This window comes from Struthio camelus, chromosome 11 (assembly GCF_040807025.1).
Source record: "Struthio camelus isolate bStrCam1 chromosome 11, bStrCam1.hap1, whole genome shotgun sequence".
Taxonomy (NCBI): domain Eukaryota; kingdom Metazoa; phylum Chordata; class Aves; order Struthioniformes; family Struthionidae; genus Struthio; species Struthio camelus.
The window spans coordinates 23,475,290-23,545,919 of record NC_090952.1 but is presented as its reverse complement, the minus strand read 5'-3'; the positions used below and the strand labels follow the sequence as shown (position 1 = coordinate 23,545,919).

The following is a 70,630-nucleotide window of genomic DNA, read 5'->3' as shown; positions in this document are numbered from 1 at the left end:
CCTACCCGGCTTCCTGCGAGGGAAATCGCGGCAGCCTCTCCCCAAAGCGGCGCCGTGCCTCATTGATCCCCCCCCCACCCCGGGGAGGTGAGCATCGCAGATGCCTTTATCGGATCATCTCTCGCTCCCCGTGGGAGTAGGTAAACTTTCTTGAAGATCGGTCTGTGCCGTCTGCGAGATCTTCCTAACCTCAGGCTGTTTTTGTGTAATTTTCAGTTACCTACTCTATTGTTTAGACTTTCCAGGGTTGTTTCAACCCCCACCCCCTTTGGTTCCCTTTTTCCAGGGAAGTTGTATGGAAACCCCCCCCATCCCGCTTTTATAGTGACTTTAGGATACTGAAAGTGACTCTTGGCTAAGATTTCCGTGGGACTTGTCACTTTGGCTTCTCAGCTACAGACATCTCCATGATCTCGGTTCCTTTTCCCTAGCCTCACCCCTCTACCCCAAAATAACGTCCACAAAAATAGGTGATAGACCCTAGGGAGTATAAAGCACTTGTAAGTTTCTTGAACTGGGAATCTGCAATCTCTAGTCATCTTGAAAAATATCTCTGTAAGTATTTTCTGTAGGTTTTCCTGTCAGTGTCCAAACCACTTTGTGCTTGTCTTTTTGTTTTTTTGTAAGTTTGTATATTTCTCTTGGGGGTTTTATTTGGATGTCTGAGATTTTCTTGACATGAAAATTTAAATCCTAAATTTTTTAAATATAATTCTGTAGTCATATAGGCCACACATCAAAAGAAACCTTAAGTCAGAAAGTATAGCATTTAGAACACTGTCCTTTGTTGGAAGTACAAACTTGGGCTTGACTTCTATAAACAAACTGTAGCTCTTGAAACATATTCAAGTGATAAACAGAAATTAGAATCCAGGTTACTTTCCCTTCCTTGGTGCTGAACAACGTCTCTTATGCTAAGAAGCGTCCTTCTTTGCCTGAGATTCTTGCACTTGCGCTTTTCCTTTGTACTTCTAAAATTTGTTGCCTAGTACTCAGTAAAACCAATATACAGTAAAATAAATGTAAGTACAGTAAAACATACTTCTTTTAAGGTAAAATAAAGGCGTTATTAGGAAAAGCACCATATTGAATACCTTTAGTGGACGTTAAGAAATATAAATGCAAATGAACCAAACATTTTGAGTGAAAAATCACTAATTGAGTATCTTCTTCTCTTATTTTAGGATAGAGGTAACCTCTCGTTTCTAGACCATGCACATGGAAGATGTATTTAGATGTATTAAGATACCTGTTTTGTAGCACACGTTTAATTTTGGTAGAGATAATGCCTAAGCTTTCTAGTGAGTGATTCCATAGTACCTCCGTTTCAGTGAACCAGTCTACAAAACTTTTTTCTCACGAAGCTGATATGCAAAATTTCTGCCAAGAGTGTATTTAAATACTGTTTTAAAAATCTCACTTATTGATTATCTTTTTAAACACGGAAAACAGAAATATTAACTTGTTTTTAAGTTGCACTATTTTCCTCGTTCCTGTGAAATGTAGCTTGATACTTAGCAAACTGGATTAGTTGCTCTTAGATTATTTTACTCTAGAAATGAAAACAAGATTTTGAGCGTTTGCAGTCACAGTTCTGGGTCTGTGATACAGCTGCGTACCTTCGTTCATCTTTCTCGGAAAACAGGTATTTTTAAAGGGACAGGGTAAAACATGCATTTCAGCACAAAGAAAGGTGATCCCAGTTATGTCAGAACAGTGCTTTCTGACATTTATGAGAAAACAAACAGTTTAGAGATAGGTCTATGAATAAAATGCTTCTGAAATGTTTTCTGATACTTAATTTTTGTTGCAATCTTTAGAAATGTACAAATAGTGTTAATACCTCGTAATACAGAAAAGATAAATGCAAAGAACAGTATTGGAAAGAAAACTTTTAGATATCCTTTTAAAATGCTTTCAGAGTAAATAACGTACTGAGAAGAATGTGTGTTTCCTTTCTGGCCTACTTTAGTGGGTTTTGATCTGTTTATATTTTGAATATTTTTCAAATGCTAAATTATTTATAACTGAATAATTCTTTCAAAACAATTTTTGCTAATTTCATTTTTTCATTATAAAATCAACATCCATCCATCATCAAGTAAATACTAGCATTATTTTTAACTTTAATATGAGCCTTAAAATCTAATTGTGCAAAAGTACTTCAAGAAGTGAGGTTATGTCAGGTTCAGGTATTGCTATAACGATGTACTTTCTCATGTGTCTATTCAAGTGCACTGTAAGGCATGAGGCTGAAGGCAGTTGACTGCAGTCAACTATGATAAGATCCTTTACAATCTTGTTTCTTGCAAAGTTACTATTTTTATAATTTAAAGATGCAGTGAGGAACTTCTTAAATGTTTATGTGTTTTATAAATTATTTACATTTTATAAAATACGAATTTGCTAGTTAAATTGAAGGATAGCTATCTTTATAGTAGCCACAAAAGTCTGGAACAGCCACATCCAGTAATTCTTATTATGGGAAAAGGTTCCTGTTAAGTTAGTAGAAGCTGTACATATATGTTCAAGGAAATCCCTAATCTTCCCTTTAAGAACTATTATAATTGCTGTCAAAATAGTTAGTGATAATATAATCTGACTGTAAAACAGAAATAGTTTATGGAAGGAATGCACTGTTAATACAGGTGGACCTAAATGAGTGAGGGAGTGTGTGTATATGTGTATGTATCACACTATTTATATCACAGATCTTACTGAATTTTAAATCATGTGTTAATGTATTTCTAACCCATCACTGTGTGATTTATGTTGTTGTGATTTATGCTATTGAATATCTGAAAACAAGAAATCTTTTTTTGATGTTCTTTCCTACTGTTCTTTTATAGATCTTTTTCTTATTTCCAATTTTTTTTTTAAGTTTTTAAAAATGAACATTGGAAATTCTGTTTCCTTCCTTCTAAAATCATTCCTTCCTTTTACTCAAAAAGGGATTACAGAGTTGTCTTATTTTGTTTCTTCTTTAGAAGAATACAGTAGAGTAATTCTTTTGTGTTTAATACTTAAGGACTCTCTATTGCCACTGCAAAAGGGTGTGACTAGTTTATCCAGATTGGCACATTTTTTGTGCAAATCAGCAAGATCTGAAATCTATGCATTCTTCTTATGAGTATGCGTCATCAGCTAGTAAATTGCTTTGAGTTGACAAAAGAAAGTGAATGAAGCTGTTGATAAAGCAAAGGCAATAGATATAGGACAGACACCTTTTGATGTATGAATTTTGTAGTTAATATGGCAAGACAAACACTTAAAAATTCAGTCTGTGAAAATCTATGAAAACAGTAGTGAGAATTTAAAAGGATGGTTGCTAATGAAAGCATGTGTCAGCAGAAGCTTAACGTTACTCTGCTTTCTGTTATAAAAATAGTGATATTAGTACTTTGAGAATCTGACTGTGCTTAGAGGCAGGCAGGTTTGACTTGGCAAACTTCAAAAAATGGTCATGCATTTTCACGCGGATAGCCGTTGTAATGCAGCCCAGATGTAGTGCACCTCTGCTTTTCAAAAGAAATATCAAACTTTACGGAGGCTTTTCTAATTTAGATGAGAGTCTACTGTACACAAAGGTAGAGGAGGCTATTTTTATTGCAGCTGAGGTCAGTTCTGAGTGACAGTAAGGCTCAAATCTCTAAAGTAAAAAGCTGTAAACAGATCTGTTTGAAGAAGGCCGTATTTGTTATATAGACTAGGTTATGCTTGTGTAGCGTTTTTTGAGAGCTGTAGGAACAAATACACACAAACTACTCAATATTGCTCCAAGAAGTATGTACGCTTGCTAGGTATTTTAATCTTTGAACTTCCAGTGTGTCTGTCTTATTACTGGGTTAGGGACCTCGGTGTTACATTTTGAAATGTGTTACTGATAACCTGTTAAAAAGTATGTGATTCGTTTTGAGTTTAATATTAATTCTCTTAGATGAGAATAGCAGCTCTCAGATACTTACTACTGGTATGATATTGTTAAATCAGCTATAGGTCTTGCTGCAATGGAAACCTTTTCATGTTAGTCATAGATCCTTCTAAAATTTTGTTCATAACGGTGTTTGACTAGCCATGGCATATCTATGTCATACCTAAAATGGTAACGTTTTATCTTTTCATCTCATAAGGGTAGTTACTCATCTGCAGTATTACTTTATGAACTTTTGAATGCAAAATTTATTCTGGATGCTAAGCTGGACTCTTGGGTTCTTCTTTGGTTTTGGTTTTGAAGAAGTTCAGTAGCTTGGATTTTACTGCATGCCGACGTATTGCATGCAATTTCTACACGTTGCTTTGCTATAATTATTTATTATAGCAATGGGATGAGAGCAGTGCTGTAAGATTTTCCCCCAGAGTCCTAATGATTGCTGTACTTACTATATTTTCCATGTAATTCTTCCTGTTCCCCTCTCTAAGTTTTATATTAGCGTTTAAACTTTTTGCCTAAAAGGCTAATACTGCTTGCTGATACAATTTCATTAAGATTAGTGAAGATACTGCCTCTGCTGGGTGCATGGTTATTTGGGTGTATTGTAGTAGTGTAAACAGAAAGATAACGAGGGAGAGATCATTTTCAAGTAACCTATATTGTATTTATAAAACTGTAAATTAAATTGCCTTTTGTTGATGTTAACATGTTGATTGCACCTTTTGTTTCTGTAGCATTGAGAGGATTGAAGTGGCGTTCTGAGGTCACTTAAAATCATGACAAGCTCAGTTGGACAGAAAAAAGTCTCTTCAAGACAAAGGAAGTGTGGTTTTTGTAGATCTAATAAAGATAATGAATGTGGACAATTATTGATGTCAGAAAACCAGAAGGTGGCAGCACATCACAAATGTATGGTAAGTAACCCATAGGAAAAAGGAGATGGCTGTAGTGAACTTCCAGAAGAAAAATTGAGTCAGTTGTGACGTTGGCCCAAATGATTAACCACTCTTATTTGAAATGTTTCTGGTTTTCAAATATGTAAGTATTCTCTATTACTTACACCCTTAAAATAAGTTTTGTTTTTATGGTTTTAGCTGTTTTCATCTGCACTGGTGTCTTCGCACACTGATAATGAGAGTCTTGGTGGATTCTCTATTGAAGATATTCAGAAAGAGATAAAAAGAGGCACTAAACTGGTAAGTCTCTATTTTTGGCCCCTGAAAATGGAAGACAATACTTTCTTTTCTTCTAAGAAGTTTACTATGAAATCATTCAGTGTATAATCATGTCGTCTTTTAAAAAAGTGTTGCATTTGCTCTAAGCTAACGGAGAACTTGTGGATGTTGAAGTAAAATTGGTTGAAAACTGAACTGTCATTCCTTTTGATGGACTGCATATAAAAAAAAAATCCAATATTACCTAGATGTTTCTAATCCGGTCATTTCTGTTTACTACTTTCTGCTAGATTTCAGAATGAACCCCACATTCTAGGACCTAGCAAAGGTAATATTGTGCCTTTACCAGTATTTGGCTTTGCTGTCAAACTCTGGCTTTAACTACCAAAGATACTTTTATTACTTCCTTTTATATTGATTTAATAGAGGGCTCTGCTAATACAGACCTCTTATGAGGTACGTGAGTACAATAGAAGTTACCGCTCCACCAAATTTGTGAGAACTGAGCAGCAGTGACTGTATTAAGTGTTTACTGGCTCTTGGACTAAGAGTAGCGCTAAATATAGTTATATAACTACAATTATGTAGTAATAGTCCAGTATTTCGTACAGTATTTTGTTTGAATCTTTTTCCATACGTGAATCTTGATCGGCTCTGATTACCTGAAGCATAAAGAAAAAACTGTTTGCACGTCATTCACTTTGTGATTAGGAACTTGCAACGAGGATGGTGCTGAACAGAACTACAGTTGGCAAATAAAAATAAATAACCTTCAAAAACCATTTGAGACCCAAGTATCAAAAAGTTTGTCATTGGTGGTTTATTTCTTTGTGTTTCTAAGTCTTTTTTATGTTCTTTCACTGATGCCACAGAGAGTTATATTCTTGGAGCTCACTAGCTGCAGTTGTTAGCTTTAACTGGATCCAGGTTTTGTGCAGAAAGCTGAACAATTCAATAGATTCGTGGTCCTGAGATGTTTCCTGTTTAGAGGGAATTTACAGGATAATTTTAGATCTTAATTTAGGTTTGTTCTCCTATGTAGGAACACACTGCTCAGAAAGCTTTCAGTGTTATGTACCAGCTTAAGTAGTTACACTGATAGGTTGTACTAAATTTGTCTGCTGACAGATTTTTACATAGCTTCTCTCCTTTAGTAGGTGCTGCTGCTAACCAAGTATGCACTGAAAATTGAAATTCTGTACATCGAAGTGATAATGGCTGATATGTAGAACATTTCTGATGGTAGTAAATTTCTGGCTGAGAAAAGTTGGTGGTTTCAAACTTTAATAGGCCAGTAACAACAGCTTGTTAATTTTAAACGTTTGGGAATACAGTGCCTTGAGATCATTGTTATTTCTGTTAGCTGTGCATGGATTTTTTTGTTTGTTTGTTTTGAATCTTATCTGTTCTGCACCTTGTAAAACTTCGCATATACCGTACTGCAGAACTTCAGTGATACATTTATTTGAGATATTTGAGACTAATGAGAAGAACTTGGCTAAGCTAGGGAGTCAAATAACGTGATGGACAGAAAACTTATTTCACAGAGAGAGATGTAGGGAATATCTTGCATTGCACATTTATGCTTAAGGGTTTGGAATTGTAATCTTTCAAGGCAGGAGGGAAAAACAAAAACGAAGCTCTAGTCTTTGGTGGGGAGTTTGATGGGAAATGCTGAGATTTGGGGGTAATATTATATCTGTAGAGAAAAATATGGTGATATCAGTATTTCCTTTTCTAATACAGTGCGAGAAGGGCAGTGAACAGTTTAGCAGCATTATAGTTGGTATATCCTAAATAAGAAGGCAAGTCTAGTAGGAGGAGGATTCGTTCTTAGGAAAGAAGAGTAGAGCGACAAGATTCCATTTAACCTTTTCTGCGATATAAGTATGAAGAGCAAAATTTAATGTAATTGAAAGAAATTCATTGTATTTAACAGATATTTCACTGAATTCAGTCCTTTGGAAATGATTTAAAGAAACAGTTATGTGGGAGGGAAAGTTAGCTGCTGAGGCTCAGATAGATTTGCAGATTGTCAGTATTTCTGACTCTGCAAGGTTCATTGCTAATAGGAGGAGGTCCTTCTTCTCTCGTAGCTTCATAATGCAATTCAGAATTAACGAGGTACAGTTTGTGATTTCAACTTTTCTGAAATGGCTGGCTCAAAGAGACCGTCCTTGGGGGTAGGATATTTAGGTGAACAGCTATGTTGCTTCCCTCAAGCATGTCATATTCCACAAAAGTAAATTACTTACTTTCATCATTGAATGATAATTAAGGTACAGTGATTATTGTACTGTTGCATAATTGCAGCAAACATCTCCTTGCTTTTAAAATTTATGAAGAAAAGCACCGGAAAGCAGGAAGAGTGGGAGAAAGACAGTATGTTACTCAATATGAGCAATAGTATTCCCACCCATAACTCCATTAGTTTTGATACCAGGAGTGGTATCTATGTTATTTTTAAATACAGAAATGTTAAAGCAGCAGTAATAAGAACTGTGCTTTCTCTTTCTTCACAGATGTGCTCCCTGTGCCATTGTCCTGGAGCAACCATTGGCTGTGATGTGAAAACATGTCACAAGACATATCACTACTACTGTGCTTTGCATGATAAAGCTCAGATAAGAGAGAAACCCTCACAAGGCATTTACATGTAACTATTATTTATATTTCTTTTTGTATTTATATTTCACATTCTTTGTAAAAACACCTTGGGAATCTAAAGAAAAAAAAAAACATTGCAAACAATTCTAATGATGCTCCTGTCGTTCACTATAGTGATGTGCTAGAAAAGCACATTTTCACTGCAAGATTTGCATATCAGTGAGTCTTACAAGTGGGAGAAAAATGTACTGGCATTTAAATTTAAAAGATGAGTAAATAACCTGTGAATCCTGACTGACTTGACAGTTTTCAACTACTTTGTTTATAGGATTTTATGTCGAAAACACAAGAAAACTACGCATAACTCTGAAGGTAAAATTATTCAATATAAACTTTTCCCATTGTAGAAAGATACTTGGTTATATTTAATTTTTCTGGGAAATATAAATGTTTTCAGTAAAAATTAGAACTACTATTTTTTTCAGAAGTAATGAGTTGGAAGCCCATCTGATTTCTGTATTTTCTCTAAAAATTGTTGATCGAGGTGGAGAAAAACCCTAAACCTAAATTTTAAGATGTTCTAAAGACTTGATGTTTTGTCAAAACAAAGGCTGGGTAGAAGTAACGCATTCGCTTCTGGGAAGGAGCTCACTTACATTTGCAGTTAAATAGTCACATCTAAAATGCATTAATTTTGTCAGGTAACAGCTTTTTTTTTTTGTATTTTCTAACCATTCCTACACATTTACCTTTTTTTTTTTGAACTACTATATACAGTTCAGTTCTCCAATTAAGAGGGATCCAGTATTAAATAAAAGGGTTTATGATCAGATCACGCATATATTTTTGAGTAATTCTGATAAAACAAAAAGAGCTGTATGCATACATTAACCTAAGCTGCACATCCTTGTAGAGGAGAGTAGTGAAATGTGTGAGAAGTGATATGCCAGAAAAGCAGATTAATTATGTGGTCTGCTAAAATTCCAAACTAGTTGTGCAATTGTGTGTTTGTGCAGGGGCTTTTTGTCCTTTTTCCTGCTATATCTGAGTTTGGATAAATGAACAGTTGTTTAACTTTGCCTTGCTTTCAACTGAAATGTCATCACAAATTGAAGCGGTGAGGAGTGCATTACTGTTTCTTTTAGTGAAGATTAAATTTCATAATTATTTCTATATCTTTCTGTCAAATATATGCTTAGGGTAATACATTATTTATGCTACTGATAGTAGATTTATTGGGAGTAAGGTTTGGCTTTTACTTCAATGTTCAAAAAGAGATAAAGGAAGTAGAAAATACCAAGTGAAAATGGTGGTTGTTTTGTTTTTTGTTTTTAATCTATTTAGTTATACTTAAATACCATGGCATGCTTTGTGTAAAACAGTCTCTGTTCTGATTTTGCTATCACTAGGTTTAAACAAGCAAAGCAGTACAGATGTTATATTAATTCTTCAAAGAGTAAAATAGGGCCACATTATCTTGTAGTTTGGGACTTTGTTTCTTCGTTTTTGGTTTTGTTTTCCTTGTAAGCAGAAACAGAATATGGAAGGATACCTGAGCCCAGAGAAAGAGGTGTAAGCTCTTTAACTCTTATTTAGACATAATATCATTTTCACAAATGGCTTGCGGTGTTTGATGTCTACTGGAAAAATGCCTCTAATTCTGTATGGAGCTCAATGCCGATAGACTTCTGTTTCTGCATAGACTTCCTTGCAGGGGCTGAGCTTTACTTTTCTTTAAGAGTTTTCAGCAACATTACTACCAATTCTACAACATCATTCTCTAATAACAGAGGCCTTTTAAAATTTATGTGACATCTGTCTGAAAGGACATGGGGAAAAATCATTACAAAAGCACAGTGGCTTCTTTCCTAAAAGTCACTGATGACAATTGTTTTTAAACAATAAACCAGAGTCATTCAAAGAGACTCTCAGACTAAGGGGAAGAAGAGAAGGAAGAAATAATATCAGCCAAAAAACAGAGGCCAAAGAACCAAATAGTATCTTATTTAATATTTAATTTTACGCTTAATGTTATTTAAAATATTTAGTTCTATGACCTTTTACATTTTTATAAATCTGTGCAGTTATACTTTAATTTTCAGTTTTCTGTTTTTGGTTAATTTTTGCCTGAGATTTTAACACAATGCTCTTTCCCAAATAATGTGTTCTTCTTTTTAGTCCATACAGTTTAGGGAACTTACTATACTATATCCATAGAATAAATCCATAACTTACAGTTACGGATTTGGTAATGCCAGATGCTGGGGCTCTTTTATGTTAGACTTCCGTTCTATTAACAAAAAATGTAAAAGTACGTATTTTTTTCTCTCCTGTGGAAATGACTTAATAATATTGTATAGCAATGACGTTTGGCTACATTGAAAATTAATTACCTTTGGAAGATAGAAATTATGTCTATAAAGGAGAAGATACAGGATGGTTTTCAGAGCTTAAGAAGGGACTTTGGAGGGCTTGTTCCCTAATATTTAAATGCTAAACTAGGTTTAATTTAGTTAATGAAATGGTAACAGGAAGATGTGCGATAGTAAGATTGGTCAGAAAGGTATTCTGTATGCGTTTTATTGGCTTATTTCTTGTGGAAAATGTGAGTATCAAAGAGGAATATAAGTGTGAAAGGATGTTAGTGTATGAAACCAGAAAAGACTTGCAGAAAAGAGTGAACAGACTAGCCGGGGCTACTAGATGCTAACACAGCAGCTTTTTTTTTTCTCTTTTTTGTTTTTGGGTTTTCATGGATTCTTGCTCTCAGCAGTGTTTTTTGTGCTAAAATAGTTAAAGCTAACCGGTGATTTTGTCACTCAGTGTAGATCAGAGGTACTAGAATTGTCAGCCCTTTTTGAAGGAAACTTACTGCCCCTGCTCTGGGATGCTGGGGGTTTTTTTGGTCAGTTTGGAACTATTTTTAGTATTTTTATCTTTTGTTCTCTGTATCTGAATTTAATTGTTGCAGTCCAAATATTTTTATTATCTCACTTCTGTTAGTGGATGGTGGAAGAATTTGGAAGTGTGGGTGGTTTGGTGCAGTCTAGAACAGTTTGTTTTCTGTTGACAGTACTGGTTTGGGGTGTCTGGTTTTTGTTTTTCCCCTTCCCTTCCCTAGAAAACAGGTACTTTTTTACATCCTTCTTCACATCTGAGATCTGGCTAGTGTACCTTTTGTTAGAAGTTCTAGTTAACGAAACAAAACTCTATTAACCGTTTAATAAATGGTGAGGCAAATTTCCTGAAGCTGCACAGAGAATTGGTTGAAGGACCTATGTTGGAATGAGTTACCCCATTAAAACCTAATAAAAAGGACCTCTTAAATGTTGTTGCTCTCGTGAAGTTCAAGTGGAGAAAGTGCATCAGGCTGAGTATCTCCCTACTCACCAAGACAAAACTAATCAGTGATAGGAGTTCATGTCCATTTAATTGACAGGAGTTGCTGAATTACGCCTGTTTTCTTGGTATATGAAAATATGAAACTTTATGGCGTAGTAGTCAGCTCTTAGATTCATTCTCTGTTTCAGCAGGTAGTCAGCTTTTTCTAGTTTATCTGTATGGCCTAGCTTTCAGGTGCCATAGAATATCAAAGGGAATTGAGGGAATTGTATTTCTCCTGTTTTTTGCTTTGTGTATATATATATTTCAGACTAATTTCAATGTCTTGTGTTCCCACTAACTAGAAGAAGAACGGTGAAAGTGAAGTGCTCTAACACTGTGCTAGGCTGTAGGTTTGAATACACCTTTTCAGAGGAGCAGACTGAGTTGTTGAAAGTTTGTTGTCTAGATTTTTGCTTTGCTGCTTACAAAGCTAACTGAAAATAATCTGACCTGAAATTGATGTAATAGTTTAATTCATAATCTAAGCAAGCCCTCTACGTTTTTTAATACCTGACAGGTTACAGGAATTGGTGCTAGTGGCCTTGAGACTACCACTGCTTTCTACTAGTTGAACTACTGTTCTGTTTGGTACAATTGCATGTATTCTTTTTGAAGGGTAGAGTATTGTTGAACTAAGGTTTCGGAACTATTTATTAGAATTTACTCCAATGGATTGGATATAATTGTTGCAAAAATTTAATTTTTGGTATCCTTCAATTCCTTGCAGGCGGGACTGCCCTGTCCTTTCTGTGTTTACAACTAATTGAAGTGATCAGGAATAGTCTAATATAAGCTAAGATAAGAATATGGCATCTTATTGTTCTGTTACATCTGTTACATAGTAATATTATGTATGACTATATCTGTTGTTAATGTTTAAAACAGATGCTCGGGAAACTGTGGGGTCAGAACATCCATAATTCCTGTTGTAGTTGTACTTAAAGCCCCAGGGAACTGTCTTTCCATAATGGAAATAAGAATGTTCCCTGTCTCAGCATCCTTTTTATCTTATTCTTCAGAGCAAACATGAAACTTATGCTTCTCATATTGCTCAGTAAGTTGAGTCAGGATAACATTTCTCTGGAAGACCTATTTAGAGATGCTGCAATCTGTATCAAACCAATTACTTTTTCAAAGCTCTGTTTAAGCCAGAGATTGGCAGGAAAAACATCCAAAATACATTGGCATTATGATTAGGCAACATCCTGATTCATCTTAGGATGCTTTAACCAGTGTTTCTTCATAGGTGTATTTTCTGTAACACCGTTCTCATCATAGGTTTGCCTGATGTTGTACGCACTAATGCAGTCAGGTGTCAAAGTTTCTGGGACGTTGCAGTTCTGTCATTTGACTTCTGCTGGTGGATGGCTGCAAACTTTCTAGGTCCCACTAACTCAGAGCCTTCTTGTTGCCTATCTTCTAGAGAACGCTGCTCTGAATACGGCATCAGACACAGGGTTATGACAAAAACAGTTGCCCCAGTCGATAAGTTAGTAACCTTGTATCCAGTCCATTATAGACTAAACGGGTATTTTGAGGAAAAATCACAATGGTGTTTTCCTAAGGAAAAACGTGCAGCTAAAGGAAAAGAAATCTAAAACTAACGTGGTCAGTGGTTTATACTATCTGAGGAGCTGCCCTGTGGTGTTTTAAATTATAATTCTGCTTCCTGCCTAGGCAAGACGTTACCCAAATAGTAACATGGTCAGCTAAGTCAAAAGACTTATCAGACCGCTAATCATAAGCTCTCCGATTATGCAGATAAACTAAATGTATTAATTGTTGGCAAAGACTGAGGGGAATCATTTGCTTTAAATAGCGCTTAGATTGTACGATTATGAAGGACTGTTTTATTCATTTTCTGTGTTAAGTGTACTTAACTGAAGAAATAATCTCAAGTACTTCTTACTATAGATACTATTCAGTCAAAAATAGCTTTCGTACAAGGTTTCACATCAGTTTCTTGAGATGTCTGGGACTTTTGAAAATGTATTCGTAACTGGACCTAGTCGGTGATTTTTACACTCCACTCTTACGTTCTCTGTTTTAGATATATTTCTTGTAACTTAGTATTTTTCAAAATCTAAATACTGCATTCAGAATTTTGATCTTTAATTTCACATAGCTTTCTGATGTAAGCTACTACTATTTCATGATCTGTTTACCCGATTCTGTATTTGTTTGCAACTATTTTTATGCAAATCTTTGATTCTTGTTACTGCTTATCAATGCATTCACGTTTTCATTATGGACTACCAGAGCAGTAAGGTTTTTAGGTTTTATGGCATTTCTTTTCAATTTAAACTAATTATGTTGCCATAGGTGGTTCATTATTTTTCAGTCATATTTTAAGGACATCTTTAACATGATGAAGAACTTTTTTTCTTTCTCTGTTAAATTCCATTTCTCTTCTAAAATTCTAGTAAAGTTGATTTTGTTCTTTCTAATTTTCAGAGATTCTCTTTTATCCCAAATGGCACTGTAAAAACTTTTAAAACCTATGTGTTCTTTTAGATTTACGTAGTAACAGGTCTAAGCCACTTCTACGTTTTGGCTTCTTTTTGTGTTTAGTCCTACTTGCAAGTGTATTTTAACAGTCAGTTTTGGTTATTATCTTCCTCATACAGACTTAAGCCCCTTTGCTTCTGGCTCACTTACTCCTCTGTTTAAGGTAATGCAGGAGGTAGATATATATATAATGCAGTATAAGCCTTTGTTTTACACATCCTCTTTTTATTTGTTGTTTCACTACCTTTAAATCACTTAATTCTTTGCGCTACTTTGCTTTAACTTAGGTTTTGGAAAAGGCTGATTCCATGTGTGTTTGAAGCTGATGCAATAAAGAATAGATTGGTGATACCTCAACCTCTTCTGTGCCAATCCTTATTTTAAGCAGTAAAAGATCTTGAGATCCTTTTTCCTTCTAGTGACGATCGAAGGAGAATTTTTAGATTTCTCTCTGAAGCTGGGGTTTCCCTCTCCCTGTTAACAGTTTATATAATTCAAAATGTTGCTCATCATCTTTTTGTGTGGTACTTTGTACTGCTCATAGATTTCTCAAATGCAAACGTGGGGCTTGTTGTTCATCTTTCTGCTCATCTGATTTACTGTATCATGTTCCTAGGTGCTTTTGAAAATGTACAATGTCTCCTCTTGATTTGCCCCCCACACCTTCCAAGAGTGTATTGCATATTAAGCTTGCTTTTTGAGATGCAGCGTTCAGGCACTTTTGAAGAAAGCTCGTAAGATACCTCCTTTGAAGAGTTTAGATCAAGGTATATTGAGAATATTGTGATGATTTTAAAAGCCAATGCAGTAAATGGGATATGGGAAGGGGGGCAAGTGAAGAATATTTAGGAAATCTCAGGGGATTCAGAGTATGGGTGGTATCCATGATAAAACTTCATCTGGTCAGGGAGGAGTTGAACAACTTTTTGTGTTTTCCTTAGTTCAAGCTGACATGAGAAGTTGGAAACACTCAACCATCAGATGCCAGGGACACAGGGTAAGCTTGGCAGTGGGCTTGAGGGGAGGGATAGGGCACAAACCAAGTTGTATATTAAATAGTAAAGACCACCCAAGGCAGGTGTGTTTTAAACCTGATTGCAATCTCTTTCTTCCTGTACTGTTACACTAGTTCACAGTACTGTTAAAAAAGAGAGAAACTTTAATGTTTTGAGGTGTCGATCTTGCAGACAGGTGTGGTAGTGCAGATCCTCACATCTCAGTGGTGTTCATCTGCAGGTCCATGTCACTTGCAGTATGAAGACCTAAATTTGCAAGGAATTTCATTTGCTTTAATGAAAGGGTGATGTAGCATCTAGATTTCAGTAACTCTGAACTTCTTTTGGAAGTACTAGTTTTGAGGACAGAGAAGGGGTCTTCCTTTGAGGAAAACTCTGTAATCTTGATGCTTTTTTATCTTACGCTGGAACTGTCTTTAACAAATGTAGTCTATTTACTTTTCAGATCTTAAATACTCTTAACAGTTATAGGGGAAAAAATAGCACTTAAGAACTTACTCTGTAAGGAGGCTGTGACACTTATGCAAAATTGGCGTTCATGACATGTTGGTTTTTTGCAATTATGATTTATTTTCACCTTAAAGGGTGGCTGCAGAAAGTTCAGGATATGCTTTAATGTTGCTTAGAAAATAAGGGTGGACTAAAGTGAAAACAGAATTGGCAGAATTGATGAGGAACTGTAAGGAAAAAAAATAAGGTATGTAGGTGAATGGACCACAGTATGCTTCATTAAATATAGCAGGCAAATCCATGGAATGGTTTTGGAAGGAACGTTTTCAACTTCTCACATCCTGATGTTATTTAAAGGGTCACCAATTTAATAGTCATTTAAAAAAAAAAAAAACTGCACGAGCCAGCTATGATTTCTGTAAATGTAAAAGTCGAGACAGAGATTGAAAGGTTTTTAATACATTAGTGAAAAGCTCATGTATATGATGTGGGACAAGATGAAATAGAATTATTTTATTTGAAAGACCTTTTCAAGCTATGTTAAAATTTGCTATATATGATCTGAGAGGTATGATACCTAAAGTATGTCACCTTGGGGAATTTAGCAAGTTATGCTAAATAAAAAAAAAAATTAGGTTAGATAAATTATGAGAAATTGTCATTGTGCGTTTTCTTTCTTTAGAGTAAGATAAATGATGGTGCTGCTGTCATCTGATTAGGAAACAATGGTGTATATCTATGGGAGCCTAGTAATGTTGTGCTAGATGGACTTCTGTATTTTGGTAGAGACTTGAGAAAATGTGTCTGTGGCTGATTAATTTGGTAGTATAAACCCAAAATAATTTGCAGATTTGTATGAATTTTAGTTTCTCAAATGTTTGCCTCTTTCTAACCATACAACTGGTAATGCTTTTTGGGAATTGTATTTCAGTACAACCTGTTGTGATGCATTTTGATTAGTTTGCTCTCCTTCAATAATAAATATGCAAGAAGCTGTAGTTATTTCAGGGTTTACCGACAGATATGGTAGACTAAGCTTAATAGGATACACTTGTATGCCAAGGCTTCCAGCCAGTGGTTCAGTTATCTTCTACTAAAAGTTGATGGCAGTGGAATGTTTTCAAGGCTGTGATTTTTACTTTTGTGCAGTTGATTCACTGTTGATCCTGAGGTTAGAATAAATGTGATTTGATTTTTATGTAATACTATAGATAATCAAAAGAGAATAATTTTCAGTGAGGCAGCTTTAGTCTCAAAACAAGATGTCCTCTCTGGGTATTGAGACCAAGATATCATGGTGATAAGTGCCCCAATAAGGCTTTAGTAATAATAATGATAATAATAATACAACTGTTAAATGGCCCATTAATGTGTGAAGTAGGTGGTCCAGATCTTTGGATTAGTATATCCATCCATTTTGGGGCTCTTGTTGGTGTTTGTGGTTTGGATTTTGAGAAGTAATTTCTCTGGCAGTGTATGTGTGTGTTCCCTTAACCAGGTCCACTGGCATATCTTTACAGTTTTGGGGTGTTTTTTTTAACATGCTAAAAGAAGAAAAAGACTATTCCTGTGAGCAGTTGATGATAAGGAAAGTTGTTAGCAACTGGTTGTTAGCAACTGAATGCAGCAGAGCTGGTTATTCAGTATTGAATGTAAATTCATTGGATCGTAGTGGAAGCAACCTTGAGAAGTTTGCAGAGCTGATCGGTATTAACTGTGTAGTTTTGAGTAATCAAAAGGACAGACTAGAATACTGGACTACAGCACTATGTAGCAATTCGGCAATTGGGCTGGCATTTTCAAAGGAATTTGTCAGACCTATTTGGTATATCTGCATTTAAAAAAATATACATACCTATATTCATAATGGGCTATGAATACTTTTAGGCCTTTTATCTGTGATATTGTCAATGTCAAAAAAGGATGCTTTTTTGGTAAACTGACTGCTGTCTTTAGCTGTAGATGTAAAAATATATTGTCACTATAATGAAATTGTAGATTTGTTTAATAAAGGCAAAATACATTTAAGTTTTAAAACTTGATGTCAATGTTATAGCCAAGATGAGTGCATCTTTTTCGTACGTCAAAAGACATCGGTTAATAAAGCAAGGAGAGAGGAATTGTTTAGAAACACTGGCATAACATCAAGTGCAATTTACATTGCAGGAATGCATCTTAAAAATAAATAAGTAGAAGCTCGTTTCATTGTAGAAGACTTTTTTTGTTGTTTCAGTGTAGTTTAAATAAGAGACATTTCCAGTGGAGGTGAATATATATCTGAGGGCGCATTTTGGCACTGCAAGAAGTTGTTGTAAGAGATGTTAAACCTATTGTGTATAGTTTATATTATTAAGATGCAAAACTGTGCAATATGTAAATAAAAGCGGTAAATAATGTTTGCAGGATCTGCAGTTGCATGTTTGTAATAAATGGAAAAAAATACTATTTTTATTTCTGAGCAAAATACAGAAAATAGAGGGTTTTTTCTTGTCCGTTTTCTTGCTTTTGTTTTGTGCAACGTTTTTGAGAATGTTATGTGATGATGTTTTCTAACTTTAAAGCAGATTTAGAAGAAAGTATCAATGAACATGAGTTGGAGCCTTCACCTCCCAAAGGAAAAAGGAGGGGTCGTAAGGGAAAGCCAAGAAAAACAAATTTAAAAGGGCAATCAGAAGACACTAGATCCACGTCTTCACATGGCACAGACGAAATAGAAAGCAGTTCCTATGTAAGCAGTAAATATGCTAAACTTCTTAGAAGAAAGAATTGCATATATCTTTTCTGTGATTAAGATTGTTATTGACTTTTATATTTGTCTGAGCCTCCAGCTGGTGGCCACAGGCTTTTAAAATTACAGCCTTATTTGTAACCCAGCAGTATATTTTAGTAAAATGTTTTTCTTTCAGAGAGACAGGTCTCCCCACAGAAGCAGCCCCAGTGATACAAAACCTAAATGTGGATTCTGTCATGCAGGTGAAGAAGAAAATGAAGCTAGAGGAAAGCTTCATATATTTAATGCCAAAAAGGCTGCAGCACACTATAAGTGCATGGTGAGTAACAGTATTGTTGTTAATCATTCTATTATGTGAATTTTCTCTGAATTGCTTCTTTAGATTTTAATACAGTACCCTCACATGTAATTATGCATTAATATAGTCTGTGTGCTGATGATCTCTTTTAGTGCTGAAGTGTTGTGAAGTGAGCAATTCATTTATTTTCATTGCAGGCAATATGGATGAAAGTTGACTACGTGCTAAGAGATGGAATTAGTTCAGAGAGACTCTTTAGCTTATTAAAAATGCTCCCTTAGCACCTAAATGCATACACAATATTTTAAAAGGAAAACACAAACTAAAACAATCCACTCCAAAAATGAAATACTAATATCTTTACTCCATAGGCATTCGGACAGAATCCAGGAGGAATCGATGAGCTTCATCAGTTTTCTGACCAGTGAGTTCAGGCCTGTGGCAGTCAAGTAGAGTGTAGGAAATGGAAGTTCTGGAAACACTTTGCCTTTAGATGGTCACATTTAGAGAACTGTTAGCTTGACAAAATTTGCAGATTTCAATGACTGTGAGTAGATAGTGCTGTCATCGTTAGTTCTGTGAATGAGACAGAGCTTTCAGGAACAAACTCGGTAGTTTCTCTTGTACCTCAAAATAAGCAAGCGGTCCTGGCCATCTGTGGAATGTTAATATAAGCGTCTTCCTATAGCGAGCCTCACTACACAGAGAGCTTGTGTGCTAGCAGCCGGGGAGCCTTGGAGTGTCCTTAGCCGTTTTGTGTGCCTGAGCGTCAGTTCTAATACAGATTAAGCTTAGTATACAAGGATGCTGATGACAGTGATAATACTTACGTGCTCCATTGTCATGTCTGTGGGCTCTTTAGGAATGTTGGTAGGGGCTGTTCCATGAAACTTGAATTATATATCTGGCACAGGGAAGGAAATGCGATAGACTCAAGAAGTTCAGTGGCATAATTCATGACATTACTCATTTATTACTTGGTATATTTATCATTGTAGTCATTTTTGTCTACTGCTTTGTCTTTTAAAACGCATCTCTCCAAGGCAACGGGTGTAATTAAGCTAGTCAGGTGAGTATCCGAAGGAATATTCATCACACTAATCTACTCTGTTGGCGTGGATTTTTTTTCCTAGTTTACTGGTAAAAGTCTGAGATAACTGTCTGAGATAACTGAGTACTGAACATCCCCTTCTGTGACTTCTGCACGTAAAGCTTTTTGTAATCACATGTTGGTGACCTTCTGAAACTATTTTGGACTTCCTTGCTTTACAGTTATTCTCTTCTGGCACTGTCCAGCTAACAACAACATCAAGAGCAGAGTTTGGTGATTTTGATATTAAAACTGTACTTCAAGAAATCAAGAGAGGAAAAAGAATGGTATGTATCTGCAGTGTGTGATGAACATGTTATTAATTCTGCTGAGATACTTACAGTTCTGCCTGCCTGCTTTTCTTTTGTGAACCAATCCTTTTCATCTGTTTCTTAACACAAAATGTGAATATATTGTTAATTTTGAAAGAGGTAGCCAGACAGGAATCATCTTAAAAATTAGTGATGGTTGGGCATGTGATATTTAGGGTGTTTTTTTTTTATGACACTACATATTGTAAATGGTTACTAGCCCTCATATAAGAGAATAACAGCTTTGTATCCTGTGTTACGAAAATCATACTGCGTAAAACCAGAAACAGACTTAGAGAATACTTTTCTGCAAATAACTTGTTTCAAAGTGCTTTGACGTTTTAATATGAAAAAGTATATGAGGCCCCCAGAGATGGGCACGCTATATTTCATTAAAATTCAAGGTTTTTTTTAAGTGATGGGAAATTTAAGGAACTAAAAATAAACGCTTAATGATACAGTTCCCTGGAAAAAAAAAAATCTAGGATTCTTAGTATGTGAAAATACTAACTGTAGAAGCAATAAAATATTGCTTTGAAATGTGATGATATGTGCAATCATGTAGCTATTTTTGATGTGATGGACATGTAAATCCTAGTCTTTGTTCTTTAATAGATTAGTATTATATGGTGTCTGTTTTACAATGCCTTTAATAAGTTGTGTTCCAAAAAGGTAACCATAAACATGATTAATATCGAACTGAATATTAAGAGACAAGAGATTGAAAGGCTGAACCATGCAATTCTCCTCTTTCCTATAACAGAAATGCACACTTTGCAGCCAGCCTGGTGCTACTATTGGGTGTGAAATTAAAGCCTGCATCAAAACATACCATTACCACTGTGGAGTAGAAGACAAAGCTAAATACATTGAGAATATGTCACGAGGAATTTATAAGTAAGGACCTTTGTAATTCTTGACTCCGCCCTGACAATTTTTCTTCCCAACTTGAAGAACTTCTTCCCACTAGTCAAGTGTATTATAAAGAAATATATATTATTCCAGTTAAAATGATATTTTAAGATAACTGTTGACCCTGCAGAATAATTCATACTCTGCTAACTTCAAATTTCTGTAGTAGTCAGGTAGTAATATTGAATTATATTTTCCCCCCCCTTGGTTAATCTATAATTTGCGTTGCTCAGACCCCCCCATAATCTACATTATGGTTCCTCCATAGAGTTGCATTTTGTAGCTTGTTTTTGGTTCCTTTGGACTCCAGAACTCTCCACTACCTGCTTGTTCAGCTGCTGCCCTCTGTTAGTGGCCTGGCTGCAGCTGAAGTTGCCAGTGGTGGTGTGCCCGCAAGAGGGCATTCTCTGAGCGGTGTCCCAGCAGTTCTTGAAAACTGGAATTAGCAGCTTTGATGTTCTTCTGGCTAGTCTTTACTTGAACCTTGTTTTCTTTCTCATTTTAACTGATGTTTGACTAAAAACCGTGAATGAGTTAAGAGTTACAAATTGACCTTTAGAACACCACAAAATTAATTGAGAAGAAAGTTTGTTTTGAAGATATTTTCAGTAAAAATCCTCACTTTTTCTTTTGTTGATTTAGACTCTATTGTAAAAACCATAGTGGAAATGATGAAAGAGATGAAGAGGATGAAGAAAGAGAAAGCAAAAGCCGTGGAAAATCAGGCACTGACCATAATGACATTCCTCAGCAGCAGCTCAATGGAAACTAGGTATGGAAGTTACTCCTGACAGATCTGTTACTGAGACTGAAACGCAATATGCATTTAATGTAGTTTATTGCAGTAAAGTATTTAAATCTAGCGTATGCAATTAAGTACTTTTTATTGGCATACTGTAGAAAAATGGGGAGGATTTGTTGTTTTTAAAATCCAGCTGACTTTGTAACAGTTTAAAAATGGAGGCCCTCATTTCTATTGCTAAATATAGATGTAATGTCAGAGCTGCTAAATGCTTTTCTGTATGATTTTAAATTTACTATTGTTTTCATCATTTTTTAAACAGGTTCAAGGGACAGAGTTATAGAACTGGGAATGGCTAAGACATCATAACTACTAATTCTTTTAAATTGTTTTCTAAAATCAGAAAAGGGTTAGTAACTTTTTACTACCCAACTCTGTTAGAAGTTTCATTGAACTGCCTGAAACGTTCATGTGTGTGAGCCTTCAGTAAGTGGCAGAGTTTTACATGTCAATATTATGTAGTTTGTAGTCTGCAGTGTCTGGAAAAAATGAAACACTATATAAATGATATGTAATATGTACAGTGTCAAAAGTTAAGGCAGACATTGAAATGAAGTAAGATCTATATTTCTGGACCTAATAAAAACCTTAAGATTTGGAATGTGTAAGTTGTTTAGTGGATTCATGCAACGAGGGAAGGTCTTAGCTAGTTTAATTAACATCATGGACAAGTTCATGGTGGCAACAAGCCGGTACTTTGTGAATTTTACGTTTTCTTCATATACAAGCTATGGAGGCTATACATGGGAAAGCCGCTCTCTGTTTTTGCTTGCAAAGCACACAGTAGAAAAGGACTCAGTGTGCACCGAAGCACGCTTGAACATTTCAGGTTGTTCCTGTTGTGATTGCTCATTCCGCCCAGCATTGTTTGCGGGAGATTTACTTGAGCAGCTGTTGGTTCTGAGCTGTGAGCTGTAGAACTCATGCCAAAGGGCTGTAGTTCATTCTTTCCCTGACAACCCACCTCTTTCTGCGTCCCTGATTTACCAAGAACACTTCACTAAGTGTGATTACAAACTTATTATACAAACCTTTGGACTCTGCAACCCAATCTCTCTTACTTCAGAGTTACAACGTTAACTCGCTATGGAATTTAGCCACCATATCTGACGTCCATACCTCAAGTGTTCTGTGTTGTGTGGAACACTTCATGTTTTGTCCAGAATATGCAGAGAGGTCCCATATTCTGTAAGAAGAATGAGGAAACAGCCTTTTTTCCTAGATTGGTATTTATTTTTTAATCTTATGACCACTATATGAGAAACTTTGCTTATCATCCTTATTGTTTTCGTGACTTTTTTTTTTTTTCTTTCTGTCAAGTCAGCAATCATGTCATGGAATTCTACTTGCTAGAGTTTGATGTTCCACTAGGGAATAATCAAATCTAGGTTATACCAAACCTAACAGATCAGTCCTCTGACTGCTTTCAGAACACCTTGGCGTTTCTAATGGCTACTAGCTTCTCAATTGGTCTGTTAAAGCACGTTCTCAGACTTACCTTACATAAAACCAAAAAACTGAACCTGATCCACAAGTTTATCTGTTGCTATCGCATCACACTGTTTAGGGTTTTGACTTGTTTAACTCTGAACTCCCAACAAAACTTCTAGATTTGAAGGAAGGAAACAAGCAAAATGCAGTGATTTGACTATAATCTGCTACAGTTCTTCTGTGATTGGTATTGCAAAAACAGTTCACTTGTAACATGAGTTTCTGTAGCGTTTTTTACTTGTATTTTTAAAAGATTTAACGTGTGTCGTTGTCTTCTTATGCATTCCCTTAATGTCTTGAGGGACTCAATTACTGTATATTATAGAGTTTCTAACATTTTAATTGTTAGAATTCAATCTGTTTGCTTTCCTGGGGAATAATGCAGTTTTGGAAAGAAATATTGCTGTGTACAGAAAATATTCAGTTACTGCTCTAAACATGATGCCATTGATCATTTTTATTTTGTATTTGTAACTTTCAAAATTAAAAGCGTGACTTGAATTGCAATGACAGATCGATTATTGAAATTGTCTATCAAGGTGTTTATTTCTTCTAGAATATGAACATTTTCAGCCACTCAGAACAGTTTTAGAATGCAAAATAACATCCTTCAGTGTTGAAATTGCTTCTAGGTTTTGTGCCTCAGACATGGCTCTCCCATGGAATAAAGGCACTTTCTTTGCAGCTACTGTATTTTTAACTAAGATTGGATGACAGATACATGGGATAGATCTGCCAGCATACTAATTGTATTTGAGACTGAGCTCTAAATCATATTGTCAGTTGCTTAATATGTTATTCAGTCTAATTCATCTGATGTGAAATAATGTACGCCATTCCATGCCACTAAAAACCAGAACAGCACTTTACTTTTGGGTAGCAGAAGACTAAGTGGCTGGTTACCTGTTACCTCTTTGTGCTGGTATGGCCTGACTAAATTGTCACTAATTAATGGGAACTGAAAGTCAAAAGCAAAAGTCTTTTTGTTATGAGCTTCAAATTGGTCATAACTGACTTCAGCTTGTCATGTATGCTGGGTAAAAGTGCCTTACAATGTAAAAATTGTATTTATATGTTCCCAAGTAGCATCACCTGCTGGGGAGTAATTCTGTTGTGGTGTTAATATTTAGAAGAAATGTACCTCAGCAGTGTATTTACTGTACATCTCTTATGTCCTTAATTGTAGTTTTAAAAAGCATGACAATGTATGATAGGTATACAACATTTACATAATTTTTTAAAGACAAAATACTGCCATTGCTGTCTTTTTATGCATATTTTAGCTTGGAATTTCAGACAGTCTGTCTGATTTTTTTTTTTTTTTTGGTTTTTTGGTTGGTTTGTTTGTTTCTTAAGCAGTGTAATCTTTGCAAGCATATATTGAAGATTATTCTGGAGCATCTACTGCCTTCCCAGAAATGTTAGAAGTAATGAAAGTGCTCAATAGGTGAAATAGGTATGTTTAAATTAGCTAGTTAAATTAATACAGTCTATTTGTTCCTGGGATTTTTTTTAATAGGCACCTTCTGCTTTCATCTCACAATCAGAAAACTATCTTGATTTTTAAGAGAACTTGTCATGTGAAACTGATTTCACTTGATATTTTTTTTTTTTTAAGCCTTTGAGGTTTTTGGGTTTTTTTGGTCCACCAGAGTAGTGTAGTGTGTCTTGTTTAAAGACTCCTGGAACCCTCTGATAATGGAGATCTCTCCCCAACTCACTGTGTCTCTGTATTAACAGATCTGCGATTGTGCTATACCAAGAAAGGACTGTACCAAGGAAGGACAGCCATCAGAAGGGTATAGCTCAAGTTACATGAGGGTCCAGCTGGTGTTGTGCCAGAGTCCAAAGGCAGGATTAAACAACGTAGCAGTAAGCTATGCTATCACTCCGTTTCACAGAAGCATAAAAGGTGCAGTTCAATAGATAAGGTGTCCAAAAGGTCTACTCATTCGGCAGGTGTTGATCCACAGGAGCTTCTGTGATAAGGCTCTAGTAGGAGTTACATCAGGAGGTTAACTCCTGGAGGGCAGCAATAAGTCCATCACCTACACTCCGCAAAGTCTGATCTTCAGGTGCAAAGAGCTGTGCTGATATAGGAAGGTATGATTTTACTGAATCTGGCCCTGAATTAATTTCTGCTTTTAGTAGACAAGAAATGTGATATAAAGGAGTAGAGCTTGCTTCTTATTGCTGCCTGCATGGAGAATAACTTTATGCTAAACTAGAGCAGAAGATGGAGTGATAGCGCTTTGAAATATCAAACTTATCTGGCAGGTGATAATCAGTGCATTCCAAAAAAGATTAATATGCAGAATCAGATTGACAATAAAATTAATCCCCATTAAATGAAACTAATCTTAAAAGAGAACTGAAAGTACATTATAGCAAATAGTAACTCTTCTTCCAAGTCACCAGAAACAGAACTACATTAGCAGTGGAGGTTAAAAAACCGAACACAGCTCTTAATTTATGTTTAAATGTTGAAGCAGTTTCTATATATGCATATATATGCACATTCATTAGTCAGCAGTGACATCTCAACCCTTAAAGGATCCTGGAGAACTGTAGCTTGTCAAAAAGCACTCAGGTTAGGCTAACATCTGCAGCTTTTGCTCTAGCATACATTTACATTAGGTGTAAAGACAAGGAATGTATGAAAGAGGGTAAATGCATTCCTATCTACAATGTTATGTATATTTTGTTCCTGTTATATTGGCTTTACTTCCAAAGTTGTAGTTTGCAGTATTAGTTTCTTTTTATTGGTATCCTTGCATATATATATATATATTCAATAAATGAGTTATGAATTTCATATTTGCATATCTGTTCTTTTTCTGAAAGTATATCCTATTGAGTTAACAGGCCCATGAAAATTTTACCAGGAGAGAAGTGAGCATGCATATTTACAGTATGCCAGTTACTCAGTGCAAACTGCGTATTTGTGTATTCTTCTTCACTCTGTGTAAGGGGTAAGCTGCTTTGCATTTATCACTGGTTAATAGTAAGAAGTAGCCAAATTCACGTTCAAGGACTTGTCAAAGCCCTCTAACATATGAGTTAATTTAGACTAAGATACCAAGGGGAATGCTGAGTGTAATGTAGTTACATTGCAGAAGAGCAGATAGACCTAGGATGCACGTTAGAACCACGTAACGTAGTGTAAGAGATCAACAAAACAGAAAGCCACTTGTAAAATGGTGGGATTTGTCTAGGTATATGACTGTCTAGAGTGACAGAGTGGTATCTGTTGGTGTGTTTAAGTGTCAGGAAACACGATGGGCGAATATGAGGATAGTAAGTATTTCCTGTGACCTGCAAAGTCGTGTTCCCAGTCAGTGGGAAAAATTATCACACATCTTCAAATAAAAGTTGCCAAATGATTAGGTCCTGTTCATGAAGTGTAATTATCGATAATGTGATTCCACATCCACCTTTGCGAAGGTTCCCTGAAGAAATTAATTTCGGTCTTTTATTCTCAAAGTTAACGTTGGGAGCAGTTCCACCACATGGTCTTTGATGACATGGAAATATTTACTGGATGCATGTTTACTTCATTTGCTGTATGCTTTTTTTTTTTTTTTTTAATGTAGTCAGCTGGGATCTATGAAGGAAGTACAGGATATTGTTGAGGAGCCTTCTCTGTTTGGTGGATATGACTTTCCACTATAATAGCAAGTCACTGAAATCTTGAAACAATGGAGGAAGGACCCATAGGCAGGAGGAAAGGACTTTCTTTGTCCTTGTATTGTGTGATGTTAGTGCAGAGTGGCAAGTACTTCCAGGGCACTTATGTCCCCACTTAGACAAGCTCTATTTATTCTGCCCTATGTAAGAGATTCATAGTGTGGGCAAAACGGTGGTTATCTTCATGCCTAGGTCAGATACCCTGTATGGTAAATTACTTCCAAGCATTAAAGACAAAGGGAGGGGGATGTGGTAAACTCTGCAAAGGCTCAGCTAATCTCTCAGCTTTCCATCCTTCTGTTCAGAACTCTGCTGTTCAGAACTCTGGGCCAATAAGTGGAAGTGGGAAAATATTGGGACAGAGAAACTACCTGAGACCCTTTAGAAGAAAGAAAAAGATCAAATTGTGTCAAACCAATTTGCTCCTTCTACAATGAGGTAACAAGCTTTTTGAACAAAGGAGAAGCAGTACACATGACTTCAGGTGACTGACTTTCTATAAGAAAGTAGGGGAGTGCGGTCTATGTGACACCAATTTAAAGGTGAGAATGTGGAAAAATTGTTTGGAAAACCCTAATTTGGAGTAATTAGGAACTGTTCCTAGTCAGACTGGAAGGATTTATTCAGTGGGATTCTCCAGGGGTCTGCTGTGATCTGATGTTGTTTGGTATTTTCATTAACAACTTGGACAGGATATGCAGGTTAAATTGTAGGGAGCACCAGACTTGAGATAAATACAAAGAGAGTAAAAAAATTGAATAACAATTCAAAATGGTCTCGATAAATTTTTTTTTAAAAAGCTGGAATGTAGTTCAGTAAATCCAGCAAAGAATTTGCTCAATGCAGATTTGTGCACTTCAGTAGAAGCAATCATATGCTGAACAAATACAGGACAAGACAGACTGCTAGGGCAGCAGTGGTACAAAAAAGTACTCTTGGGGTTATAGCCGTTCACCAGGTGAACATGACTAAACAGCATCCTGTTATTGCAAAAAAGGATAAATTTTGTGGAATGTATAAACAGGAATGTAGCCTGCAAGATGCGTAACATGAGCTGCCTTCCTCATGTGATAGTAGAACGCCTTTTGTGGAACGTGATATCCAGCTGTAGGCACGGTTCTTTGTGGAAGATGCGCAGCGACTGGTGATAGTTCAGAGAATAGCAATGAGAAGGGTGACAGGATGGAAGACCGGACTTATTTCAAGGAGGTGGGAGAGACATTCTCAAATCTGTGAGAGGTAGCTGCAGAAACGAATGAAATAGTTTTTCCTCACCACTGCGGATAGGACAAGAAAATTAGATTTTAATTACAGCAGGAGTAATTCAGCTTGGACATCAGAATGGGTGGTTGGCCTTGGCAGTAGGAAGAGTTAAGCTCTGGAATATGTTGCCTAGGGAAGTCATGGAATCTCTGGTATTTTAGATTTTAAAGAAAAAGTTGGTTGGGGCTGTTGTGGATGTAGGCTGGAGCTGCTGGGGATAAGACTGAAATGCCTCCCAGCGCTCTTACATCCTCTGCAAGCTAGTCAGAGAACTACTTTTCTGGTACAAAGCGCTGCGTTGGCAGAGCTCCTGAGCTTGACCTCAGGGCTCACAGCCATATGTTTCCGTTTTCAGCTTTTTGCTCAAAATAGCACTTGCATCGACGGGAGACTGACGTGCTCTTGTGGACCGGCCCACATCTGCATGATTATTACAAACTCACCGGGACCCTACGGAGTGGGGCACTCTCCACTCTTCCCTTTCAAATGTTCTGGGAGTACGTCAGTACTTTATACCCTGGACAGGCAGGCAGGATGCTTGCACATCTGCAATACCCTTTTTCAGACTGGTGGTCAAAAAACCCCGTATTCTTATGCAAAGACTGCATCCAGCTCCCAGGAGCCTGCCAGTTGAGGGCATTGCAGAGGCCTGGGGCAGGGGGAGGAAGAAACTCTTTTCCTTAGCTGTACGCTAAAAATAGGCTGATGCTGCGCAAACAGCTTTGCTGTGAACTTCCTTCTGGCATGCAGCCATGCAGCTGCCTTATAGTTTTAAGCCTAGATACCTCTCCAAAACAAGAAGTCACTTAGGTTAAACACAGGCAGCAGCACTTTTAATCTTTTTGCTCCCTGTATTGTATCAGTTTTGGCTTCTTCCAGAGTGCAGGTAGTTTACTCAGGATTCAAGTTCAAATTTTTTGACTTAAAGCATAGTAAAGACTGGCTCTGGCAATCCCTGAAGTCTGCAGAGTTCAAAGCAAGGAGGATGCCTTTAATCTAAAGCTGCAATACCTGGGTGACTTGTCCAAAAAGTGCTTTCCTACGGAGTAAAAACTGCAGTCGCTGGGTTGCAAAAAGGGATTTAACAATCTCCAAATTATTGTTAACTACACTTCCTTAGATCCTGACATGACAATATGAAATTGGAAGGTCAGCACCTTAACACAGACTAGCTTAAAGAAGATAAACTTTGCTACACGAGACTCTCTGGGTAGTTGGACCAGATGGTAGAAGTGGTTCATTTAGGTCTTGAAGTCAAAAAGTGATTTGGTTTTGCCCTATTTTCCAGTGATTTTTACCTACTTACTAGTGCCAGCCCTTTGCTGTAAAATAAATAGCATTGCATTCTTCATTACGTTTTGACTCAGAGGACTGATGTTTCAGTTTAAATACCAAGCTTCCTTATTCTTTGTTTCAAAAGTTGTTGAGAATTTAGACATAAAAAGCTTCATGTTTTCCTTTATCTCCATTTCTCATTTGTAGTAAGAATATTCTCCAAGATAGTAATTAAATCTGGGTCGTTTTCAGCTATGTCACAGGAATCACTGAAGACACAGTAACTTTGCGTAGTTGTTTTTTTTTTTTTTCTCCCAATCTTTAATTGTCTAATATTCAGCTTTTATTTGAGACCTCTGTATCCGATTACCTGACCTGTGTGGCAGTTAAACAGAAGATCCACGTAATTGTACTTTACATTCTTTTTAAACTCTCATCAATAACAGGACTATACTGAGTCTGGAAGTTCTTAATTTAAGATGCATTTGGCAGAGGTTCAGAGCCAGGAGCTCTAGTCTGTCTCACTTCCCCTTGGCAAAGCCATTCTGATACTGCCAGGCAATATTTACACTAGAAGGGAACTGAATTTTAGAAAACTTTTCCAGATTCTGAGGAAACCAAGCAAGCTGAGACTTGGATAAGCCTTGGTGAAGTTAAAAACTCTTGCTGGTATCACTGTGTAAGACGTATTAGCCCATCAGATATCACAGATTTACAATTTGAGGAGTGGATTTCAGTAAGAGAATAGATAAAATTAAGAACAGAGATTTGGCAAAAATGTTAACTGAAGCAAAATTATCTTACTGTCATTCTCTGGAGTACTTTATGGTATCTTACATGTCAGGGTTCAGACGAGGTCCTGTTTTCTCTGTCCCAGAAGAAAGTTTCTGTCTCCGCTTGCTATAGGCCTGACAGTCCTTTGTAGAGCGATTCTGCCTCCTGCTATTCCTGTCTTACGGATTTTGGAGGACTGATTTCTGAAGGGGCTTTCTGTCGGGTCCGATGGGACTCTGGATGGGTGATAGAGAGCACGTAGTAATTCTAGCCCCTGGTCTTGGGTTGTTTGTGTTGGGATCCTGTAAACTCACTTATTTCCCCATTTGAGTGTAGACTGAGTTCTGCAAGCGCTCTTCTACTGAAGTAGCTGACTGTCCTCGCTGGCTGTCTCATTCATGGCCTTGCACCTTTAACCCAAATCTGGATTCAGAGTTTGAGGAGAACAGCATTTAATGTTTGAGGAGCTGAGCTACTATTCTGCCAGCTCATGCTGTACAGCTCAGAGGTCTTGCAAAGGGGAGGGGAGTCCTGAAGTGCTGTTCCATCCTGGCCTGGAGCATGCTTCCCATTTCAGCTTCCCTTGTAATGTGCCTGGAGAAGATTTCTGAGATGCTTGAACGGCTGCCACGATCCGCATAGGAGGCAGGGGCCTTGGCATGTGAGCTCTGCCACCTGATGCCTAGTCCATACTGAGACATTGCCAGCTGGATCTGCAAGCCTTAGCAAATACAGCCTCCTATCAGCAAGTTATCTGATGGGAGTGCTGCCTTGTGGTCTCTCGCTGGTTGTCTTCCTCGTTTCGTCTATTCTGCTGCTGAAGCAGCCTTGCCACCTCCTCTGTGTTCCCTCTAGTTCCAGTTCTCACGCTACAGCCAGTCGGGCCCCTTTGTCCACACTAGTATCATCAGGTTCCGGATTTTTTTTCTGAACTGCCCCTGCGTCTGGCTCTCCTGTAGCTGTACGGACACCTCTTCTGAGACGTGTGACCCAGCTAGAGCTGCACAGCTGTTTACAAGTGCTTCCTGGGTTTTGCAAGCAGATGCGGCACTCAAGTGCCTGGTGAAAGCAGATTAACCTGTTCGTTCCTCAGAAAGCAACTCTGAGCTCGGGGCGGGGGGCCTAGCCAGCAGGAGCTCCCGCCAGCGCCAGCTGCCTGCGATTGGAGCCATCCAGGCTTCCCCGCTGACTTCAGCTGAAGGTACGGTACAAAAGCCTCCGGTGCAGATACTCTGGGCTGAAGTATTACTAAACCGGAGAGCAAGGCCCCTGGATGGGAGAGGAACCTTGGTATCCTGCAGAGAGGAGTGGTGTGCTGCTATCAGCCTCCCACTGCAGGGCAGCTTCCTTCGCAGCCTAATTCCCAGGTGAATTTAAGATGCACAAACAGAAACCTGGGATGAAGTGCTGCTGTAGGGTTCCCTTGTTTTCTTGACAGTGGATTTTCATCTTAACATTGACTGAAAAAACAGGGGATGCGTTAACCAAATTGGTGGCTAAAATAAGCTCCTTGACTTCAGAGTGTTCCCTATGCGCAGTCTGTCTCCCAGGGGCCCTTTCACGCCTGCGTAGACCTAGCCGTTTGCTGCACACGCATGTTGCTGCGTGATATGGGGAATCGGGACGGGGTTTTCCCCACGCTCTGACAGCACTGAGCCCCTGCCAGCTGCTCTGCGAATGCCGTGCTGCTTCAGGGAAGGAATCTGCCGTTGCTTGTTTTCTGCCTTTTTAAGATGATCTCTGTTTAAATTTCTGCAGGCCCCTAGGCTAGCTGGACCTGAGCAGCATGCTAGCATTGAGTAAATCCCACCCAGCAGGACCTCCCCGTATCTTTAGGGGTGCATTGTGCCCAGTGCCAGCCTCCCCACCATGCAGTGGCAGACACAGCCGTGTGTCTGCTCCCACACGGACGGAGCTGGCCCATGAGGGGAAGTGTGAGCAAATGAAAGCTGGAAAGTGCTATAAATACCAAACCGAAGTCCAGCGTTCTCCGCGGCAGTCCAGATCACGGTTTCTGAGGATCAGGGTTTGAGGACAGTGCGTGTGTGTGATAAGCCAACACTGAGTATGTTGTAGTAATTTTGTAATTACAGTGTCAATGACAATTTCTTGCACTACTGAATAAGGAGCAAAATCTCTGTAATTCCTCTGAAAGGCTCTCCTAGGTTTGAAAGCATTTTTCCTGAGCAATTTCAGAGCCAAAGATGCACATGAAAAAGGAAGGTACTTACAGCTCCAGAGAAAGAGCGGATAGGGCCAGAGTTTTTGCTCATTTTTATTTTGATAAGTAGATTGTAGTTTACTAGCTGAGCAGGGAGAATAATCTTGGTAGACTTAGCCAGGAAATTTTAGACTTGAAACAAGTAGGTAGATACATGCCACTTTCCAAAATCCATGAAAACTGTAACCACTGAGAGAGACTTTGACGACTAATTTCTGCAAACGTCAACAAGAGTACAGGAATAACATTATTTAAAAGGGTAAAATTATTTTGCAACAAACAACATCTAGTCCCTGTTTCTTGGGAAGGGTGTATCTCTTAAATGTTGTTTTGGTACATCTAGCTTCCTCTCCCATTTGAAGCATTAGCCTAGAAAAATAATTTTAAACTAGTTAAATTACTAGTCAAACTGGAGACATTTCTCTGTAGCCACAATGAACACATGCACGCGCACACTAAATTCACATTTTGGTGAGCATTCTGTATGTCAAAGCTCTCTCTGAGCTTTTCCTTTCTCATGTTCTTCTTGATTGAAAATGGTGGTGCATGTCTCCGGATGGGTTTAATATGCCTTGAATTCTCCATGTTTCACCATTCTCTCCTGCGCAGACTAATTTCTGGTCAAAAGTGAGTCCTGCTGGTCTCAGTCGTTAATCCACAGAAAAATCATTGTGCGCTTTGTTTTTTTTAGAAGACTTGTCTTGTGAGAAACAGATAATTCCCTGTGAGTCACCCAGCAGCAATGGCAAAGCTTGGAGAAAAAAAAAGGGGGAAGAGAGGGGAGGAGTGACCTGAGATCTGACTCAGAGCACGCTATTTCAAGAGCAAGCGTTTCCAAACAACGAAGACTCAGATATTATCTCCAGGTACCCCATCGCTCGGGGAACATGGTTACCAAGCAAGGTTTCTGAAAGTCAGTTAATAAAGTTACACACAGCTGGCACTTACACATGCCATGGTTTGCTGAGGAGATATTCCTGATGGCAACAGAAGATAAAATAATTATGAAATTAGGAGTCTGTCCAGAGACAAAACATATTTATTAAATATGCTTGCCTTCTAAAAGCTGTGTGTCCCAGGGAAATCAGATGCTGGCTCTCTAACCTTACGCCTCATCTAGCCAGACAATTCACAGCTTCCAGGTACCTCTGGATAACCTCCCTTCACCCTGCGCTGGAAACCGCAGTGGCTCCCACACCAACAAGAATAAAACTGGTCATCTAGTAAATCTGTTGCTGAACTCAGCTAACCAACTTCCTGTAATATCAGCAAATATTTCTGCTTTTGTAAATCTGTTCTTCCCTCCGTAACTGGGTGCCAGCACAACCAGGAATGCTTTGGATCTAGAAATGCGCTGGTTGGCAGGAGGAACAAAGAAATTGCTCACCCAGAAGGGCAAAAGAGGACTAATGCTTTTGTCTGCTCAGGAGAAATCACGCAGAACTTCTGCCAACAACTTTTGCATGCAATCAGGAAGATGCCTTGGATGTTACTTTTAATGACAGACATTAATATTGTCTACTAATGAGAAATGTCTTTGGTGACTAAAATAAAAGCAGATCCTGAAACGCTTCTGTGGTTGAACGGTCGCTTTACAGATACTGCCTGCTGCCCAATAATGTCAGGCTCTCCATGAACTTGAGCGGGCAGCTGCTGTTTTTCCGAACCTTTTGGAAATATGCCAGCCATGACATGTCACTGATCTTAGCTAGCTGCAGGGTGTATTTCATTCTGCTGCTCTAGGCAATTTGATAAAGGCTCGTTCTTCCCTCTCCAGAGCTACCCACCCCAACTGTAGCTGAACACCTAGCTGCATTTGCCAGAACTCAAGCCTATTTGCTTAGTTAAGATTTGCTTAAATTGGTTGTTTTATATAAAGGAGCAATTAGATTGAGTTTATCATGTTTTCTGAGCTAACAGTAGTAGTGCTAGATGTATGCTAAGAGTTACTTGGCATGAAGAAACATTGCCACAGTCCTTTATGAATAAAATCATGAATAAAATCATTTTTAAGAATCGTTATCCTTTTCTTGACACCAGGAATTTATGCAGCAAAATATAAAGCTTGGTGTCCACCACTCAGAGAAACAAGGGGGAAGTCTTCAACCTGATACGTGATTTTTTAAAACAGAACGTAAGAAAACATGATTTTCCATTTGCGCTGTCCAGACCTATAGAAAAAGTTGGCACTGGGTTTTTCCATTTGAGACCACAGGAGCTCTACAGGCATTTCCATGCTTTCTTATTACTTTACTTCAAAGCCAACTTTTCTATTTAGACAAGATATAGCCGGCATCTGGAGGCATAGTTCAGCCTCATCATCAAATGGAGATGCACTTAAGAAACCTCATCCATCTACCCCATGTGAGGGGTGACAGGGTGCAGGGATCCCTTTTTATTTGTGCAGAGGAAATTGGGGGGCACACTGCCAGTAATAAACATGGGGGTTTTGCTTCCCTCACTGCCGCTCTCTTCTGTAAGACGGTGGGCTGCTGCTGAGCCTTCCCAGGGCAAAGCCAGGGGTAAAACGCCACGGTGGTGGAGGAAGGAGCAGGGCCTGGGCTGCCTCAAAAGGAAGAGCCACCCATCCCTGCTTAGAGGAAAGACACAATCGTTATGGGTTAGTGTGCATATGTTTTAGGCGTACCAGTTCCCTGCTCCGTCAGATGTGGAGTGGAGCTACGCAGGTCCCCTGCACCACCTCAGAGCGACAGCCGGGGTGTCCTTCCTGTGTCCTGTTGCTGGCTGTGACCACGCTAATGCTGCAAAGGAAAGCAGAGGAGAATAATCCCACGATATATTCAGCCAGTTGTACACCTGGGGACCTGACTCCTGAAAACCCACTGAAGCCCTGAAGCATGAGATTTGAGTCTCATAATTGTCCTAGTACAAAGCTGTGAGTGTCGTTAGAGTGCTGAGGTCAAGGCAGGCAACCCTGCCCTCCCCGAGGTCCCTGAAGATGAGGGTTTCCACAGCCGGAGGGACGCTGAGCTCCGGCTGGCTCCACCACCAGCTGTGTGAGCCCAACCAAACCTCGATATCAGCGTCTCCGGTTTCCCTGTCCCAGTGCGTATGGAGAGGGTGCACGAAGCACGGAGCACGTCACAGAGCCCTAACGCCAGGAGGAGCTGTGGGATGTGACCTCCCGGTCCAAGGGTACGTGCACGCTCAGTGCTGTGGCCGTGCGTACATGCGCCGCGGTGCGTTGCGGCGCTGCTGGTGTCCAACGCTGGCTTTCTTGCCGATGGTGCTCCTGGAGGAAAGGTGTACATCCCCGTTGCAGCCACCTGTGTGTGCCCCGACACCTGAGCGCCCGTCTGCCTTAGCGTGATGAGAAAACCCTGGGATAAAATCACAGGGCAAAGCCAGTGACAAAACACTGTTAAGTGTCGCGAGATAAAGCCGAAACAGATATGGGGAAAGCATCTCCCATCCCTGACGCCGGGAGGGAAGGAGTTGCACGCTCTGTTCCCCCACGGGGACGTTACCCGAGCACGTGGCGGCCGGACAGAGATCCCCCAGGGAGGACACGGCACGTGCCTGCTGGGGACACACGCTGAAGACTCAGGACACGGGCACAGGATGGGGGACAGCCCAGGGGACACCCACACCCGTCCTGGGACTGGCACAGTCCCAGCAAGGACGGGGGATAGGGGACAGGGACGGGGACAGCCCCAGCAAGGATGGGTGGCCCAGGCCAGGTTGGGGTCAGCCCCAGCGAGGATGGGGGACCCAGGCCAGGTTGGGGTCAGCCCCAGCGAGGATGGGGGACCCAGGCCAGGTTGGGGTCAGCCCCAGCGAGGATGGGGGCCCCTGAGGAGGTGGGGATGGCTCCTGCGAGGACAGGGGACCCGTGCCAGAACCGGGACGGCCCCGGTGAGGCGAGGGGACCCGTGTTGGTACGGGGACGGCCCTGGCGAGGACAAGGGACCCATGCCGCGGTGGGGACGGCCCGGGTGAGGTCGAGGGGCCCGTGAGGAGGCGGAGATGGCCCCAGGGAGGAGAGGGGCCCCGTGCCGGGACGGAGACGGTCCCGTTAGGCCAGAGGGCACCTGCCCCGCCGGGGCTGAGGGCGGCTCTCCTCAGCGCGCAGGAGGAGGCGTGTGCCGGCGGGGCGGCCCGTCCCCATCGCCATGGCCATGGCCATGCCGGGGCCGCCGCCAGGCCGGGCCGAGCCGCGTCGCGGCGGGTGCCGCGCATGGCCGCGCGCTACCGGTGAGGGCGGCGGCGGCGCCGCCATGTTGAGGGCGGGGAGCGCGGAGGCGGCGCCGGGGCCGCGGCGCCTCCTTGCTCCTCGCCGCCACCCGCCGCCGCTCCACGCCGCCGCCGCCGCCGGCGGGCCGCGCCACGCCGCGCCGCTCCGCTCCATGGCGACTCCCAGCCCCTGCATCGTGGTGAGTGCGGCGGGCCGCCCCGGCCCGCGGGCTCCCGCCGGCGGTGCGCGCTGGGCCCCGGCGCGGCGGAGCCGGGGAAGGGGAAGGGGGGTCGGTCCCTGCCCGTCTCTCGGCTGGCGGGGCGGCGGGAAGGGGGGGGGGTCTGCCCGCCCCCGAAAGTGCCTCGGTTGGCCGGTGCGGGCAGCCGGGGGGGGCCCCTCAGCGCCTCCCCTGCCCTGCCCGTGTCACCTTGGGGGGGGCCCGGCCTCCGCCGCCGCCCTGGCAGCCGCAGCTCGGCGGATTGCCGGGCCCGGCCGCCCCCCCCCCCCCCCAGCCCGCCGCGGCGGGAGCGCTTGCCTTCTTATTGATTTATTTGTTATTTATGGTTTTTCCCCCGAGCGTGCCGAGGGAAGTTACTCCCTCCCCCCCCCCCCCCGGCCGTAGGGTAACGCGGGGCGGCGTTTGCCTGGACGAGGGGGTCGTTTCTCGGGGGCGGGGGGGGGCAGCAAGAGCACGGCTAGGAGAGCCGGGGCTGCCGCTTCCCAAATTAGCGTGGGGTAACTGCCCGTCAGGAGTTAAACCAGCGCGATATAACTTCTTATTTCCCTTGCGGGTTCATAGCGTGCAAGGAAGATACAGCTTTGTAGAGTAAAACCCGGGAATGCTGTGTAAGTAGCTTAGGGTGTATTTTTGGAGGAAGAACGTTCTGGGAAATTGGTTTTTCCCCCCCCCCCCCCCTTTTTTTTTTTTTTTTGCTCATAAATGCACTCTGCTGAGGATGTTACATGTTCATTTTTGTTGTTATTATTTTTAAGCCGGTACCTGGGGTTCACGAGTGGCTGCAGTGATTTGAAATACGTGTTGGTGCCTTCTGCTTTAGAGCTGTGCTGACTAAAAAAAATCAGTGTGCAAAATCTGTAGGAAAGGCCCATTCCTTACCAAACGCAGCAAGCAAGGCTTATTAGATGCGTTTGATATAAACATGGGGCCGAACCATAGGAAAATCCCATGCCTTTGGGAAGGGACCTGCCTTACTACCAGAAATCGTAGCTTGCCCTGGGTTGCAGGGACCCTGCTCAGGGCCTGGGGGCGTGGGCAGGTCCCGCAGCACGTGCTTGGGATGGAAGGGTGCTTCTAGCTTCTGTATGAAATACTCATTGCAGGTTACACAACAGAAAAACACATAAACTGCTGGCTGGTCGCAGGCCAGGTAAGTGCTTCCTTGGGCGCTGAAATGAGACTGTGTTCCGCAAGGGCAGCGGTAGCCAGAATGGGTCCTTAAAATGCCTGCCCTGGAGGATTGTCATTAGTAAGCTTCAGTTTTCCCTCTGCAAGTCTTAACTTATCTTAATACGTACTGGCGTTCAGCTGCGTAACCAAAAAATGAAATAATGAAAAAATCCATTGCAATTTTCAAATTGCAGCTAGGTTACGGTGCAGGCAAACCTATTCTTGATGCTGTTGTGACATATATAGACCCTGTGGTATATATACCTTGTGATATACCCTGAACCTCAGCAGTATTTGGTGTAATTATATACATATGCTGATCCCTTGTCCTAATTAATATGCACTTGCTAATATTGCAAGCTGTTTCATACAGGGAATTTGCCCATGCAGGACAGGTTGCTGCAGTAGGGCTTTAACTTCTGATTATGAAAGATCTTGACCTTCCATGGCTTCCAGATCATGATCTGAGAAGGCTTGTTTCATAGAAACATAACTTGTCATGTTAATATAGCTGTCTTGTCTCGTCTTGAAAACTGGCACCTGTGTTTTGTTGTGATTTGGTGTTGTGGAGATTTGGAAGATGTCCATGTTAAAAGGTCTGTGTGCTTAGCTGCAAAGGCAGGTTTTGCATTACACTTACTAGAATCAACGGTGTTAAAAAGCTCCTGGATTTCTCATGAAATAGAGATTCATCAAGGGGTAGTGGTTTCATTTCCTGCTCTCCAATGGGGGAGAACATTGTTAGCAATTCAGATAAGTTCTTCCCCCCAACATTATACTGGACAACAGCCCATGTAGTATATGAAACAACTCTTGCGACCCATAAGATTTTGTTACTTATACCCTGTGTAAACCCTATGTTCAGTGTGACTGATGCTTTGATAGAAAGGGAAAGTAAGGTAATCCAGACAAGGGTAACGAATTTGATAGTTTATTGAGCAGAGCGAAGGACTTGCAGAGTTTTTCTCACCGCAGACTTGCTGTAAGACTTTGTAGAAATCTCACCTTATTTCCTTTTCAGATTGGCGATGATGAACAAGGGTACGACTTGGACTTGTTCTGCATACCTAAACATTATGCAGATGATTTGGAAAAAGTCTATATTCCTCATGGGCTCATCATGGACAGGTTTGTTTGACTTCAGACAGTACTCTGCTCCAGCTGATTCCATGACACTGGAAAAAACAATCTTCCAGTGACAGTTTTGCTGCCTGGTGACTGTCTGAATGGATTACTTTTAATTAGAGGCTAAGACGTGCAAGTGTTAATTAACTCTTTCTTGTATGGCTTCTAAGAGTTTGTACATTTGCTGTCATACTAACGTTTGGAAATTTGTCATAATTCTCAAGAGAGATTTTGTGATATGTAGCAATATATGGCTCTCTCTGCAGTGTTTCTTTGATGTTTTGCCATCTTTAAATCTAATTAAAACACGTTATTTATTGGGTTAGTTTAGTCTAGAAATAATCTCAGTGTCTTAAATTTCCTTAGGCTAGCAATAAAAGTAAATTATTAAGCACATCATCTTAGACCTTTTCATATTAGTACGGTAGACAAGTAATATCCAACATTCTCCTGCTTTTTAGGAAACACGTTAGTCTTTGCAAATACCAGTCCGTCACTACTTTGGTCACTGAAATCTGTTATTTGCTCTCAAAGGTTCATCTCATGCCATCAGAAATGGGCACAAAAGCCTGTAAGACATTTTTGTTTTGCTTTCTGTTGGATGGTTGCCAAATTCCTCTTGACAGGGTGAAAACAAATTAAGTCGAGGAGTTGTTGGAGACACGGGACCGTTAAAAAGTGGTTCTGAGTAGATCTTCCTGGGGATCTTGCAGATGGACGCGCATCTAGATTTTGCATGGTGCTGGTTGATGAGAATAAAAAACAGTTTATAAGAATGTTTATTATCAATATTGTAAAACCTTTGTCCATGTATAGAAAAAAATGGACAAAGTACAGTTGTTAAATAACATGATGTAAAGTTTATAATTGCTTGCTGTGAGAAACCTGTTGCTGGCTGATACACAGTAAATACATACCATGCTTTCTAAAATAAATTGCAAGATAAATTTAGAAACAACGATTGCAGAAAAACAGTTCAGTGTTTTCTTGCTTTGCTTTGCTTTGCTTTGCTTTGCTTTGCTTTGCAGGTATCCTATTTTGGAGTTAGGACAAGTTTCTGGCATGCTAGCTTGGCAAACATAGAGCTCTAGTTTTGAATTTGAGAATTGTCTTGCGGCTTTTCAGTTAGTTAAGGGCTACTATCTTGTTGGTTGTATTCGTTTACATTGTGCTGTGCCTGGAACTGAACCTATCTTTTGGAGGGGAAAAAAACACCTTTATGCGTCACATATCTGACAGTAAAACAGCTTCAGGGTGTTCAGATTTGCTTTGGCTGAATGTGATGTATGAAAACAAGGGAGTTTGGCAGTGTTATTGTTAGATTAACCTTGAAAGGCAAAACTTTGTTGACCAATAACGAGTAAAATTGACCGAAGTGGTAGGCAAATATTTCAGAGGAAGATGTGTTTCTGAGCTTGGTGCCTATGTTTACTGGTATTGTTCCCAATACAAAATACGGCTGCTGTAGTAAGCAAATTAAATGTGTTATGACAGTTGACTTTTTCTTGTTTTTGTATAGGACGGAGAGACTGGCACGAGAAATTATGAAGGGCATGGGAGGACACCACATTGTAGCTCTCTGTGTACTCAAGGGTGGCTATAAGTTTTTTGCTGATTTATTAGACTACATCAAGGCACTGAACAGAAACAGTGACAAATCAATCCCCATGACCGTAGACTTCATTAGGTTGAAGAGTTACTGTGTAAGTATATCTGCAATGCTGTGCAATTTTTATATAAAATTGACTGACTCGAAGTTGTTGAAGGAGATGGCCTAGTATTGTTACTGCCTAAATGTGCTAATGTTATATGAATAATTGAGGGAATTAAGAGGATGGGGGAGGGATAATTATGAAAAAGTAGTCCTACAAGCTAATTTGTTGTTTCTCTGTTTTCTTTCAAACCTTGTTCTCTCCCTCAGCCCAGTAAAACCCTTTTCCAGAGCAAAGAGATCCTTTCCGTGCCCTTTCCTTATTTAGCAATTTCCTCGCCGGACACTACCGAAAGTCTAAAATTGTTGTTCTAGAATAGTACATAGGGTTCTCCTGCAAATGTTGTTGCAAAAAAATATTTCTAGGAGATTTTATATGGCTTAGACATCATTTATTGGATAGGAAGACTTGAAAACTGCAAAAACAGTTCTACCTGAGTTCCCTACCTCATCTTTTTTTTGGCTCAGCCAAACAGTGAATAAAATGAAAGATGTTTTTGGCCTTGAAGAAATACTAAACCAATAAAACTAGATTTATGATTAGCGGCCGCTGAATGCAGCGCTGGCTTGTAGAGACTAGACGTAGGTTGCTTTGGCAATACGTTTTCAGGAGATAATTCGTTTTCATTCTAAACAGAAGGGTCTGACTTTACAGGGAAATGGAGCATTCAGTAACATGAGGTAATGTGTAACTTCATAAAGGAAGCATGAGGCTATGCTGGGCAGGCTAAAGGAACGAGTAGATGTATGTAAGCACTGTGCGCTTCCTGACTTAGCAAGAGCCTAGTTGTGTGTATTCAGAGTAGTATCTGCAGGTATTTTAGTTTTATGGCATAAATCCATCTGTAGTGTGGAAATAATTACCTTTTTTTGGTTTGTTTCACTTTGTAGTGTTAAAATGAACTGTTTCGCAAGGTTATGCTGTTAGCTCTGCGTCTCAGCAACTTTATATTCCACTTAGCACTTTAAGCCCTTTGTCTCAGTTGTGGAGGAGTGCCTACTCCAGTGGGGAAAAAAATGGAGATCACTAAATTGGGAGTCCAACTTCATCATTCGTTTCATTAAACCACAAAAGCAAAGACAAACTTATTTGCAAGAGTTAGTTTTGACTGTAGAGGGACTTTGTAAATTCAGGTATTGCTGCCGAGTGACGCGTTAAAATTTTGCTTTAAAGCATGGCAAAGCTCAACATTGGGTAGGGCTTGCTGCAGTCTATTTGTACAGAGAGTGGTCCTGATTCCCCGAGGTGCGCGCACAGCTGGCCGTTCAGGGGTTTCCTGGAAACCGTGTTCACGTTTGCTGAACACGAGGCAGCAGCCGGTCCAGCTACGCTCTCTAAAGGGAAGGCAAGGTTGGGCAGAAGGGGACGTGCCACCCTTTCATTGCATCTCGTAAGGCACTCTCTGTACACGTGCATCATGTTTAAAAATAATGGGCAAGAGCTGCTTGAGGTGCTTTCCTTCTGCTCCGCCCCAAAGGGTTCTTGCTGCTTCTGCTAGTCCATTTAACCGCTAAGCCACCACACACGCATATATTCTGCCTGTTGAAGCCACAGATAGAAACCTGAATGTCTCTCTTGCAGGAGAGTATGTTAAAGAATAGGAAATGGTGACTCCCACATCTTTTGGTCAGGAAACTTCTTATCTTCTGCTTTCTTGCAGGAACTTTTTCAATTAACTTACTTGGCTTATTTAAAAAACAACATAAAAATCCTTTCACTCTCTCCACCTCCCAAGTAACTTGGAAAAAACACTTGGAAGATCTTGGAAAAATTACTTGGTTAAAAAACAAGTCTGCCTTACATAGTATGTTTTCTGTATTCATCTTTTTGTGGGCATGCTTCTTCGGTTTATCTCTTTACTACTGCTTCTCATGTTTATTACACTCCAGAACTACAGTACCTTGATATTAACAAAGGGGTAAGCAGCAAAGTGAGTTTTATGGAAATTAAAAAGCCTATTTTCCTAACACTTTTACAGTAATAAGAAGTAAGTAGAGAGAAACGTGGAGAAATTTAGGCAATAAGCTGGGTAAGCAGAATGTTTTCCTTGAGGTGTTGGTTTCAGGTTTTTTTGGTTTTGTGAGCCAATTATATGAAAGAATGTTTTCTTGTCCTGGGTGAGTGAGGAGCTCCTGTTACCTGATGCCTCCGCTAGTACAATATTTACGAGGACTCCGTTTATGTTGGCTCTTTAGTGGTTATTCGTATCCAGACTTATGTTCTTTAGATTACGTAGCATGATGGACTGGGTAAGATTGTCCTAACATGAACATGTGTGTAACTGATTTTCCGGGTTTTCCATTATTAATACTGTTGGCACTCTTCTTCCTTCTCTGCAGTTTTTATCTGAGATTCTCAGCATTCTTTTAAATGAAGGAATCCACGTTTTAATGATGGGAACGCTGTCACAAAACATGACGAGTGTTGAAAGCAGAACTAGCTCTCTCGTCATTGTCTTTGAATACAAGTACTAGATCGTGTTACCTGTCTTTAGAGACCGGATAGAAAGAGGTTAAAAATATCATGGTTGCATAAACAATGCAGCTGAACTTTTATAATGATTCTGAAAATGCTGTTCTATTCTTATTTCAAGTTATCATTTAATGTTCACAAATGTGTGGGCTTTGTGTGTTGGAGTGCAACGTTCATACTGTGACTGCACCCAAAAATGATCTTCTAAGACAACTGAGATGATCAGGCTGCGAGTAAGCTTTACTGATACCTCTTGCTTTCAGAGCCCATTCAGGTGAATTCTAATGATTTTGCAAGCTGTGAAGAAATGGAAAGATAGCAATTGTGAAAAAAACCAAAGCTCCGTATTCTTGACGGACAGTTTATTTTGTACACGCTGGAAGAACTGCGTATCACCCGACCTCTGCATTTAAATTTGGAAAAGAGCAAAAGTTGCTTGTGTAGTCAGGAAGGGCAGCCAAAAGACAATGGGTGTATTGCACCGTCATCCAGGGAAACAGGGCTTTTTGGTGGAGTACTGCTGCTCAGAGGTAAAATCTAGCTAGGCTGGTCAATCAAGTAGTCTGAAAGATCTTGTGATAGCCATGCATTACAGCAAATACTGTAAGGAATTTAAAATGTTTTTTTAAAAGGCGATCTCTGAGCCACCTCTCAGGGGTTACCATCTTGCAAAGCGTTACTGTTTTTCAGCAATGACAACAGGGAGGCCGTGAAAACAAATCTAAACAGCAAATCTCTTTTGTGTTAAAGCGTGAAGCATTAAGGTCCTACCAGTACCGAAATCAGAAATAATGCTCCTTAAGATAATTAAAACATTGCTTAATTATTAAACAAAGTTCTTTCCAATGGGAATCTGGTTACAGCCAGTGTTGGAAATTCTTTAACTGTTTTTTGTCCTTTAATTGTTCAGGAATTCAGCACCTGCATAGGAGTACAGGCCAATGAAGATCTATGCTTTGCATTAAAAAGGGTAGCAGTTTGTATGGTGGTTGGTGGGAAGGAGAAGGAAAGCTTTGTAGGTTAGATTATTCTTCTCTGCTGATCATCATACTTCACTATGCATAAGCCAAAGGGTTACAGTAATCTACAATTTTGTGGTATCCCCGTTTGGCTACAGAGCAACACGCTAGGCTCAAGCAGATCATTAACAACCTGATTTTATGTGTGTACTGGGAGTGCCAGCCTGCCATCTATGCACATAAGTTTAAAGGAACAAGTATCTGTAAAATCTTTCTCCATCGCTCTTTTGTAAAGAATGATGCTTTTTGCATCCTTTCATGGAGGAGAACGAAGTCCATGTTAGTGCAGAAACAGGTAGAAGAGAATCCTGTGATATAAATGAGGATCAGTTTAAAGAAGAAGCTGTCATTTAAGATAATTTTAAGATAGAGTGAACACAGGAAATGCCCTTTAGCATTTTGAATGCAGTGCTTAACTGAATCACATTTTTTGTGGTTAATCTAACCAATATCTCAAGCATTCAGTAGCAGCCTGCGTGTCTGCTGGGTCAAGCAGTGACAAGTCATTTTGGACATCCTTTTTTTGGATTGTTTCAAGAGTGGCATTGCTGCTCTTGAGTTTAGTTACTGTTTGCTCAGTTTTGGAAGCATTGAAACAGTGAACATTTATAAAAGATGGATGTTCCTTGCAGCAAAGGAGCAGAGCGTTTCGGTGCGACTTTGCAGTGGTATAACTAGAACTACTTTATTTTCTTTAAAATACATGGGATAAAACTGAAAAGATATAATATCTTTTTTATTGTTATTGTGTCATAGAATTCTTAAATGGGAAATATCCGTTAGTCTTCTCTTCTGCTTTTCTATACCTAGAGCTGTCAGTGCCTCTTTATGGAGAGCATCCTAGAATGCAGACATCACTCTCCAAAGCATTTTAGTAATTTTCTCTTTAATATCATCCCAGTACTCCTTGTTGTGTTCTCAGTGTCTCTCTAAATCATTTGTTTTCCCCTTTTTGTGATAGCATTTTTAGTTCTTGCCTACAGCTCGTGTAGTGCACCTATCTGTCTTCATGTGGCTGTAAAAACAGGAAGTTGCATGTGCCTCTCTCTCTGTTCCCTTGTGGTCCCCCTCTATTGTATCTACCGCTTCTGGTTTTGGGAAGGCACTGCTGTTTAGCTGCGTGTCTGCAGAATTAGGCAACGTGGAGCTTGGGCTTCAAGGTGCAGCAGCAAAGTAAGTAATGCAGGTTTTCTAAAAGGAAGGTACGTGGTAAGAGAATAAGGTTTTATATGTGTTATTAACTTTTGCTTAAAACAACTAACTTGTACGATTATGACATCTCATCTCGAAGTAGTATAATAATGAGTATAATGCATCTAATACGAACTGTGAGACGCCTTCCAGGTTTAGAATCAGTTCAATGCTTTTAAATTAGCTGTACAGGTTTAGCTCGGAGGCACTCCCAGCAGTTTTTTTAAAATGTTTGTATCAAAGTTTAGCTTCACTGAAGCAAGATGCCGTGTTGTAGTGATAGGATTGTGTGCCTGGGCTGCAGTTTAGTTACCATAACTAGCGTGATCGTTATTAATGTTTGTGAGGTAGGCAAACCGTAATTTTTCTGGCCATTTTGTAGCTTATGTTTCTGATTACTAACGGGTGCCTTGTCTGCTGTCTATTTTTGTTACTGCTATGATTGCCTATTTTTACTCAAAGAGTAAGGCTTTATAAAGCATTAAAGTTTAAAGTGTAAATTGCCTGCTATATAGGAGCACGCAGCTTGGAAACTGAAGTGCTGCTTTTCTTATTTCCCTATTTTAGTGAATGTGTGGCAGGTCGTAATATCTTTTTATAGATATACGTGTATCTGCAGTGGTCACAGATGAGAGATGATGTCTGTTTTTATGTAGATCTCTTGCCAAACGATCTTTCATCCAAAATAACATCTTTGAACTTGACTACTTGTAATTTCTTAGTTAATAAAGAGATACTTGTTGGTCCTTTGTTTCTGAAGGCATGAAGTTCTTTCTCCGTGATGTTCACTGATTATGTACTTTGCAGTTTTGATCATCGGTGAAAGAAAAGTTATTTTAATTCTATTAGTGCTAATGCTCCCCCTCTTCCTTTTTATTAGAATGATCAGTCAACTGGAGATATAAAAGTCATTGGTGGGGATGACCTTTCAACCTTGACCGGAAAGGTATGGCTCTTTGCATGTTTAAAAAACACAAAAATAACCCCCAAAAAAACCTAAAGAATGCAAATGCCTGTATGGTTTTAAGGCTGCTCTTTTACTACGTGGAGATTATGTAGAGTTCAAAAAAACGAAAACCGAAGAGTTTTCTTTTAGATATTTGCCTGATAGCAAAAGTCTACTTTTTGTAACAGGAACTGAGGTTCCTGTTACAAGGCAATGAAGAGAGTTTCCCAATTTACGTTCTCTTCGTTTCCTTGTGCCTTTCTCCACTGGACGCGCAGAGAGCGTTGAGAGAGACATCTACGATTAGACCATGAATGCCTCCAGTTCCGTCAGAACATGTTACTCTTCCCCTAATTACACATAAGCAATCTTTAAGGCATATGTATCACATTTCAATATGTAAGATGTAGTTATGGCAGAGTTGTACATGTCTTTGTAGTGTGACACTCTGCAATAACAGGCGCCGCATTATAAGCGTATGAATTGTGTGAACTCTTTTGTGATCTGTTTTTGCATAGATGTATAATTCTCCAAGTCTGAATAGTTTAAAGACCAATTTGTAGTCAGCCTGAGGTACTGAGGAGAATGTCATTGCCGACTAATTGTTGTTAGAGCATTAGAAATGTTAACTAAATAGAATATGCTGTTACATGTGTGAACGTATGTAAATGATGGTATAAATGTTTAACTGCATTGCAAGTTTAATTAGGTAATAAGCTGCAGAAAATAACGTGTCTAAGAAATGGCTTATTCTCTAAATGCTAATGGATTTTTCTTATCTTTTTTTTTCTTCCCACCAGAATGTTTTGATTGTAGAAGTAAGTATTATGTTTCACTTTGAGGTTTTAATGTGTGACTGGTGAAAGAGTTCAAAACCTCCGCTTTCTGGAGACCTTGAAATCTGATTCCAGGTCTGGGCATTGCAAGTGGGCTCTGAATTTGAAGTGATCTGCGTTCTTACTTTTAGGGACGTGTAAAACCCCAAACTGAATTATCAAATTGCATCCAACTGTACCAAATGTAGCAAGGGAAAAAAAATCAATGTAAAATGGTTTGCTCTTTGCATTTGCTTTCAGCTTTCTGTGACTATGTCGATGTTAACGTGTTGTGTGTGGGGGGGGGTTGCTTTTTTTTGTTCAAACTACTTAAAAAAAGAAAAAAAGTGAAATTAAGCATATTATGTTCTGGATTTGTAACAACAGGCTGGGAAATTGCAAGAGTAGAAAGAGCTTCCCAATAGGAGCATCTTAAAATATATGAAAAACAGAGCTAAGCCCAGTGTCCCTGCATATAATTTGTTTACATAGAGAATGCTAATTCCTAATTAGCTTTATGCTATCACTAAATTCCTATTCGTCTAGCTTGTCGTGGTTCTTGGGACGTTGTCAGGTATAGGGCTCCTCAGTTTGATTTCCTGCTAGATATTGTTGCTTAATTTGTGCTTTAATACCTCTTGATGGACAGTGTTGCTCATGTTCAGTAAGTATTACTTTTTCAAAGGATATTCTTGAGTAAGATTGCCGATTTCAGGATAGGGAAGCAGAAGCAGGGGACAGGAAAAATGGACTTGCAATTTCATAATGTCGTAAGGCTTCAAGTAATGGAAGTGACTTTGCTCTTAAGCAGAGAAACAACTATGGCAGCTGATTCTGCAAGCAAAAGGGAGTAATGCTTCCTTTTGTCATCACGAGTGTTTTTATGCATGTCTTTTTTAATTTGAGAACGTCTATTCCCCAGGAAATACATTCAGTTCTAAAACTCCTACCAACATAGTATGTGTACAGCAGTCATCTGTGTGACCATTGGTGTCCTTTGAGGCATATTTTCCTTCAGATAGACAGATGCATTTAATTATGTATCTGCTCCATTTCAGATGAATATATATCTTTAAAGTCCCAGGCAGCTAAATAGGTTAATTTCTCATCTGTTCAGTGAATCATCTAGTCAGTGACATGTCTTACACATTGTCTAATGTGAACCCTTTTACAAATCACCATTTTGACTGTCAAACAGTAAAAATGCATGTTTACTATACTTTAATATCTTGTGCACCAGAGTGCTGGGATTTGCCCTACAGCACCCCTTTGATGTGCAAAAAATCTCTGGTGAATGGAAATCCACTCCAATAAACAGAGAATCAAACAATGCCAAGATCCAGAATAGATTTTATTTTGGTTTCATGTAAACCGATTCTTAATACGCTAAATTTACTTTTTATATATCTGTCTGTTTTTATCTTTGCTTGAGTTTATAGCCATGATTAGAAGCATTAAGCGTTACAGATGATAGAGCTGACAGGTATTTTGTTGAATAATTTTATTTTATTTTAATTGTGAGTCATGGAAAGTTAACTCGAAGCAAGGGCATTGCTGCTTCAGCGTTATCCGCTTCACCACTTCACGTATTGAAGGCCTTGATTTCAGGCAAGGGAGGCCTGTCCCTCTAATGATCTTGTGATTATTTCAGTTCACATGAGACTCAGAGTAATTCTGATGCTTCTGTCTTAACACGTACATTATTTTTTTCCTGCTTGTATGTGCAGTGGATGAGACTAAAATGGTGTGTCAAACTTCATTTTACTATGTTTGAACATAGATCTTAGAATTGAACCCAGCTATTGCCAGTGCAGTTTCTTTGGCTACTTCTTGGGTCCGTAATGTAAATTATATTGCTTTTTCTTTAGTTGTATTATTGTTATATTGCTTTTTCTTTAGTTGTATTAATGGATTATTCTAAATATTTTCCCTTTTCTTACTTTCCTTTTTCTTCTATCTTTCATCTGTCTGTGTGACTGGACTCAACTCCAAGACTAATGTTATGTGTATAATATTATAATTAAACTTTTTTTGTCTAATAGCTGCCACCAGCACAAGCCATAAAATCTCCACAAGGAGCTGAGAAGGCCATAGTTCAGTAACTGTTTTCAAAAACAGTTGTTACCCACAGCAATTAAACTGTTGTTAAAGTGTTTGATCACTTTGCTGGGCACAGACACATCAGCACAAAATGGTCTTTTATATCTCACTTGTCTTTGATTATGAACAGTATTTTAGCATTTTTTCCTGCTATCAAAGTTGAAAGATTGTTTGGTAAGAACCTGAAAATGCTACTCTGACAGGTTTAATATCCTTTCTTACGTGAGATTTTTATTTTCAGGATATAATTGATACTGGTAAAACAATGAAAACATTGCTGTCTCTACTTAAGCAGTACAATCCAAAGATGGTGAAAGTAGCCAGGTAAACTTTTAATTACGAATATTTCACTTTAACAATGATACACAATGTTCAAAAAAAAAAAAAAAAAAGTAGTATAGGATACATTTCCATAGAGCAGAAGTGGGAGGGAACGTTTCTGTAGGAGTCATATAGGACGTGATCTGTTGGAGTTTAGTATTTTGTTTGAACTCCAAAAGCACGTGTGCTTGTTATGAAAATATGTGTTCGTTTAGGCTGGCAGAAACAGTATTCTCTTCTTTCCAATCATATTGCTGGAAGGATTTCCGTGTTCAGAAAGGGATAATTTGTGCATGTCTGGTACATCTGTTGGCATATCATGTTATGGTAAGGTTTGTGGGATCTCTCTCTCTCTTTCTCTCTCTCTTTCTCTCTTTCTTTTTGGGCTTAAAAATAAACAACTTTAAGTTAGTGGAGGCTTTTTCAAATTTCCCCGAATTAGTTCATAAATATAAACGTTCTTCCTAGCAACTGGGGTAAGAAAAATATCAGTGGTTGTCTTTTAGGTACATGTAGTATCTCTCTGAATGTGTTTATTTGTCGCTTCTGTCTACCGAAGCCGTGTACCTGTGCAATGGAGATCTTTCTTGATCTGCCTTGCTGGATTTAATCATAGAATTAAACTAACTTGTACTCCGACGTTACTGTTTGCATAGTGTACGTAGTGTAGCTGGGCTTTAGAGGTCACACTGTGAGAGTCACCAGCCATATGGTCTTCCAGGCTCTTCTAGTTAGTTACATTTTTTAATCAAATAGTTTCAGAACATTTTTTAATTAAAAAAACTTACGTCTAACAAGAAATGTAGACAATTTTATATTATTAACCAATATCAACATTCCTCCTACTTCTTTTTAAGTTGCATCTTTCACACTGCTCTGCTGTGGTTGTGTATTTTACAATAAAAGCGTAATGATTGCTGGGGATTAGAGATAAACCAGAGCGAGGTATAATATCTAATCAGTTGTGTTGCCATAACAATCCCAAAACAGTTGTTAGAGGTACTAGAACAGCTCTTCTTGCTGATAATCTGGTGGTGACCTATTGAAGGTGAAATCGTTTAGGATTTCTCCCTGGCCTGATAAATGTTGCCAAATTTTAAATGTTTGTCATTGAAAAGTGCCCTATCATTGCAGTGTACCTCCTGAGTATAATACAGTAGGAGCAAAGTCCAGTTTCCTATTTTTTTAAATCTGTTGCAGTAATTTCGGTCTGTCAAAGACCTGAGCAAGTAAATGTGATCATTGTAGACGGTCTGAAGTATAAAGATGTCCTTAGTTACTTCACTTGCCTCACTCTTTTGTTTTTTTTCTTAATTTTCTTTCTCTCTGATAAGTGATGCAGTTGTAGCCGGGTGATGCCAATTAATGCTAATATGATTTGTGGTATGTTATATCAAAGCCTACACAGGTACTCAAAAATTAAGTCCTTCTGATAGAAGTTTCTGAATGTCTAAAACTGAAACTGTAAACCTGACAAGTGACCTCCCACTGATTAAACAGTGGAGACTTCTTCCCTGAAACAGATGGGTATCTGAGAATGCGGATCAGCTCAAGCTGTCCTTACAGTCAGCCGTCAGCCACCTTTTCTTTTCCTCCCAAAGTCTCCCTGTCCCTAAAGAAAGGCAAATGTCAGGCACCTGGGGACCTCTTATAAAAGGTAGAAATGCTCGATTGAATGAGAGAGTTAAGTCAAACTGGCAAGGCATTTCTCCGTACTACAGAACCCCCAACTCTGCACTTCCATATTTTCTGCTTCTCCGACAGTTAATTCTGGGAGAGCGGAGCTGGTGTAATGCTTGTGTCACTTCATCCCCAGAACAGATTACGTTTTATTTATGGGGGGGGTAATTAGTACTGCCGGTGGAAAAACGGTTGAGGACATGTTGCATAAGTACAGCTGAGGATGCTTTGACCAGCTGAACTTCTGTTTCATAATACTCATGCTCATGAAAAGAACTTTGTTGGCCTGGCCAGAACCCAAGTTGTCACCTGTAAACTAAAGTGATTGTACCTGAAGTTTCTAAACGCACATAGAACCTCATTAAGTCACTTCTCACGATGGAAGTCCATCGAGAGCAGTATCTCTTAGGCTCTTTCTCACAGACCTGTTAGTTATTCTTAGGCTGTAAACGCTGTGTTTTAAAGAAGTCTTGATTCTGTCATTATGACCAGCTGGGCCTGGAAATAAAATAGTATGTCTAAGATGTACATAATTATGCTTTCAGTTGTATGCCTTCCGTCTCACTGAAGGCCGTATTCAGCCTGTCTGTCTTTAAAACAGTCTTACATCTTTGTCCTGCTGCTTTTACATATTTCAGTTTTATATTGTTTTTATTTGACAGTTTATTGGTTAAAAGAACTCCTCGAAGTGTGGGATATCGACCAGACTGTAAGTGACTTTTCGACAACCATCATTAAATGTTAAACGTGTGTTAGCGTTTGGTCAAAGTCCAGGAATGTTCCAAATAAGTTTTCACCAATGATTCTTGATTGTTTTTGCCCTTATTTAGGGAATTTAAATATTTGGAATATATTTTGACAGAATTAATATGGGTTTGGTCTCTCCCCCACCCCCCCCTTTTTTTTTGTAACATATTTTACTATATGAAAAGGAAACTTTGATATTTTGGTCCAGGTTAATCCCTTTTCTGGTGGAAATTTTCCCAACGTGCATGTAGTCAAATGCTTTGGTAAGCAGAATTTGCTGAATTCACGTTTGACACTTTTGGGAGTGATTCAGGTTCCTGAACATAGCTGCCTAATGTCATTTGGATGCCCCCAGGTGTCTAAGATGGACAGAAGGGGTAGCAGGTCTGACACAGGTTTTATAGTGAAAGGGTATCTAAAATGGCACTGAAACAGTTGTTTTTAAGTATCTGAATTACTCCCTTCTTGTCTTCTCCTTTCTGTCCCAAGACTTCAAAGAAGGGGATAGCACGCAGAGCAGGCAGTTGTAGCAGAGCGACAGCCGGTCGTGGCTTGGCCAGAGCTCTGTGATTTGTGCCTTTCTCAGAGACCTGAATTCCTGTTAACCTAGAGTGTGCGCTTTCAGTGAGGAAGCGGAGTGAATTTAGCAACAGAATCACATCCTCTTCCTCCCCTTTCTGAGGTTGTACAATATTCTTAAACTTAAATTTCTAGATGCCTGAAAAGCTTAATTTGAGGTGCTCCGCTCAATTAAGGATGCCCCTTTTTCTTGAGATCGTATTATAGGCTTAGCAGGGTTAACGGGTCTGCCTTTTGAGCCCTTCAAAGCAGATGGTTTGTTTTGCCGTCTGCCCGCAGCGGCAACCTGTTTAGGACAGAACACGTGATCTCCAAAAGCAGGAGACAATGAGGCATATGTGGCTGGGCCTCTCTTTTACCCCCTAGCGCAGGACAGCAAAGTAGCTTCTAAACATCACCTTAATTTTTCCAAGAGAGGACACAGCCTTTCATCTGAACTATGTGATTTGTCTGCCTCTTTTCTTTCCTGAGCCTCATTGTACTCAAGGAGAGGAAAAACATCCTGGCTTTTATGTGGTCGGGAGTCATTGATTTTTAGCTTGAGGCCGTTTGGAAATGGCCGTTTGGAAATGGCCGTTTGGAAATTTCCGTAGGTTGTTTTATAGTGTTTGTGGACAGATTAGACTAATATTGCCTGGCCATCCCCAAACCGTCCTGCTAGAGTCATACCCATTTAGACGATCTGCGGACTGGCTACCATGTCCTTTTTAGGCAGCTGCTTTGGGGGGAAAAAACCTGTTTCTGTAGCCTGCAAGTGACTCCATAAAGAGCAGGGGGCCCTTTGCGCTTTGCTGTTTTCTGTATCGAGGGAGCAGCCTCCAAGGCAGCAGAGCTGTCCCGCAGCCATAGCGCGTTCTTACATTTCTGGTCCCTGCCTGTGAGCCACAAAAGCAGAGTCCGTTCGGACGGTGACTCAGAGATGAGAGAGCGGTTTCCCTGCAGTAACCGTGGTTCTTTATGACGTTCGCATTATTCCGTTCTCACCCTTAGCTCTTTGCAGGGTGTCCTATTGGACTTGCGTACTTGTAGTGGTGAAGGAACTGATGGCTGAACCGCGCCTTCCTGTTATGCCCTTGGGTAGAGCACGCTGTAAGGGTACCCGAGGTTAGGCCTCACTCCCCAAAGTGCTGCCTTTTGAATGATCCTGCAAGGGTGATTGGTGCTGTGCGCACCAGTTCCACTGCTTGTGCACGGGCGTTTCGAAGATCCAGGAAGTGTTGGGAAGTATTGGCTCTCTCTTATATATTTACCAATTTGCAGAAAAATTGAAAAGGATTTCGCATTCTGGTGAGAACGGCTTGTCTGCAGATTGCATGTTTTTGTTTGCTTCTCGCAGACTGCGTGCCAGCGCCGTGCTGCTGCTTGGGAGCCAGTGAATAAATCTACTTAATTTTGGTTTAGTGAATGAATGAAATCAAGGAAGTAAATTAAATTTTTAAAATAGCTTGAATATTAATCTTAGAATACTTGAGTGGAACCAAAAAAAAGAGTTAGGATACTTATTTCTTTATAAAATTCCAGATTGTGTCTCTTAAAAAGGCTTAATGAACTTCAGGAAGTTTTTTCTAACGTACTGGTGACTTATGGTCTTTTTCAGTTGTTGGATTTGAAGTGCCAGACAAATTTGTTGTGGGATACGCCCTAGATTACAATGAGTACTTTAGAGATTTGAACGTAAGTAATGTTTTTGTCCATTTAAAACTAGGGAGGAGGAAGGGAGAGAAGTGTCTTCAAGCCACACTCCCTGCTCAGTGTAAATGATGCCTCATGTGCAAATTGTGCGATGCAACGATTAGAGCAAACCCTGGAGCACCAGGACAGCGTTTTAGAGCTCTTAAGAAACTAACGTTTATTCTGTTTTCAGCTTCGTAGAGAATAGAGGCTGCACATCTCCTATCAACTTGTTTGAAATAATGTGACAATTTGTGTAAAGTTTCTCATCTTGCCAGGTGTCTACAACAAAGAAGTGCATTTGCTTAATTATATATGCGGGTTAGAGGAGAGAGGCCTTGCGAGTTCAAGAAGGGTCCACTTTTTATTCCAAGTCATTCATTTTTTCATCTGGGTCTCTCAAAGCCTGTGGCAGACACTGGGTGAGATAGTTAAGAGGGAAGAGAAAGAAGGCAGCGTTCAGATTTTTGACCAACAAAAGACTTAAATTGTTTTTCATGAACGATAACACAAGATCATTATATTTAGTGCTGAAATGTATAAGCACACTTTCTTTTCTTTTCTTTTCTTTTCTTTTTTTTTAAGTGCATTACTGAATAAATGTAAAATATCATTCTCTTATTCATAGACATTACTTTTCTAACAGGAGCTTTTTATTTTATTTTGTTTCAGCATATCTGTGTGATCAGCGAGACGGGGAAACAGAAATACAAAGCATGAAAGCTTCAAGTGCTGTGACAACAGAGCTTTGAATTGTTTTGTTTACTGAGTCCTATCTTTCACAGGCTTCAACTCTGGTACACCAGCTAAAATTGTAGAATGCCCCAGCCCCATTGTCATATACTTACTATAACTTATTGCATGTACAATATAAGAATCTTGTCTTGTTCATTTATATTTTAGAAATGTAAACAACTAGTGCAATTCTGCACTCCTTATTTTGATTTGCACTATGACTCTACCGACTATTGCTGCCCCTGGTTGGGTTGTGCTGTTTGTGAGCTCCAGAGTCTAACTCTTGCAGTGGTAAATTGCTTAAACCTCATCAACCCAGAACTGAAATAGTTCAAGTACTGTAAATGTAAAACATTTTATGATAGGGAAGTCTATTAGTAATATTTTTAAAATCTGTAATTTAAGTTTTATATTTTAATGCACAAGTGTGGTTGTGACTATTGAATAGTTGCACCTTTGGGTGTTATATAGCATGAAGAGCAGCCAGTTACAGTATCTGTAATCTCTGAGGAGCTCATCCAAATCTCCTGGAGTTGCCTTATTGCTGTAAAAGAAGTCTGGGTGAAAAATGTCACTTTTTGAGCTATAAGGAGATGGAATGACAAAACAGAATGTTTAAAAATCTAGTTTTAGTTGAGCTGCCCGTTTCTGTTAGATTTTTTTTTCTTTAAAAATATTCATCAGCCAGTGGAATTGCCTTTTAAATCTAAACAATTTTAATATATTTGTGAAAAAGTATTGTAATGTTTACTTTATAAGATCTACAAAACAAAGTACTTTAAATAAAGGCTGTCTCTTTAAAATAAGCCCCATACATCTATGCCAATCATTCCATATATTAAAGTCCTCTTTGAATTTTGTTCTCACTAATATTTTTTTGTAAATGTTTCTATCAGTGAAGGCAGACTCTCCGCTTTTATCTCCATAGGCCTTTTGGTTAACATTATGCTATCTATGGGAGAGACAATAAAGTGCTGAGGGGAAAAAATGCCAAAATACTTAACGTTCGATAACCGAACCCTATTTCAGAGAAAATGCTATGTAAGCGCTGTTGTTTGTTCTGTGTTGGCAAAAATTAAGAGTGAAGATAATACGTTAACTAAATGTGTACACGTGGGGGAAATCACACACACCCCCACCCACCCATTTTGTAAGTAATCATTTGCTTTTGTTTCATGAACATCTCTGTTCGCCTTGAGTTTAATTCTGAACGGGGCAGCTGGTCCCACACCTTGCCCTTCAGCCGTGGTTTTCAGTCCCTTAGCTTGCCCGGTTTGTGTACTTCTGCGCCTGGATTCTTCTGTTACGCGCTAGGATTTGATGCTGTTTGAGGCTTAATACATAATTAAGTTTCTGCCAGCCTACTTTGAATTGTGCTTCTGGTTTCAAAGTGTAGTCATATTTCTGATTTTCAGTTGCTGCGCATCGTTGTCCGTCTACAGTATGTTCAATTGCTACTGTAGTCATTAGTGGCAGACCTAAAATAAAAACAGTTTACACAACACAATTTATATTAGATAACCACAATCAGCAGAAGATCTATTTGGTCATAATTAAACCATAGTTAATATTCTACAATTAATGTTCCAAGGAGCTGCTTTAAATGCACTACAAAGACTGAATTTATTTCTCTGTGTCCTAAATGGTGTGTGTGTGTATGCTTTCTCAAGAACATGTACTGGCCCTGGGACTTTGTTTTGGAATATGTATGGTACACCTCCAACAAAGAACAAAAGCAACGTAGAAAAACTTAAATGAACTTCAGAATTATTACATCCATTCATACTTTCATTAGGTCTGGTTGAACTTAAGATGTGATCTCCAGAAGCACTGTTTCCCTGCCCTTAATAGTTCCTACTGCGCAAAAGTGTTTTTAAAAGAAATCTGTGGTGCGTAGAGATTCTGTCAGAGGTGGCATAAAAATACCTACCTAACGCATGAAAACGGTGAGAATTGATCTGTTCAGTATCTTTTAGACTAAACCTGTGAAGCAGTTTGTCCTGAAATGTTTTCCTATCTGTCTTAGTCAAAAATTCAAATGCTGTGGTTGGGGGGAAGGGAGGAGAGGCGAGATCTTCGTAATGATGGAGTTATCTTCCAAAACCTACCGCAAGCAGGGAAGTCGTTGGCCTTTTGTGGAAAGGAGCTGTATGGAATCGCAGGGAGTGCAGTGAGCGAAGAGGCTGGGCGCGGGGCACATCGCGAGCTCCTGAGTTGAGTGACGCTGCCCGCAAGAGCGATGCTGCAGGAGCGGAGGCTGCGCTCTAGCAGAATCAGTTGTGTTTCATAGAAAAGTTTGATAAGTTTGAAGGAAACATTTAAAAAAATCTTACTGAGTATTCCCACATCTGAAATACTGGGGAATGGGCTTTTTTTTTTTTTTTGGTACTTAGTGCACATACATAGGCATTTTTCAGGTGAAGTTTATCACCCCAAAGTGGTTCCCCATTCAGAAGATTTCATGTTATTTTCTTTGCACTAACTTTGTTCATAAAGAAAAAAAATGTAACAATTTACCCTTACTAGAACAGTGCTAACGTATTGCAGCTTACTTTTGCAGACCCTGCCCGTGGACTAAATTAAGCTAGCTTCTCACGAGAAAAAAGTTGAAAATAGACTCTTCATTTTCAGTTCAGTAATCTTGGTTAAAAGCCTGAGTTATTATTACACCTTCTTAAGTTAAATGCAAACTTTATGCAACCCAGCCATATATTGTTAAAATATTATGAAAGCACAAAGGAAAACCTTATATTTGAGCACTTATGTGGCATTTGAAATTCATTATAGTTCCACATTTTATGAATCACAAATGTGTGCTGAAAAAATGATTTTTGGGTAGTTATAGGCGTTAATATATTCGCTCACCCTATGACACCTGGAATTTCTGTACATTTTTATAATTCTAGCCTGCCACAGGCCATTTACACTAACTGAGCTGGTACCACAAACGTGTAGCTCTGGTTTGGACTATTTATTCGTCTTGCTTTAAGTTCACGCTGATCAGAAGCTAAAGCATTCTAGGCAGAGCTTGAAGACTTAATTAAAAAGTCTTTATACAACCTGGGCTGGCAGTTGACTTTTATGGGTGGTTTTTAGGGGTTTTTTGTTTGTTTGTTTGTTTTATCATTAAAGAGAAATCTTTCTGGTTTTTTTTGACAGTTTAGCTAAATGAGGACCTTTAAGTTGCCTTGTAATTGTATATCTTGACTTTTGTACCTTGACATGTTAGCCTGACATTGCTTTTGCATCACTGTATATTATGCTCTGAAAAGCCTGTTACACGTGCATTAAACCAGCAGTGAAAATCTTAACGCTACTTCCAGGAAGCTCATTACACATGCTTCATTAAAGGACTGTTTCTGCCGTGTCTGACTGCCTTTAATTCCCATTCAAGGTTGCACATTGCAAGATCAGATCTCGACTGTATATAACTACTTTTATTAGCAAATGAGAAGTCACAGTGCTTGGTTAATTTTTGTCTTTTTGTAGTATTTGCGAACTTGACATTTATTGAATTCATAGTGTTGGGTAAGTCTTTTGATGGGGAAACAGCATCCTAACTGCAGCAGGGTTACAGTTGTTGCGGACCCGAAGGTGAAGAGGGTCGAGCTGAACTGCAGCAGCATCCACATGAAGAGTCAGCAAGACATCGAACGAATTGGCGGTGAGGCTTGTTATCCCAGGAAAGCTGAGAAAACCTCCACTCTCTGAACGGCCAGGGGATACGAGGCTGGTGACAGCGGTGCAGGGGCGGGGGAGGATGACACATTTGGATGATATTGATGCTACTTGTGTAAACACGTTTTCTTCCAGGCTCTTCTACACTTAAAACACTACTGGTGAATTGAAGCATCTCCGACCGTGATAAATCAGTGCGCTGCTAGGCGAGCTACGCCGTTGTGATGAGTAAATCGAGATGTAGGCAAATGAGCCGGTTGCCGGGGCTAGTATTTCTCTAACATGTGACTAACCAGCGCTGACTTATTTTTTCCCCTCACTGCAAGCAGGAAGATAAGCCTCTGGCGTCTTCTGCCTGCCTCGCCGCTGCCCGGAGCGGATCGATGTATATGCTGACTGCAACTGGGGGCGTTAGAATAGGGGGGTTTTTTGTTGTTTGTTTTCGCCGGTGGTCTGTGCGCTCGTGCAGCTGGCGATTTTTTTCTTCCCCTGTCACAAACGTGGCCAGGAAAACAACCAAACAGCTAATGATTTTTGCATGGGAATCGATAGGGAACCGTCAACCTCCAGCTCTCGCCATACCCGTCGGAGGAAGGTAACTGGCAGCTGGGCGGCCGGTCCGTACCCGAGGTGCCACCCGGCGATGGCCGGAGCAGCCGCGGGAGCGCTCCGCTCGCCGGCCCCGGGCAGCCTCGCCGCCCCCCCCGCAGCCCAGGGCTTTCGCTGAGCGCTAGGTGCTGCCTTGGCTCCCTCCCCCTCCCCCGGCCCCCTTCACAGAGGCTTTTAAGTGCGCATTACAGCGTGTTCGCTCTTTTCTCCTTAAATTCCTTTTGTCAATTTTTCTCCCTCCCATTCACAAAATGCAAAGTACCCGATAGGGAGCCGAGAAGAAAACTAGATGCCCTGCAGCCGTGTGCTTTGCAGTGTAAACTCCTTAGGCTTGTAATTAGAAAACCATTTGGGGCTTCCTAGTAAAGAATAAGAAAACACACACACAAACACAAAAAAAATCACATACACAAACTTATTCTAGCTGCACCTTCCGTAATACCCCGTCTCCTCCTCTCCGTCGGGTCTTTCCCGCCGGTTATGCACACTGACTTCAGTCGAAGTGTTTCACTCCGGGGAGGAGGCTGCTCTCTCTTGCAGCGGGCACGGCATGAGAGCGCATCCTTGGGCAGTTTATAAACGAACACGCGCTCTCTGAGCAGTCTTCCCTCGTCTGTTGTTTGAGCAGAACACAAGGATGGTTTTATGTAGGTGAGAAATCCCTGCCAGCAGTTCGTTATACTTTGCTTCAGAAACTGTATTTCTCTCTCTCGCATTCGGCGTTTGTTGCCAAGACCCACTGAGTCATGAGGGCGCCCGACCCGCCGCCGCGCTCCGCTCCGCTCCGCTCCGCGCCCGCCCGCCCGCCCGTCCCGTCCGACGGCGGGGCCGGAGCCCGCTTTGCCAGGTGCCGGGCCACCTTCCACGCCGTTCATTTGACCGAAGGCAACGTCGTCCTTCTTGCAGCTTCGCCTCAACGGACGCTGGATGCTTTCTGCCGAAGCCACACGCTCCCGGGCGCACGCTTAGGGTGGCATTACTCAGCCCGAACGACTCTCCTCGGTGAGAGAGGCATGGAAAGCGTTGCCCGCCTGGCAGTGCGAGGAGCCAGACGTGAAGTTATTAGCAGCTAGCGCGGGGAGTTCCCCTCGTGCAAGGCGCTGCACAGACACGTACAAACCCCGTCCTGGCTCAGCGCACGCTGCACGCGAGACGAGGAAAAGCAGATGCGCTGGGTGGGCAAGAAGCGCAGGGAAAGCAAGATAGCGCTGGCTCCCACCCCCCGAGCTGCTAACCACCGCCAAAATTCCTCGTGCATCAAAGGAGGTGAGCAGGAGAAGGCTGCAGGTGGATAAGGTGGCTTTGGGGGTTGCTTCGTCTAGTGCTTACAGGAATCCAGGACACCTCATTTGGCTCCCACAGCGCTCGCTCTCTAACGGAGGTACCTGGTACTGAGAGTGCAGTAACATACCCTTACTGTCAGTGTGTGGGAGGGTTTCGGTCTGGGGGAAATTGAAAAAAAAAAAGAGTGTGGGGGGGAATTGGTGTAACGGCGCGTGGTTAATAACTTTGCCTACCTTTCGCCTTTTAAACCCAGCAGCTACGCAGAGACGTAGGGCGATGCGCGTAGGTACTCACCGCCAGGAACGGTGAGCCCGTTCCTTTCGGCTTCTCCAGGAAAGGGCACCAAAACGCCGGCGGGACCTCGACGGCCCCCGGCCCGCGGCGGCCGCAGCCCTCGCCTGCCCGCGGCGGCAGGTTTGTCGCGCAGCGCCCGGAGCAGCCCGCGCGGGCCGCCCCCTCGCCAGCCCTGCGCGCCCCTGAGCGGCGCTTCCCCGCGGCCGCCCGCGCGGGGCGGCTGCCAGCAGCCCCGTGCTCTTCTCCCGGGGGCTTTCGCTGCGCGTTATTTTAGGCGGTGCGCGCCGCAAGCGCGAGCAGGGAAGAGCCCAGCCTGGAAGCCGAGCTGCGAACAGCCTCGAGGTGCGCGCTGGCGGGAGGGTCCGCCGGCTTCTCGGCCGGCTCGCCACCCCCCCCCCCCGCCGCCCTCCTGCCGTTTTGGACGGGCAACACCGCGCCCCGCTCGGAGCGGCGCGGGGCCGCGCTGGCTCCCGCGCACCCGCGGCGCGGGCGGCCCCCTACCTACCGCGGGGCCGTCCCCCCGCCACCCGGGCTCGCTTTAGCCCTCAAATTCTCTGCTCGCCCGCGGGCGGTTTTACCCTCCTGTTGCCGTCAGCGCGTTTTCATCCTGGCTGGAGGCTAGAGCCTGCAGTGGGCGAAAGCACAGCGTGAGCAGGAGTCTTCTAACTGCAAATGAGGTGGAAATCTCTTTTTGCAGCTGAATAGAATCAAGCTGATCGCAACAGAGAGGTCTTTAAAAAACAACAACAACAAAAAGAAAACGCTATAAAGTTGATTTTTTTTTGTTTTTTTGTTTTTTTTAGCTCTTACACGCCATATATAAATGCTACCAACGTAAAACTTACCTGGTCACATTAAAAAAATCGAATGTAAATTTAAAGAAGTATAGAAATATGGAATTAATCGCTTTCCTGACCAATTTCGCTGTAAAACAAGTCGATCTTCATTAAGTCACTGTTCATTATTCCTGTGGGAAAGCAGTATTTTTTTAATGGCGATTAAGGGCTTGACTTGTAGGCAGCGGGAACGTACCATTCTACAGATACAAGCGAAAGCATTTGAAATAGGTTAATTGGGTGTCCAAATATTGTGACTTAAAACGGTTTGTAGGCACGCATTGTCCCGGTGACTAGGTCAAGCTTTTTAAAAGCTAGTCCTAACCGTGCACGCTCTTTTTGCCCCTGCAGGGTGCTCTAAGCAGTATTTACGCACCGCAGGCCGTTTACATCGATCTCTTGGCGGTACCAGCGCTCACCTCGCAAACCAGCAGCGGTGATTTAAGCTGTCAGTCTGCAAGAGGACATTCCTCCCCCCTCAGCCTGTAACTCTCGATCTTTATTAATTCCTAAAAATAGTTGGAAAAAAAGGCATCCAAGGACAGACAGCCCCCCCGCACTGAGCAGGCGACGGCAGCATCGTGCTGTGCGCAGCACACCGCTCCCCACCGCACAGGTGGCTTTGCTCCAGCCTCAGAGCACCCGTGCCCAGGCAGGAGCTGAGCCCCCTCCCCACTACACCCTCTGCTCAGGTTGGGGCTCCCACCCCTGAAACCCAGAGGAGAGAGCTGGGAAAAGCCCCCATAGTGCCAGTGTCACCTTTCTCAGGAACGGCACTCCTCACCCCTCCCCACCTCTCTGGGATAAGTCACTTGGCAGCTCCAGCCCCCCTCGCTGCCCTCCACCCCAACATCAACCCCCAAGGAGCAGGGGCCACCCAGGCTGTGGGGTGAGGGTCCTGCAGCCAGGGCAGCTCCCAGCACCCCTGGCAGCACAGGGCAGGGGGGCCCCATCCCTCCCACCCCATGCAGGCTCTGACCACAAGGCTGCCACCAGCGCTCGTGTCTGCCCCCAGCTGCCACAGGCAGGCAATGAGCCCTCACCCCCCAGGCAGGCACCAGCCCCCCATTGCCCTGCACCCCTCACTCAAGACTCAGGCACCAGCCCCCCATTGCCCTGCACCCCTCACTCAGGACTCAGGCCCACAGCAGTGCCCCCAGCCTGGCAGCGCCAGGGTGCAGCCCCCCCCCCAAATCCCATCCCCATGAACGACACCGAGCCCTCGTTGCTTGCTGCCTCCGCAGTGGTTTATTTGTGCAGGGAGAAGGGAGCCCCGGGGCCCGACCAGCAGCAGGCAAGGTCCTGGGCCCTGCGCCGAGCAAGGTGTGCGGCCCCCAGGCGCCCCCCGAGCCGCAGCCCTGGCTTCTACGGCAGGGACTGATTTCCAGCCTCACTAAAGCAGCAATGCAATACTGGAGAGCAACAGGCAATCCCAAACTCCAGTATTTACGTGCTGCTAGAGCACTGCTGACAGCTTTCCATCCTAGCGCCTCTCCACGGCCTCCAGACCCCCCTGCACACAGGGTAACACAGTACCTGGCAAACCCTCTGCCGGGGAAACGACGGACAGCAGGAGCGTTACCTCAAACAATATGTGAGGGGTAACAAGCCAGCTGAAGGCACTGTGCTCCAGCCAAGACCAAGCCATGCCCGTGTTGGAAAACAACAAAAAGGAGCTGAAAGTCCTTCCTGCCTGCAGGCCCAGCCCGGTTCAGACACACACAAGCACAAACTCATACAGTATATATTTGCAGTTGCAAAGAAAGTGCACAGATATAAGCACCGAGAAAACTTATCTACACGTACCTGTTCAACTGAACTAAAGACATACATGGGAATGTGTTAGCTTCCACATCTATGATAACCAGAAGCTCACTTTCTTGTCTTATCCTTGAGGTAATGAGGCAGCCCAGAATGGTCTGTATCTCCTTGTCCCTACAAACCATGATGTGCTGCTACATCTCCTCAAAGCCCACTGAATGTTGACATTCCAAATGGTATTTTGTTTTTTTTGTTTTGTTTTTTGTTTTTTAAAACCGTGATATAAGGTACTGAAGAACACTCTACAATGAAGACATGTAACGTGCATGCATTACCACCACTGGACATTTTTTCTTCATGGGTGCTATTGGAAAGTCTGTAACTATAAAAGAACAAGCAGTTACACAGAGTAAAGGAACCAGTTTCAGAAACAAAATCAGAAACAAACCATTCTTCCAAGCCCCAAAATATATGGCAAACCTACACTTTCAGATCTAGCAGATGTGCTGATCTACTGTAAAGATCCCACAGACCTTTCTGGCCCTTCCAAATAGTCTCCTGGGAAACGCTGCCTTGTACTTCCCTCTTCGGGGCTGCTCAACACCAGGGATTTTCCAGTAGCAGCCCTGTTAGTATTTAAGTCCAAATTCCTACAGTGCAAAACTGTTTTATGCTTTCCTAAAATTATTTTTCATTTGGATGATTTTGACTTTTGAGACATCTTAAAAAAAATCCGAAAAAATCAAACCCCCAAACTTTTGTTTTAAAGACTAGATCATGCTCGTTGCCTATTTGAATGACAAAACTCAAGTTTCCAGAAATAGAAAATACCCTGGTACTTCACTGCCTCCCTTGCCCATACCAGAGGAGAAGAAAATGACTGTGCAGGGCAGAAAAGAGCACAAACAAAGCCGTAACTTTCAAGTGCAGAGCCACTAGAGGTGGTTACACGTCAGCATGTGAGTACCAGTACAGAAGCAGATAGCCTGACATTTTTGTGTTTCCTTTTGACCCCCCCCCCCCCATTATGTGACAACTTCCTTCAATTCATTTTCTTAAAAAGCAGCATCACAAAAAAACTGAACAATGTCAGAAATGGTGCTATTAGTTCAAATGCTTGTGCTGTCTCTGAACACACTGGTTATCTCAGTTGCAGTATGTCCACCTCCTAGTCCCTGCCTTTTTAGCAAACTGAAAAATAGGAATTTCAAAAGCTCTTATGACCCGTGCCAAATTATTGCAATTTTTTAAATTAAATATTTGCCAACAAAAAAGCACTATTTTTTCTCCACTTTAGTGTCCTCAATACTGATAGCACTAGCTCCAGCTCTCTAGAGAGCAATTGCTACTCACTGCAAAGAAACAAATAAGTACAAAGAGGAAGTTAAACCTGTATAAGCCAAAACAAGTCCCCAAATAATTTTACCCATTTTGTTTCTGTGACAATGTTTTGACTGTACCTGTGTAGTCTTATTTCTTTCATCTTTTCAAGTGACTTAAAAGAAAAAAAAAGCAAACAAGCTTAGTTCTAGAATCCATTCTGATTGTCTTTGAGGTTCATGTTTTAATGAGTGTTTATATATAATCAGTCTTTAGTCTCGTTCGACATGGGGGGCAAGAGCTCTCTCCTAAACAAGTGTGACTTTCCAAAGTGAGGGTTCAATACACATCCACTAACCTTTTTTCCGGCACAGAAAGAAAACCAACATTCACCCTGAGTACTGGGCAAAGGGTAATTCAAAACAGGCCCTAAAATACAGATCTGAGAAAATATGTGAATTTATGCTATGACAGCGTAATCATTTTAAGCAATATCGCTACATGTTTGAACCATCCCATTTCACACTTTAGTCTCTTTCAGGATTTTTAAAATTTAGTTTGTGTTTTGGATTCTCAGTATTAAATCAGAAAGATGTTAACCAAAAAGAATGATCCGAGAGTTTTATCTCTGCCTCCTCTAGGTGTCAACTGCAGTGCCCAAAGAGGACAAGCACTTCAGAGGGCTTTGCATTTACCAGAGCACGGGGGACAGAGATGCTACAAGCAGTTCAAAGCGAGTCAGGCACACAAACTTACCTTCCCAACTCACCTTTGACTGAGCGCAAAGAAACATCAGCTCCTCCTGCACATGATTCTTGCTTGACACAGGGCAATCTCTGTTTCAACAGGAACTAGAAGACAACACAAAGAAGAGTTTACGAAGCGCTCCAACAGGCACCGTGCTGCAGAGGGGTGACCTGTGCTGCAGCACAGCCACAGAGCGTCTTCTCCCCAGGCCTGGCTGCACGCAAAGAACAAAGATAACACACAAGGCTCTGAGGGGCACAAACCTTTCTGAACAGGATGGGGTGGGGAGAAAATAAATAAACAAACAAATAAATATAAAAACAAAAACAGACTTTCACCCCACAGATAGGCCGGACCACAAAGTACTTACGCAGCAGTTGCGTCCCTCTCCCTGTTCTCCCAGCTACTTTAGCCAGGCCCAGTGGCACCCCCAGAGCGAGCTGACTGCCAGCAGCACGTTCCTTACAAACGGCACTGGGAGCCCCCGTGGTCTGCGGCACTGGGGAGTTGACACAGCACTGACCGGACCCCGTGCAGAAGCAGCACCGAAAGCAGCAGCAGCTCCGCAGGCGAGTGGGGTCCCAAGCACAACGTGCAGAAAGAGCCACTGCACAACAGCTCGACGAGCAGCAACCCCCCCCCCCCCCCCGCACCCTCCTTCCCCAAAGGAGTTCAAACAGCAAGAGGGACCTGTTGATCCAGCAGATCAATGGCCCAGAGGGAAAGGAAATACATTACTCGTGTTGCTTTGGAAGATAAACCGCCCCCCAGACAAATGAGTAAAATTCAGAGTATTTAGGGTAGTGATTTTTGAGGGGCATCTCTGGCAGCACCCACTGCCCGGGAACTACACCCCGCTCATGCTCTGGGCAGCCTCAAGAGCTCTACTCGAGTGCAAAGGTGTCAATATATTCCATAAAACCTGAGCTTCCCAAACGTGCCCCTCGCTCCCACCTTACGGACGAGAAGCGAGCGCCACAGGTGAGTGACGTGCGTATTTCCTCCTCTGCCATGAGCAATGAGGGCTCCATGCTTGCTGTTTACACACAATTTTTTTCTAGAAATTAAGACTTCTACCTGTCACATACACAAGCCAGACACCTACCGAGGTTCAATTAAATCTTCTAAGTAACTGGGGAATTTGAACGTGCAAAAATCCATTGCACAGAACAATGCAACTTCTGCTTGCCAAAGTATATTGGGCAATTAAGAAGAAAACTATGCCCCTCAACAGACAAATTCACCCCGAAATAGAGGGTTCCCTTAAAATGCAACTTAGTCCCTCTTTACTGTCACTATAACCAGGAAAAAAAAAAGAAAAAAAGTGAGAAAGAGCACCATGGGAAAGGAAAGGAAATAAATATACGAGCCCATGACAAGACAAATTTGCATACACAGCCTTCACTGACTTGCACACTCTCCACTTCAGTGCTAGGTAAGCTCAAAGACAAATAAGTATTAAGCATTTCCTATATATTTAGGCACAGGAAAAAAAACTGCTATCAAAACGTTTAAGAGAAATGTACAAACAAATCCTGAAGTCATTGCTCTCATTTGAAAGAATAATAAAAAATAAAAGTGGCATTTACTTTACAAAAAGACTAAAATAAATTATCTCATTACAGTCGAAAGTCCCAGACATTAGTGAGACACTTAAAATTATAGCAACAAAACAAAAGCAAAGGGGTGAGTAGCACCCACTGAAATACTTTGTATTTCATTGGGTCGGGGGGGGGGGGGGAAATCACACCACTTTCATTTCTGCCTTCGTTTGAACAACAAAATTTAAACAAAAGTCACGTATTAATATTTACAGATGTGGCTAATAGCTCAAATCAGACCCGATGTTTGATCGACAACCACCAAATGTTTCCAGCTATTACATTTCCGATACGACTCGACCTACAAGTCTGTCGAAGTTGAGCTAAGGCGGTGTCCAGAGAAATGACTACTAAACAGCACTAACAGTCAGATGTGGGAACTGCACACAGCAAAGTTACTTTCGTTTGCACAAGCACCTACAGCGCATCTCCTCCGTGCGCAGATGTCACACAAAAATCGCTGTTACACACATTTATGCAGTTAAGACTTCTTCCCAGGTGGCAGAAAATAAATCCATAAAATATAATTTAACATACGCTCGTATGTCAGAGTTGTGCGAGAGTGGATAATTTCTCATACACTTCATTTAAAATATTCTTTCCTCACTAACCTATTTAGAAGAAGATTAGAGGAGTAGTATGCATTTTAGACAAATAAAAGCACATTAGAGTTACATTTAAATTTTAAGCACAGTGTATCTTCTGCATGTTGAATCACATAACTTTAACATGCCTTTACATGGCACAGGACACCCGAAACCAAACTGCTACTACAAAGGGCGAATTCAAATAACGTACAAAATTATTCATTAATTTTACTCAATTTTGATTTAAACATCCTTACTAGTTTGATTGTATTTATCAAGATGGGTCTATTAACATGAGACCGAGCTACTTCTGCTTGCAAAGGCCTGCAAGATAAGACTTCGACTTACAGTACTCCAGAAAACCAGTAAAATCCACAGTAAAATTCCAGGATCCACAGTTTTTTCTCAACACTGCCGAACAGAAGAAAAGTATGATGCTCCTTGTTACTTCCATTTTTTGCATTGTCGTCTCATCCAGTTTTAAACAACAAGGGACAGATCCGGAAGCCCAAATCCTATAAAGTTTATTTGTTAAGAACAGAAAAAAACAAATTTGTTTGGTCAGATGAACATTAATTCAAAACATAACAAGCACACGCTATTTAAAAAAAAATATATATATATATTTGGGTCAGTTCGCCTGAAGCATTAACCTAAAGCTTCCCTCTTGTATTTCATAAACGTTTATTGCATTAGCAGTTCAGTTTTACTGTATTTCCCACCAAAGTGGATTAACTAAATACAGACTTTCACAGTCGATGGTAACTTCTTTTCATTTCTTCAGAGCAGATGATGAAACTCGGCAGATGTTCGCTCACCTACCTACGTACCCGCAGAACAGAAGAGGGCAACCCCCCCCAAACATTTAATGTTTTAGAAAGCTGATTTTCTTAAACGAAAAAAATTGCGTTTATGTACCTGAGGTACTTCTGCTAAAAATGATGGATTTGGAACAAATTAAAAAGAAGAAGAAAAAAAGAAAGAAAAAAGAAACCCCCCCGCATGTCGCTCTCATCACAGCGGATCAGCAACCGGGACTAATTCACCGAAGGAAAGCGTCGCTTGGAAGCTGGCGTTTGCCAGGATATTCAAATTTCCTGTACAAAGCAAGTAACGAGCGAAGGGGGAAAAAAAAAAATCGGGCGCCGATTTTTTTTTAATTACTTTAAATTAGCTCGCCAAATTGTTCTGCGTTTATACTTATTTAAAATATATTTTGATATAGCAAAATCCCGCGTGAGAGGGTATTACACCCGCGCCACGGCCCGTGCCGCCTGCCAGCGGGGCGCGCGGGCCGGCCGCGCAAACCGCTCGGGGCCGGCAGAAAACGTTCATTAAAAAGTTCTGGTTTAAAAATAAGTAAATAAATAAGACCCGAACGAAAGGGTGGGGGGGGGGGGAACCCAACACCACCACAACAACAACAACAGCGAAACGCACCTGCGGACGGCAGGAACGGCCGCGCCAAGCGGGGCGCCGGGGTGCGCGGCCGCGGGGGAGGGCGAGCCGCTTTCCGCGGGGGGGGGAAAAAAACCCCCTCAAACTCAAAATACGAAAAAAAAAGGAAAAAAAAACAACAAAAAAAAAAGAGCGGAGAAAAAGTAAAAAAGGCGGCGGGAGCCGCCGCCTGTCAGGGCGCGCGGGGCTGCGCGGCCCGCGCACGTGGGGGCCGGGCCGGGCCGGGCGGCGGCGCAGGCGGCGGCCGCGCGCGCGGAGGCCTCGCGCCGCTCCCGCCCTAACGGTCCGGCCGCGGGGGGCCCCCGCCCCGCCCCCCGCTGTCACTTCCCAGCTGCGTCACGGCGCCGCGCAGCAGCCGCTGCCCCGCGCGGCGGCACCGCGGCCGCGGGCACCGGCACCCCCCCCACCCCCCCGTTCCTCCGCCGTCCCCCCACCCCGGCCCGGGGCGGCCTTTGTGCCGCGGGGGCGGCTCCCGCCGCGCGAGGGCGGGCGGGGGAGGGGGGGGGCCGCACGGGGCAGCGGTTGTTTATTACCGCGCTTGCCGCCCCCCCCCCCGCCTAAAAAAGTTTTCCTTTTTGCAGCCCCCCCCACCTCCTTTTTGGGTTTTTTTTTTTTTTTTTGTAATTTTGCCACTCCTCGTTTTTTTTTTTTCCCGCTCCCTGCTGCTCCGCCCTCCTCGGCGTGGGCAAGGAGGGCGGGGGGGGGGCCGGGCCTGCCCCCCACTCCCCGCCACCGCCGCCAGCGCCCGGGCGGGCAGCGCGCTCCGGCCCCCGCCGAGGGGCCGCCCCCGCCCCGCCGCTGCCGCCGCCGCGGTCCGGTCCGGTCCGGTCGGGCCGCGCCGCCGCCCCGCACCGAGGCCCGCCTGCGGGGGCGGTGGGCGCCGGGGGTGGGGGGGGGAAGGAGGGCGGCCCCCCGCGGCGCCCCGGCCCCGCCGCCCTGCCCGCCCTCCCTCCTCACCTCCGAGTCCACTCGAAAATGGCGCCGAAACCGAAAAAACTTCGCAAATTTCATTGTAGGCGGCTGCAAGGGCTGCTGGGAGCGGGGGCGGCGGGCAGGCGCCGCCCGGCCGGGCGGGGCGGGGCGGGGCGGGGCGGCCGCCGGGCGCCGAGCGCGGCACAGCCCGGCCCGGCCCAGCTCGGCCCTGCCCTGCCCGGCCCGGCCCGGCGGCGCGGAGCGGCCGGGGCTGCGGCCGGGACCCGGGCCGGGTGCCGCTGTCCCCGCGGGGCCGGGAGACCTGGGCTCGGGCCGGCCGCGGCTCGCTGCAGCCGGCGGCGGGGGCAGGAGGGCTGTGGTGGGGCAGGAGGATCGTGATGGGGCAGGAAGGCTGTGGTGGGGCAGTAGGATCGTGAGGGGGCGGGAGGGCTGTGGTGGGGCAGGAGGGCTGTGGTGGGGCAGGAGGAGGGTGATGGGGCAGGAGGGCTGTGGTGGGGCAGGAGGATCGTGATGGGGCAGTAGGGCTGTGGTGGGGCAGTAGGATCGTGAGGGGGCAGGAGGGCTGTGGCGGGGCAGGAGGATCGTGATGGGGCAGTAGGGCTGTGGCGGGGCAGGAGGATGGTGATGGGGCAGGAGGGCTGTGGTGGGGCAGGAGGATCGTGAGGGGGCAGGAGGGCTGTGGTGGGGCAGGAGGATCGTGAGGGGGCAGGAGGGCTGTGGTGGGGCAGGAGGATCATGAGGGGGCAGGAGGATGGTGATGGGGCAGGAGGGCTGTGGTGGAGCAGGAGGATCGTGATGGGGCAGTAGGGCTGTGGTGGGGCAGTAGGATCATGAGGGGGCAGGAGGGCTGTGGCGGGGCAGGAGGATTGTGATGGGGCAG

General features: G+C 41.8%; 2 protein-coding genes and 2 long non-coding RNA genes across 7 annotated transcripts in view; 2 read left to right on the top strand and 2 right to left on the bottom strand.

Moving 5' to 3' along the window:
- The window catches only part of PHF6 (PHD finger protein 6), a 26,353-nt gene extending 832 nt beyond the window's left edge, over window positions 1–25,521 (top strand). Inside the window, exons 1-11 of one of the 4 annotated variants that reach the window (XM_009684892.2) lie at window positions 1–555; window positions 4,666–4,845; window positions 5,026–5,127; window positions 7,629–7,762; window positions 8,042–8,085; window positions 17,636–17,799; window positions 17,978–18,121; window positions 19,373–19,477; window positions 20,265–20,398; window positions 21,056–21,185; window positions 21,478–25,521. The exon at window positions 1–555 is cut by the window's left edge and continues 221 nt beyond it. In XM_009684892.2, the coding sequence (XP_009683187.1) occupies window positions 4,708–4,845; window positions 5,026–5,127; window positions 7,629–7,762; window positions 8,042–8,085; window positions 17,636–17,799; window positions 17,978–18,121; window positions 19,373–19,477; window positions 20,265–20,398; window positions 21,056–21,185 (1,095 nt within the window). In that variant the 5' untranslated portion in view covers window positions 1–555; window positions 4,666–4,707 and the 3' untranslated portion in view covers window positions 21,478–25,521. Of the gene's footprint in view, window positions 556–4,665; window positions 4,846–5,025; window positions 5,128–7,628; window positions 7,763–8,041; window positions 8,086–17,632; window positions 17,800–17,977; window positions 18,122–19,372; window positions 19,478–20,264; window positions 20,399–21,055; window positions 21,186–21,477 lie in introns of all 4 variants that reach the window. The other 3 variants (XM_009684891.2, XM_068956481.1, XM_068956480.1) reach the window with 3 other exon arrangements.
- A 10,660-nt stretch (window positions 25,522–36,181) lies between these two features.
- On the top strand, window positions 36,182–58,011 carry HPRT1 (hypoxanthine phosphoribosyltransferase 1). Its single transcript, XM_068956478.1, has 9 exons — window positions 36,182–36,320; window positions 38,551–38,657; window positions 40,174–40,357; window positions 45,929–45,994; window positions 46,795–46,812; window positions 49,151–49,233; window positions 51,573–51,619; window positions 53,834–53,910; window positions 54,580–58,011. Exons 1-9 carry the CDS (start codon window positions 36,294–36,296, stop codon window positions 54,625–54,627), a joined length of 657 nt encoding a protein of 218 aa, XP_068812579.1. The 5' UTR covers window positions 36,182–36,293; the 3' UTR covers window positions 54,628–58,011.
- On the bottom strand, window positions 55,287–62,289 carry LOC138068695 (uncharacterized). The gene is made up of 3 exons (XR_011143364.1): window positions 61,086–62,289; window positions 59,339–60,371; window positions 55,287–56,120 (listed from the first exon to the last, which is right to left on the bottom strand). It is a non-coding gene; the product is annotated as an uncharacterized lncRNA (long non-coding RNA).
- Window positions 62,290–62,547: 258 nt separating this feature from the next.
- On the bottom strand, window positions 62,548–69,866 carry LOC138068767 (uncharacterized). Its single transcript, XR_011143522.1, has 3 exons — window positions 69,775–69,866; window positions 67,708–67,874; window positions 62,548–65,275 (listed from the first exon to the last, which is right to left on the bottom strand). It is a non-coding gene; the product is annotated as an uncharacterized lncRNA (long non-coding RNA).
- Between the last annotated feature and the right edge of the window lie 764 nt (window positions 69,867–70,630).

What these genes read in the sequence shown, in the direction of transcription:
- HPRT1 (XM_068956478.1), top strand. Translation starts at nt 36,294, where the DNA reads ATGGCGACTCCCAGCCCCTGCATCGTG. An exon ending in CATGGGCTCATCATGGACAG is followed by an intron (nt 38,658 to 40,173) that starts GTTTGTTTGACT and finishes GTTTTTGTATAG; the next exon opens with GACGGAGAGACTGGCACGAG. An exon ending in AGTACTTTAGAGATTTGAAC is followed by an intron (nt 53,911 to 54,579) that starts GTAAGTAATGTT and finishes ATTTTGTTTCAG; the next exon opens with CATATCTGTGTGATCAGCGA.